Genomic DNA, 60,948 nt, shown 5'->3' on the forward strand with positions numbered 1-60,948 from the left:
GAACTATAACATCCCAAGGAGAAAAAAATAGACACTTCATCGTCACGAAGCATAACGGAAAGTATGTTTTTTATCGATCGAAGATCATTTTCATTTGGATTTCAACATGTAAAGTTTAAGTTTTTTAAAGATTGAATTTGTAAAATATTGTCTTAAGTTGAATATGTAGTTCATAGTGCTTGGCTAATATTCGATGTATCATCCAGATCACATGCCCGTATCCATGTAGTCAAGCCTACGGTAATAGTGATCTTTCTTGCCTTGATTTTGCCAACAGAACTTATATTTCGTTCGACACTTATATTCGTATTATATATAAAACCCTCCACAAAAACCAGGGAAATAGGTATACCCCATGATTTCAAGTACTCTTAAAGTATTATTTCATATCCATGTCACTCTCAGTGTGGGCCATATGTTTTTGATGTTCCTCATCTCTTTTCCATTGGGATGTCAAATCAAAATAACTTTTTACATAAATGATTCAAATGTGAAAGGATTTACAATTATAGAAACAAGGATACGTGATATGATTGTCAATGAGACTACTACCAAACAAAAAAGATCAATTTACGTGGCTAATCGGAATTGTAGACAACCATGCAGCCTATGTATTGAGTTTTAGGTGTATACTCATTTGAAAGAGTTCATAGTTCATCCGGCTCCACATGTGATCCGTAGTTCATCGTGTTCAAAGATGTGTAGATTCTACCACTGCATCGAGTGAGATACGATAATTATCCACTCTAGACAGTTAATTTTCCAATTTAGAACGCGAGGCTCTCCGAGCGTTTTGAATTCTTAAAATTTAACTGTCGAGAGTGGATAAATATCGCATTACATGAGGATTGGTGGTGGAATCTGTTTCGCTAATGATCTTGAAAAATTACGCAGGCAAATTTATTCCTTTGTTCAAATGATCTGCAAACGGAGTTGTTTTTTTCTTTGTGAAGTCATCATGAATAGTTGCTTTTTTCGTATCATAATCGAATTTTGACCAGGTTGTTTACCTAACTAAACCTCCAACTTGTTTCATTTGTTGATAGTTCCATTATATTGGCGAACTAAGGTTAGGAGCCCAAACAGGTATAATTAGTTATTGAAACACCAATTTTGACCCAGCAGCTTAAACTGTGTAAACATATATAACAACGACAACTTTAGTGTGTAGAGTGAATAGCACACGTACATTGTATTGACGTTACGATAATTTCATTTAAACTTTCCCAATAATTAGACATGTTACGAAAAGGTATATTCACGACGCTGAGGTTTACAATTTACACTTAAATGTGGGGACTGTATCACAACACAAAAGAGATTACCTGTGAATACATTGTATTTTATTTTAAAAATGCATTGATCCTTTCGCAGGCAATTCCGTATGGAACGAATATTCAATAACATTTATACGATTAGAAATATAAGAAATAGATATTAACAATTTCCATTATATTTTTTAAGTAACTATAATAATACTGCAAAAAGGGAGGGACGTTTATGTCAATGCAGTAGATGTGCGGGGCAACGGAGATACGGGGTGCATACGTGTGTGAATTCATTGGCGAGCCCTTAATAAATCTTACAAATAGTCTTAAGTATTATAATCTGTTGTATACCTACTCGTGAATATATATGTAACGATCATTTTTATATAGTTTAAAAAAAACCAACAGTGAATGTATTTTGATCCAGTTGTTTGCAACCTAAATTGCTATCTAACGGGGTCTGTTTTAAACAATTTAAACATGACTTCAATTTGAGGTATGTTGCACTACATAGAACAATTTCGCCCGGTCATATAGCTTCGAAGGCATGTATTTTCTTTCTTTATTTCCTTCCAACTTTGTCTCAATTTCAAAAGTTTCAGCTCATTTTGTATTTTCTGTATAATAGTTTGTGATTGATTGATTGTTGGTTGCTTAACGTTCAGTGGCAAATATTTCATGTATGTTTAGAACAAGAAGAGATTTGTGTTAAATATGACTCGCTACTCATCGGTTGAACAACCCTGCAGAGTTTCAAAAGCATTGCATAATGACTTAGGTTTGCATTTACATCTTAAAACCACCTTATGCAGATATTTTGTATTTCATAAATTTCTAAAACATTTGTGGAAATTCGCCGATCGTTTCATAAGAAATTGAGAATATGAAAAAAAAGTGACACCGATGACCGATGGGTCTTACCTGCTATGAGTTTCTCTAAAACAAATATGTTTTTTTTTTTAAATTAAATCTGTTGAATGGGTACCTATTACTGCCCTACGGGATTTTTGAGTTAAGAAAAGGCAGAATGAGTAACTTGGCAAAACAAAACCTAAAATTTAACTTGCTTACTATGTATATTATTATAAATCTAGAATTGAATGAACTTGTATAACCCTCAGCCCCCATTTTCTATACCCCAACTCCTACGCGCGTACACCTTTTATGTCTTAGGACGAAGGTTAGCCAGCAATGATGTCACAAAAGCAATTGTCGTATAAGATGTTAAATGCATAATGATGTTCTAGACAAATGTAATTTGAATTAACCAAGACACACAGGATTGGAATATTACCTATTTAAATCTATAATCAATGTTTTGACACTGTCCCCAAATTTTAAGTCTAATTTGTCAACCTCAGCGACGAGAATATACCTTTTCGTAACATGTCTAATAGAATTACATGTATGCATTGTAGACATACACAGCTGAATTAAAATTCACACAATCATTCCAATAAATCATGACAAATATTTGAATACAATGACACGTTATATATTCAATCTTATCTATAATTTTATTCGGAGTCAAATGATGTGTGTGTTAGCTGCCTCATTCCCTCATCGCTTTATTTAAAGCTCAGTTGTATTGCATTCATTGAGAGACAATACATATATTTGTTTAACTGCTATTAAGATACTTTTTTCTGACATCAATCATTTTGTTTTTGTATATTTTGAGAGAAAAAAAATAGTTTAAATATCATTAATATTTGATTGCTACTTTCAGCCACACTGATACTTTATAATGTTAGTTCAGAAAATGTAATAATTTAAAAATCAAGTAGAGGATGGCCATTGAGTTAAATTAGTATTACCTTTTCCTGAACCGAACAGGAAATAATTAATTGTATCATGACTTCGATATCTATGTTAAATTAAAACACTGTATTTAAGGGGGTACCCAACACTATACCAAAAAAAATCCTGTCGTTTAATTTTTCTTAATTTTTTTCATTGATAAACTAGGCCATTCTTAACATCTTGTGAAAATTTTGAAAGATTTAAACCATAGGTTTAAAAGATTTGGCATCTCAAATATGGCATCTTTTACACACTAGTATCGGTCAAAATTGGAAGTTACCGAAATATGATTAAATGTTTAAATAAATATACTAATTTTTTTTTAATTTAATCCTAAATTGACAATAGCATAGCTAATAATGATAGCTGAAGTGAATATTAGTTCACTGATACCCTTTTCTTGATTTTTTTTTAATTCCGGATTTAAAATTTTGCCCGAACTTTAATAGGGGTATCAGAATCAGTCCCAAAAAGTGTATGCTGTTCTTCTGGTATTGAAGGAGAATTTTTTTTTTTAAATGTGTCGTTTAATTTCATTATAAAACTAAGCATTTGGAGTGCTATACTGGTCGGTTGTTCTTGCAAATTTTTTTTATTTAACCGTTAGACTTTTTGGTATTTAAGTTTAAAATACGCCCCACCCTCAAATTGGTTCATTTCATAAGAGCAAAATCTATTCCAAAAGTACATAATGGCCATATTGTTTTTCGTCTTTTGAACTAGGCCTTAGATATTTGGCATGTGGATGTATCATTAAGGGGTTAAGTGTCTTGCATCATGATGACCTTTGTTTGACCTTTAAATATGACTTTAAGGTCAACTTTATGTTGTTATTTTCGTGCAAAACACCACCATGTAGGCCATAACTTCTTCGCCTTTTGACCTAGGCCTTACATCTTTGGCATGTGGATGTATCATCATGAGGTGGTGTGCCTTCTTAAAAATTTGACCTTCATATGACTTTGAACTTAGCCCTCAAGGACGATAATTGTGTTTTTGGCTTTTATCTAGTTATGAATTCATATTTACTTTAGAAAATCATATTACACAAGCTTTAATTGACCATACAACAATATAGACACATTTTATGACATGTCAACCCGTTCCATGCACACGGAATATATGATGGACATGTAGTCACAAAAATTGTTTGAAGAAGGAAACGTTTCTACTGAAGCGCAGTGTGCGTACTTACCTACTCAACAGACATCAAAGTGAAAACTTCATAGGAATCAAACAGTAGGAGGAGTTATGCCAACTAACTATATACCAAAAATGGGACGGACAGAAGGACAGACTGACAGGGGTAAAACTATACACCCCTCCCCCTTTCATTTGCAGGGGCAAAAAAACGATGTAACTGATTTTTTATTTGAGATACACGCTGTTGAAATTTTTAATTTATTGGTCTACAGATTACAAAAAAACAATTCAAAACAAAACTATTCGTGCAAAGAACCACGGCTCATAAGAGATGCAATAGACCTGACTTTGCTAAATCCTTATACTGTGAAATCAAGTTCGTTAAACATAAGATGTTTTTAGTATTTCTGCAAAGGTTATGAAAATAAGATACAACTGGACTTTAGTTAAAGCACGGCAGTTACAAGTTTAACATTCTTTTTTGGCCCCTTATTATTATAGAGAATGATTACTCTATTCGATCAGTAATAATTATGAACTGAGACTTGAGGAGACACATTTTCACTTGTCATTTGCAGTTGCAGTTTAAATTGCAGTTGACAAAAAAATTCGGAAAGATACACAAGCATGACAGAAGCACAACAAAAGAAAAATAACAAATTTTGCTATCCCTTCTAAATTTGAATTTGATAAAGTAAAAATAACCTGTTCTTTTTATATCATACATGTGTTGATTCAGTTTTAACCATGATTCTAAATATAGACTTTACTTTCCCTTTAATTGCGGACGGAATAGAAGACACCTGTTGATTTTCTACACCTAGGATTGAAAAAAAGATAATAAAAAGATGTAGTTTTTTTTTATTCAGATGAATGTGATTCTGCAGAAATATGTGTATAATGCTTTGTGAATCGAATGAGGTTTTTTTTCATTTTGTCCGTAATATGGAAATGATGTACTGGTGGTTGATTATCCCCCTCGGTATCTTCTAATTTTTTAATGAATATAAATCATGTGATAAAATATTCAATTGCACTTTAAAAAGATATGCCAGAAATTTAAAAATAATAAATTATTTGTGACCTATTTGATATTACTACGTGTATTACTAAGCCCATAGTATATTTCATTAAAACTACATGTATGGTTTTAAAAAAAGTATTGTGGAGTCAATTTAGTTTTGATTTTAATCAATTTAGTACGAAGATCTACGAGCAGAAGTATTGTATTATTGTCCATGGTTTATTTGTTTATTTGGTTAAAATTTTATTGTCAGAAAGAGCTAACATTTGCGGAGGGAGACTTGGCTGAAATTTGAAAAAAGGCAAAACAGGCTTTTGAGCAAACAAAGGCAGGAACAGTAATTTGGCATAACAAGCAGGATAACAATTTATGTAAACAATTTCAGGATAAACTAATGAAAATAACAGTCCTCTAAAGAATGAAAAATAAAAATGTCAGATGAGAGAGGGTAGGAGGGGTCCTGATCCCGAAATCCCGGGTTTCAAAACACGAAATCTCGAGTTTAAATAATTTGTAATTCTAGCCCTCAAAGCCCAAAAAATATCAAAGGATAGCATTCTTAGACTTTTGACTTGTACTTTATTTCATTTTATGTAAGACCTAGACATTGGCAAGTAAAAAACGAAAACAGTATAATGGTCCTTTCTGTTTCCCTACTTTTTTAACGTGCTGGTTTTCTTTTTATAAATTTATTTCACCCTGAAATATCCCTAGTATGTCTCGTTCAATGTTCATTTATGGAAAATGAGTAACTTTAATTGGATTAAAAGATTAAAAGAATAACAATAGGTGTACAACTGCGCTTAGCAATAATGTAAACACTCTGATCATGATCTTTCAAAAGCTTGCATATTGCACATGATTTTAAAACGTACCAATGAATCAGACTCTGAGTAAGAGTTATCTTTTCTTAGGTGTTCTGTACCCCTAAATTCAATTGTGGAACGAAATATAGAGTGCATATAGACTTTATATAAGCCCAAGTTTCGAATTCAAGAAATAAAGTATACCAAAAAATATGAACCCTTTAATGATCAAGATATCCAAATATGAACATCTCAGTAGTACGTTCATTAGTAACGCAAATGAGGCCCCTCATGGGGGGGGGGGTCCTAGTAATCACATAATCACCATTTTTTGCCAATATAATCACATAATCATTAAATATTTGCTTGTCTTTAGTAATCAAATAATCATAAACTAAAAATACAGTTCTAGGTAATCAAATAATCATGAAATATTTGGCTTAATAATCAAATAATCATTAAAAAAACGGCCAAGTAATCACATAATCAAAAACCCCATGAGGGCCCTCGCAAATTGACATATTATATGGATTACTTATTAAATGTGTTACATGAGTAAGGAAATCCTATTTTTTACGTAATTTTATTAACAAAATAATTTAACAAACGATTATGACTAATCAAAGGTTTTTAATTATCAACTGTAATTTGCAAATCTAATAACTATAAAGGATTCGATTTTCTATCATACCAGGTTTGAAATACCATTGCTTAGTAATGATGATAAGTTATCTTTTCTAACTTGTTTGTGGTCCTATTGAATCCTTATCTTAGCATTATTCTGGAATGCCAAAACGTATGTTTCAATGGATTTTATAACGGTCCATTTCTTATCTATTATTATATTGTAATCCCACCAAAAAGGGCTAAATTATTTATTTCAGCATTTGCACTACATGCATTACATATGATGTTGTAAAGAGTATCTTGGATTCAAAACATAGGTCAAAAATATGTTATTTATAAATTTTATTAGCAATGCTTTTGTTACTGCATTACGATATAAAACCGAATCCCTACCTTAATTGGTAATAATAAACTTTAATATAGCATTCACACTACAAGTTACTTACACAAGTTATATTACTTCAATACACATCTTGAATAAAAATTAAATGTTAGAAACATTTTTTGTCAGATCTATGTTAAAATATGGCTTTTTTTTCTATATCAAGTACAAAATGAATATATGCACATCAAATAATCGTACAGTACATTACGCGTCCGACATGTCTGTTTGATTTAAAATATTTAACTACATTGTTTTATGTATCATATGTCTATTGTTTGCATAGATATATTGGAACTATTTACTTTATCTTTAACATGTATCCACAAATAAATGAAGTAAAGCCATATGAATTTGAAACATATGATGAATAATAAATAAATTCCAAATAAAAATATTGGTAAAGTATGATGACATTTTCTGGTATATATTTCATTCGATGAATATGAGTCTTATCTGTATGATGCATGATGAATACATAATGAAAATTAGATGTTATGAAGATACAGACAAAATATATGGAGTGTTGTTTCTAATATTAAAGTCATATATTTAACTAAATAGCTATAAATATTTAAACATAATAAGTCGCTTGTTTATTAGTTTCTACGCAATTTCATGACGTTACAATTGTTCGTGTTCTGTTTTCATTTAACTTGGTGTATCCAAACTCCTACAATCTCCTGATTATTGATCGTGTTAGTTTTAGTTTATTTCAACTTGGTCTGAACTTTTTGATAATAGAAAAATAGATAATATTGTTAGATTCATTTTCTTGCTCTATTTTTTTATTATTTTGTTTTGTATTCTTTACATTTTCAAAAATATAAATACGTAAGTCTCAAGTTTGACACTTTGAAAGCGTAATATAAAATTTGGTTGGCATCATCATTTGTGGAAAAAATTTATAACAACAGGATATAAGATATATACTTTCTATTTAATACTATTTTTCTCGCAAGCTATGTCTTACAATCATTTAGACATTAACATAATATATGTTTATATATATAACTTTATAATAATTTTGTCCGTTAATTATACGAATGATCTATAAATAATGGTATTAATACTATTTCCACACCAGACTATGGCATTCTCCAGTTAGGAACATATCCGCATGTACTAGGGAAAACGGTAGTTTGGTTTTAAATGCAACAATATTAACAGAGGATTCATTAGGAAAAAAAATTCCCGTGTTTCAAAGTTTATATTATGAATTGACGAAATTGCAGATATTCCTAAATTAATTTAACAAAAAGTGTTACCCTTACAATCTATGGCCGTACTCCAAATATAACTTCCTTAAGTCATTGGTGCACAAAAGGTCAACCTACAGCCTAGAAAATAATATTCTACTTTTTTTGTCTTCAGGTCTACATGTAGCTCTCCACAGTTAGAAAATAAACTTAAAATTGAACCACAAAATGTTTTATCATCTTCTATTCCTGACTTTCTAATACATCAACCTAACTGTTTGTGTTATACATGTGCATATGTATTTTATCAGTATCTTTCAGAATTTTTATTTTCAAAAGTTAAAAGGACGAAATATAATTCCTTTGTTTTGTATCCATGGCAACAGTCTGAATTTATTTACCAGACAATATTGCAAAGAGAGGGATGAAAATGTCACATATCTCCAGCAACGTTGGATCAAAATAGAATTTCAATGCCTTTGAGTGATACCTTTTCAGAAACTGTTGAAATTAAACTATCTTATGATCAAATAAAATATGGGTGTCTTTCGCCTCATGTTTTTTGTACAATTTGATCAAAAAGTTATTGGGACTAAAAGTTGTAAAAAAACATAACAATGATTACCTGACCAATGTGTGTATGGATATAGAAATACGGACTTTCACACAGAAAATATTACAAGTATTACATAATCTTGATGTTCATATAAACCCACTATTAAGGCTATTCTAATCTCCAGCTATCCAAAAATGAACTTTACTACACACTAGGTCTCATATTTGAACATTTTGACAATAAATCAAAGATTGCTAGCAAACATTTGTTATGAAAACTTGATAAACATAAAGGCATGTTCAACATTTTTTAAATATTTGAGGATATCGCAAGTTTTAATTATGTTGTATATCTTCAACTTTATACTTTATTTTGGCCTTTTTAATTTTTTTATTCGAGCGACACTGATGAGTAGACAAAACGCGAGTCTGGTGCAAATACAATTTCAAGTTTATTAATTTAAGACATCGACACAACATTACAACATATATATGGCAATGAAGCATAAACAAAAGATTAGAAAAAAAAACACGAAGACGTATGCATTATTCGTACAATGTCACAGTCTTGTTTAAAATTGTTGTTTTGTTTACTATCACTATTTGAAATAAACATATTCATTGCTTAATTTAAAACAGAACATATAAAAGATATAACTCATGGTTGTGTGTGATATATGTGCTTTATGCAATGATTGTAAAGGCGTGTTTTTTTCATTATGAAAATTTGTAAAAATAAACTTGTACCAACAGCTTATATTGACCTACAATTAGTTGTCGAGATACAATGTAAGTTACTTATTTGTTCGTGTCGCGGGTAGGTTAATGCGGTTTCAAATAATTTTTTACAATTTCTGGTGATTGCATCGAAATCTCATATATTACGTCATTTTCGAAACTATACGAATTTTGATTGGCTAAATCGGACGTTGGGAGAATTTGCTATAGAGTGGTGATTTTTTGGCTTCACCGAGGTCAAAGATTTATCAACTTGTTGTTTTTCGACAACGGCATTGTGACATTAACAATATCTTCATACATGACCATTGTTCCCTTGAACACTTACAGTTTTAAGTAAGAAAATCGCCAAAAACTAAGATTCATCAACGTCAATGATTAGCTTGTCACGTCACAGTCATTATTATCAGCTGTTGAGCACCTTGTCACAGAAGTCGGCACATGGAAATTACAATGGAAAGGTGGATTTTGCATACATTTTGAGGTAAATACGTTGTAAATTGTAACTCTTTATCACCGGTACCCATTTCTTCTTATTGAATTTGTTGAAGTGAATCAAAACATTTATAATTCGTCATTTATTTGGATAACCGACGACGAAAACCGTTGACCTATGAATCAATCAACGAATCAATAAAGTTAACTAAATGGAAACAATGCTCGGAGAAAGAATTAGATTGTTTTAATATTAGTTATATAAGACTTGATTTTTCCCAAGCTAACTGTTACATAATAATTACAACCCCCCCCCCCCCCTCTTAATTCCCCCTTGGTTTAGTGTATGCAATAAATTAAAACTATTCATTTCTACTTTGGTAGTAAGGGGTGCACCCCCTATATTATCATACCCAGTCTAACTATCCTTAAGCTTAGTCATTTTTTGTTTATACTTTTATACACCACCCACGCAAATGAACAGTGTTGGTGTTTTTACATTTTAAACAGAGAATGACATTGTTTCAATTCAGAATTAATTTTTTTCATTGTGATTTAAGCATAAATTTTATTAAAATAAAACATGGATTTATTTCACAAATAGTATTTATATATCCATTGTCATTTCTAAGTTTATAAAAAAATACCAGAATTTATAAATGCATGTTCAAACAAATAAAATGTACAGTACTATTATTAAAGTTATATTTCAGTTATCAGGCTACTGAGATTTTACAAAATGAGAGAATTTGCTCATCTCAGTTAATATATTATCCAATTTATTTTTAGTAATAGACATGAAAATTTTAAATTGATCACCACTTTCATTCAATTGACATAAAGACTATTGATTACTTGTAGGATTTGCTAATCCAAATAAGTGACTTTAAAAGGTGTCAATCTACATTGATGTAAATATTTCAATATCATACAGATTAAATACCTAACAGGTTTTTTTAAGTATCTCCTTTATTGCCTATTTCCTACATGTTTAACAAAAAACTTTTGGTGTGTTTATATATTGCTTTTAAAGTTTTGATTATATAAATGCAATTTTATATTTGTCTTTTGCAGAATTTGTATTCACTGGTTTTTTTTACTGCTTCCAAGTGAGTTGACATGTAGGAAGTCTGCATTATGATGTAAGCATTCAAATATTATATTATTGTTACTGACACTTTAATATTTTATAGTCACATCAAGTGATATGAAAGCTATTTATAGATTAATTGCTTATGAGTTTAGATTACTCTGTCTATTATATTGATGTGTTAAGAAAGTAAACAAGCATGGCAATTATTTTATTACAAACATGTAAGTTTACTATTAGTTTTACCAACCACTGCTGATACTAAGGACTATAGCTATTAAGCTTACCAAAATTTGATTATATAGAAGTTCTCTTTTTGTATCAGAATAAGAATATAAATAAGATAATTGTTATGTTCAAAATATTAATAACAGGGCACATTAAGAGCATATTATTATGTAAATCAAGTACAATGATTGAAGTAATAGATAGTATGCATATATATATAGCAATGGGGCTTACAAATTAATTATATTGTGTATTATAATATCATTTTTTTTGCAGGATTTTAAGATGAATGAGAAACAATGGCTACTTCCAATACAACAGCACAATTGATAAAATGAATAAGACACAAGGACTGCACTTTTCATTCTAAGGAAGATCAACAAATGATACCCAAACAAGGATATTATTTTCATATCAGATTCCTGTACATGAGATATAAAGAGAAAATTCATTTTCCTGAAAAGACAACTCTTTACTTATACATATGTGTGACAAAATTAATGGAATCAAGACTGTTTTAACTGTGCTTAAATGAATACAAATTAGAGGTTAATTGACTGTATTAAAAAAAAGTGAGAAAAAAAATTACTGTATGAAAAAGCAGGTTCAGCAAAAGGAAATATGTTGAAATGAATGAATAACTAACTGCAATGATTCTGGAACATGTGTTAGTTCATGATCAAACAAAGGAAACATTTATAAGAAAGTGGAATACATATATATGTGATATAGTGTCCTAATTATGATCGCTGAGGAGAGGATGTTTCACAGAACTTTTACTTCATAAATGTGTCACTGTGTACAAATTGTGATTTCATTCAGTGGATAAATTATATTTAGCTGTGCTCCATGGAATATTAAAATCAAAATCATTAATAGTGTTTATCAATAATAATGTGAAACAAAAGCAAAAGTGTTAGGAATGATGAAATGTTTTCACATACAAATTAGCATATAGATTCATCAATAGGAACACTCATTCCCTAATTTCAATGATTGTGAAACATGTTTTATAACAAAAACAAAAAAAATCTATGTTATTTGGTTATGATGGTAAGTTGTGACACATTGAAAAACATACCACATGAAGTAAAATAAGTCATGTTAGCTGCATTTAATACACAATTTCAAGTCAATCAATCAGTGAATGTATATTTTAAATTACTTGGGTTAAATGAAAAACTTTGAGGTTTTCTGTCAGACACTGATCATATATTCCCTTACAAAAACATTCACACCCCCTTTTCAGAAAGTACCAAATAATGCTTATTGAGGAGCAATTATCAATATTAATTCAATTACCTAATTACATGAAGCTTTAAAAGATGATAAATATTATAATAACTTTTCTTATTCAGTGCAACATGATTTAAACTGATGTCTGCTAGTTTTATGTTGCTTTATCCTTAAAAATAAACACCTCATTGATGGTTAGCATTGCAATTATAAAAGATAATATATTAAATTGATATTAATAAAATATAGATAATCAAAACAGTTGTCCAAGTTCATGATTTTTCTAATTTATACAGATTTAGGCCACAGATTCATTAATTGGGGTCTGAACTGGGGGGTGAGGGGGGTTGTCAATTAGTTGCTATGAGAATTTTTCTCTATTATTTTTATTCAAATAGCATCTTTTCTTTACCCTGCAAAATTATTATTATATATTCTTTAAATAAACTTTAGACCCTATATATACCTATATTGCTGTTTCCTGTACCTTAAAAAGAGATTACAGCTAATTTCCTAAAGCATGTAGAGCAAGACTTAGGTTACCTTGCTTGCTTTGTTTGTATATTGTACAATAGTAATTTAGATAACATCCAATTGAATTTCACTATAATATTTACAGGTTTAAGTTTGCCTATTTTTATTGTTTGAAGATGACAATCTTAAGTGCTTTAAGCTTTAAGCTTGGGTAAATATTTATACAAACAAGACAAGCAAGTCAACCAAAGTTTTACTCTACAAGCTTTAGGAAATTAGCTGTAAAAGAAAATATTCTGCAAATTTATAAGTTAGTTTAAACATATTTATTTAGAGTGGATTGGGAAACAAGTTTTGCAACTTATATTAATCCCTTTCCACTTTGCGGGTGCGAGTGCTGCCTTGTAGCGGCATTAGCCTTCTCTTTTTCGAAATCTACAAGGGTGTCTTTAACGTGCAAGAGATATGGCTCTCTCTTAACACGGGTCAGCCATTTATCGTCCCCTTCCGACGGACTATCATCGTTTCCTCAAGACCATACTCGCAAATGGTGTTAAGGGAGAGCCGAAAATTGAGTTCCTGAAATTTTCATCCCAAACGGGAATCGAACCAGGAACCTTTGTGTTAGTAGTCCGACGCACTAACCACTACACCACGGCTCTCAATTTACAGAGATAATGGTACTAAATATATATATATACATACATAGAATAAATACATATTTTGGAGTTTTAAGTATGCTTGAATGAGACACAGAATATTCATTGAATGTGTACATGGTGTATAAAAGGGTATGTGTGAAAAAAATGTTGCAGGATTTGAAATATAATTAAATTTCCATTATATATTTGGTATAAATTGATTTAATAGTCCCATACTTACTGACCATGGCACCATAAGTTTTTTTGTTATGAAATCATTATCTAGTTTTCTTAAAGTATGTTTTCTATCAGCATGTGGTAATTAAATTTATTGAGAGAGAGAAAAAGCAGGACATTGAATATATATTTCAAGCTGTCATTATATATGGTGTGATTGCCACTGTGACCAACGACTGAATGATGAACAGTGTATGGGTCTGTATGATTTATGAAGAATGAGCAAGATTCATGATTTTATTGTACACTCTAAAGGTTTACACTGTTACAAGTGGCAAAACCCAAACATGAGAGGCACCTCACCTGACAAAATAGAATTCAAAGAGCTATCTGATTGATTGAATGGTGTTTAACGACACTTCCCACACTGTTGTGCGAATACACGGAGGTCATGTTTTATTGGTAATTAAAGCTACAGAGTCCGTAGAAAAATTTAATACATAATTTTTTTGCCAAAAAATACCAAACAGAAAGAAAAGGGGCTTCATACCCCAAGCCGATGTGTAATTATAATCATTCTGATCTATTCATGCTATCTTCGAGTAAAATATGTATATTTAAATAGTTTGTTTCTTTTATTAAATATTTGGTTATGGAGAAGATGCAACAAAAAGTACATTTAAATAAAGATCAGCAATAATTTCCCGATGACTGAAATTTTTATTTCTGTTTACAGAATTACTTCCCTTTGAAAGTCACTTGTGCGTTTGTAAACAATGTCGGACACAAAAAATTGTGAAACACGTTAACTTTGACTCAAAAGTGCTAGCGTGTAGAAATGATAAATTTTTGAGTCAAGTTAACGTACAGAAAGCTGAATATTAATATTTTTCGAAAACTGCTACTCGGTTCATGTTGTTAATACCGTTTAAGTGTTAGACGTTGTAATATCTGAAGGTCAAAGTATTTTTGGCACAATTCAGTCGAAAATCTCCGTTTATGTATTTAATCTTTTTATTCAAAGGAGGCGAGTAGCACTTTTCTAATACTTTGGTATATAAGCTATCCACAGATAACAATATTTAGAAAAACAAGACTGTCTACACGCTAGCACTTTTGAGTTTACTGTTTTCACGTTTATAAATAGATTTTGAGTGTCACGTGATAACCACGTGATAATTTGAGAATGTTATTTTTGAAAACGAAAATCTATATTGTCAACTTACTAGCAAATCTAAAAAAATATAACAAATTACACTATAAATGAGTCAAAAAGTCTTTTTATTAAAAGTCGAAATTTAAGTATCATTTTTCATTTTTTCGAAAATACAGCATTAACATACCCGCGGTATCCTACCGTAGTCTAAAATCGTTCATCTTGTCAGTTCGTTAGGTATTTGTGTTTGAACATAACACACGGGGAAATCCGCATTGATGTCACTACGGTACTTCCGGCGTAAAATACGTTTTTTTCTGCACTTTTGAATAAAATAAACATTTATGAAGGTAAGTTTTCATTGTTGTTCTCAATTATTGCCAAAAAATGCCAATTTTCTAATGCCCGTTTCAATCCCGACTTCCGAATGTTCAAAAACATTCTAGAACTTCACAAAATCCCATTTCCGGCCTCCATTGCTTTGTGTACATTCCATTCAGCGTCATCAATCTTTTGGCAGGCAATACAGGTCAAGCAAATCGTATTTTTAGGAATTTAAAAATGACATGCTCCTTACGTCTTTCGCGATTTTCCGCGAAAAAAAGCCCAACCAAAGTGAAAGGAAAACTATATGAAAAAAACGATGTCCATGCCATAATTTTGTACAGGCATATAGAGTTGGTTAATAAAAAACAATTTACATTTATTTTTCTTAGAATTTTCTTTTTATTCATTATAAAAAGATCGATATTCTGACCATCATGACTGTAGGTAAATATTCATACAAAATTCCCTTGATGTCAAAAGGGATGGCAAAAAAAGAGTTTTCCTGTTGAATAAAACCCAGAACTATTGCAAACTATTTTAAAGCAATATCCCACAAAGAAATAACGTAATTGCCGTAGACTAAAAAATCCCCTAATTGACAGTAGAGCAATTTGATTGGATATAACGAATTGACATCACGTGATTTTGACGCCATTGAAATTTTAATGTAAACAAACAAGGTCAGAAGGTTCAGTATGGGACAGCATCGTACATTTAGTTACTGACAAACAATTACGAGTTACCAAGCTTGACAATGCATGGTTATAAAAAATGAAAGCTAAGTCTACAGAAAAAAATAAGAAAAAAATAGCCTTAGTATAACGACTTATCATTACACCTGGATACTTTGTCAACACTCATCTTATACATCTAGCCGATGAAGAATAATAACAATAAATACAAAAATAATCACATTTATTATAAATGTTGGTATTAAATAAAGTCGTATTCAGTGACAGGTGAAAATTAATGTGTATCCAATTCTTGAACCAATGCAGGTATTGACATAAACTTCTTCTTCTGTGCACAGTTTTATAATTTTTTTAGCAAACATATAATAAAGTCGTCAGTTGTTTTCCTCTGTCTGTTAAGATGTGATATTTTGGCAGCTCATTGATTGTCGTGTTACCCAGCAATAACACACCTTCTCACCCAGATTATGGCGTTCAAATATATTAATTATTAAATTACATAGTTATTAGAAACAACAAATGTAATCGACATTGAATCAGTTTAACAGTCTGAATTATAGTTGACCTAAACGATGTACTTTAGTTTAAAACCATACTGATGTTTTCGTGGTCTAAAGTCTGACGATATCAAAAAAGAAGTTAAGTAACCATTGTCAAGTTTTTGACTAGTTTTATTCACATGGCTTTTGAAATATCAACAACAGTACACTTCTATTACTTCTCATTAATTATTTTACGACATCGGCAGGAATATTCAATTAGATTAAATTCTTGAATAACGTATGCCTCCTTTGAGTTTATAATCAGCCAGGGAATTTAGAAAAGGTCAGACTCTTTTAAGAAATCTGCTTGATGGAAATAACGAATTTTAAGTCTAGTGATTAACTGCCCTTGAACACTCGGTCAGAGAGGTATCGGATCCTTCAACATCACACAGTCCCAACACAAAGACCGAAAGCCATACGCTAGGACTCAATGGAATATAATTGCAAGTCATGCGATAAAGCTTTTTTGAAATTATCAAATACTTGTATTAAACAGAATTAAGAAGACTGAAAATAAGGAAAATCTCAAATATAAAAACATCACGGACCATACAAACCTACGGATGTCCAATATGGAGCAGAATCAACTTGTCCTTCAATAACACCTGAGATGTGACCGATTGTTTGTGGTGTTGCTCAGTATATAGTTAATACATGGTAAACTTTTCTATGTGGTGTTTTGTTTACTGTTGGTATCCTTGGTCGTTTTTCGGTTGGTGCGATGGAACAAAAAAAAAGAAAATAATAAAGGGTCCTTGTGCTTGATTTACAGATATAAGTCATATGACATTTGGCGGAACATGAGCTCTCTTGACTTTTCATGTACTTGTTTTTAACATTAGCATCAATTTCTTTCAAAAGCAACGAGAAAATAACAAGGATTTCATAATATGGATTTTAAAATTATATTGTTATAAAATCATGAATAGAAAAATAGGGGTAAGTTGGGATTTTTTTTAAATTACAATACGTAACAGGAGTTTCTAAATATTTGGAAATAATTCAAAAACAAGTGAAGCTTACATCCTTAGTATAGTTTTTAAAGAAACAAATGTTTTAATATCATTTAGTAAAAATGTATATTATGTCAGAATTTTTAATTCTAAATGTGTAAAAATATGTTTATATGTATATAGTATATCTTAAAAGTCTCTCATAAATCTTTTTAAGATTGGTACATGCAATGCAAATGTTTTAATGTTTTAAATCTATGTATGTGAATCTCATTTTATGTTTGTATGTGGTGAGACTATAATAAAATATTGAATCTGAATCCTTAAAGAGGTAATAGTGTATGGTATTCCTGATTTGTAGTTGTAGGACAGACTGGTACCCCCATAAACCTAATTAATGATTGAAAGAACCCGTTGTTATCAGGATTATAATTTAGTACGCCAGACGCGGGTTTCGTCTCCATAAGACTCATCAGTGACGTTCATATGATAATATATTATAAAACCAAATAAGTACAAAGTTGAATAGCATTGAGGAATCAAAATAAAATTCCAAGAAGTTGTGCCAAAAATTGTTCAAATGAAAACCACTCAAAAAGTGACACCAATGATTAAAAACAACAATGAAATTACCACCCACAGACACCTACTGATAAGGGTGGAGCATAATATTCTTTTTGAGTCCATTAGCCAGAAGATTTTACGCATCCGTATATTATTATTTAATATGTGATGTATCTAAACGAAGAAAAAGTTATTCTACATTGCTTATTAGCGTGCTTATTTTTTCTACCGATGACATTAAAATTTCAAACTATTTTAAATTGTAGTGAAATGTATTAGGTTCAATTATAATTATATATAATTCATAAACATAAATATTTACTATAATGTATTTCAATATTAATCAAAAGACTTCGTGACTGTATGGCAAATCGTTTTTCGGAAAGTCCATCCCAAACTTTGAATAATTGATATTAAATTTTACTTGTTCAGCATGTTTAGAATATATATGCAAATTTTGATGGGCTTTGATGATTTTAGGTCATTTATTTTTAACGTGTTATGAATTAATAAAATTTAATTCGTGTAGAGTTATTTCATAATAAGTAGTGTTTCCACTACGTACTTGACGATGCGTTTGTTTTGCATTACAAATGATAATAAATAACCAACTACCACAATATGAATGTTTTAATCTCTATTCTATGTGTCCTGTTTTGGTTTATAATCTCTTCATTTGTTTTGAGAAGCTAAAGATGTTCAAATATTTTTATATATTTTTCGAATATCACAATAGAGGCATTTTTTAATATGCAACTTGTGTAGACAGTTAATAAAATTAACGGTACCAATTTTCTTGCACCAGATGCGCATTTCGACATTACATGTCTCTTCAGTGATGCTCGTGGCCAAAATATTTGAAATCCAAAGCTTATATAAAAGATGAAGAGCTACAATCCAAAAGGTCCAAAAAGTATAATATTCTTTCTTTTATTTATTTTGGGTCCGGTCAGTTAATATTTGTTTAATAAATCATAACAGTTACAGTATTTTTATTTAGATTTTACGATTCTATTAAAGCTAGTATCAAAACAAACAAACGAAAAATTGTTCATGACTGGATTTTAAAAATGCTTCATGATTGCAAATATAGTATGAATTCGCATTTTATCTATTTTTATAAAACAGTCATGCCATTTTACATTTTATCATTTCTAAGCTTTTTTCAGTGATACCATCTTCTTGTATATTATCCAAAATATGAAATATGAAAACTAAAGACTTTTAGTATTAAAAAAAATAAGATAACAAAAATCAATGTATATAATAGTTAAAAGTAAACCCATACCTCCAAAATATTGCTGTATACATAGAATGTGTTTTAACAGAACATATGGAACAGCTATATTCAAATTTCTAAAATTTTTATATTTTACATTTAAGGTCAAGGAACAGTAAATGGGCTATGTCGCAGATTTTGCTTAAAATTTGCATACAACCTTGGATCGTTGAACTACAACTGAAAATCGAAAAAATAATACATTTATCTCTTTTATTATTTGAAAAATTACAGATTTATTTCTTTTAATATGGGTGAATATTTGTAAAAAAAGCAAATAAAATCGGCAAAAACCTTCTAAAATTTGTCTTAAAATCGCCAAATCTCTAATTCTACTCCATAGATTTTTCTTAAAAAAACTATATATTGTTGACACATAAACTTCTGTTTAAATGATATAAAATAATCATAGGGTCACCAACTTCGTTTTTGTCTAATAATCAATTTGTTATCTTCTTGGTAGTGAAAAACGTAAAAAATCAACGTTTTACGGCCTGCAACGCGATAACGTTACGATTATGTCGATGTTTTGTTGAATTTTTTTACAAAGAACGCAACTTTGAATGATGTATACCGTAAAAACGAAGTCGGTGACCCTATCTTTATTTTGCATCATTATAACGGAAATTTATGTATCAACAACATATAGTTTTTAAGGAAAAATCTATGGAGTAGAATTAAAGATTTGGCGATTTTAAGACAAATTTTAGAAGGGTTTTCGCCGATTTTATGTGCTTTTTATACAAATGTTCACCCATTTTGTAAGAATTCAATCAGTAATATTTCAAATGATAATTGAGATAAATGCAATATTTTTTCGATTTTCAGTTGAATTTCATCGAGCCAGAGTCGTATGCCAAATTTTACTGAAATCTGTGACATAGCCCATTTTATGTAACTTGACGTTAATCGAATTTAATAAATTTGCTAATTCATCAAAAATGGTATCAATGTTCAGCAAATGCAACACAAGTATTTATAAATCATGTCAATCTATAGTATTGCTTTTAACTTTATCATGGACTTCTCCTTTTAATTTTAAAACTTGAACAGGACAAAAATTTTCATCAAACTAGAACAATATCATAGAAAAACATCAAAATAAAAACATTTTGAATTCTGACATTAACCAAATGACACATGTGCCACTCTGAATGCAACAGCTTTAAAACTGGAAATTATATAAAGTGTATCTAATAGGAAAACAATTTCCAAATTGTACACAAGAAACTAAAATTAAAATAATACAAGACTAACAAAGGCCAGAGGCTCCTGACTTCGGACAGGCGCAAAAATGCGGCAGGGTTACCTATCTACAAATATTGTTTAAAGAGGTTTTATAAAAAAAAAAATGTGTCGAACTTTAAAATGTTCCAAAAACCACTTACTGGATTATATATAAACTGTCATTGTAAATAAAAATAAATAAAGAAATTGTATGTATTGTAAATATAAAATTAATGTTTTCAACTTTTATTATTTAGTACATATTACTAGTCCCACCATACATTTACATTTAAGGTCAAGGAACAGTAAATGGGCTATGTCGCAGATTTTGCTTAAAATTTGCATACAACCTTGGATCGTTGAACTACAACTGAAAATCGAAAGAATAATACATTTATCTCTTTTATTATTTGAAAAATTACAGATTTATTTCTTTTAATATGGGTGAATATTTGTATAGAAAGACGTTACGCTCGATGTTGGTGACGTTTTCTGATTTCATGTACCTCTGACCAATAATCGGCTTAAAATAAGAAAAATACCGGGAATTTCATATGTTTTTTTGTGTTAAAATCTTTGGAACACTTAAAACATTATTTTTACGGTGGCTTATTAGTTTTTATTAACTTTTGTCAATAAACTTTCAAAAAATAAACCAGACAAATCATATGTTTTTGCGTGTAGATGGGTAACATACTAAAACTGTTTTTGAGGGTTCCTTCTAATTTCGGATACCCACAAGTAAATAAAATATAAAAATAGAATACCATTTGGAAGAGGAACGTTAAGGCTTTGTGATGTCATATTTGTATGACGCAACCGACACCATTTTCGAATCGAGTAGACCTTGGAAAAAGTCATTTCAGCTTGTAGACACTGAAGGAAAAATATAAGCCCTTTAAGCGGCATAACAGGTGAGAATCGATCGATAGCGAGATTATTTGTCATCAAAGTCTTTATATCAAATATCATTATGTAAAACAAACTTGGAAAATGCTTTAAAAACATTGATTCCCAATTTAAAAGAACGAATTCAATGAAAACTTCGACATCATAGTCAAAATCAAAGCCCCGAAAAACACTGTCACAACAACGTTTAAAAAAAAGATACTCTACTTGACATTATCAATACCGAGTAAAAATATGTAAAGCATGTTATCTAGTCAGAAAATACTACATGTCCGGTAATCTAGAACATCTGAACAGCATTTATTCATATCGCAGTCTCTTTTTTAGCATTACATAAAATCATATTTTGTATATGAGTCCCCACTGGGCTCCCGTCACAAAACTTTTAACTAACGTTTAACGTTAGTAATTTCGATGATTTTTAAAGAAAACGATGAAAAAAAGAGGATTGTGCATTTTAAAACGGAGAAATGAAGTCAATATGATAAATTCCTAATAAAAAAGAAACGGTAGTATGCATTCGTGTATATTTTTGTCAATTTATTTCGATTACTAATGCGTTGAAAGGGTGTCTACCAAAATGTCACAAAAATGGCATCTTCATTTTTTTTCTAAAATACTAAAAACAAGTTGTTACAAATCTTTAGAAATAAGTGACAACTGTATAATTAAGAAGAAAATTTAGGCGATAATCGTAAATTCTCAAACCGAAGGAACATTTCAATATAAATAGGATAAAGATTAATGTACAAATTATCAAAATACAGTGGTCACATGGTGGTCTACCAAAATGTCACAGCGTCGCTTATTTGACGTTTTTGACGTTCACCATTACATGTAACCGTTTTTTTGCATTATGGCGTTTTTGAAACGTATTTATTTTGTTATAAAAACATCTTAAACTTAAATTCGGAATATACTTTTTTCTTTCACATGTTTTTTTTTCTTTCATGTCATTTTTTTTTTTAAAGCTAATGAAGCAGAAACCCAACAACAACAAAATTATACATGTACACGTATATACAAAATTCAAATAAAACTAGCATATCATACATAACTGATATTCGTATCAGTTAAAGTATTGAATAAGAAAGTTGAACGCTGTGTATACATTATTGTGTTATTACATACATGTATACGAATACGGACACACGGACACATATCGATATGTAAACCATCAAATACGGAGATATGTTATACGTATGTAGCTAATTGGATATTAATATTTCTAAACATAGGTGGAAATTTTTCCGTTTTTAATATGATTAATATTTTAAAAGTATTTATGTATCAAATAAAACTCATCGATACTTTATGTTGCCTTACATAGATAGACGCAGAAAGTTTTGGACATTAAAAGAACATGTTGGATATTAAGGTTGGCATGTCAAATATTCGCCTCAACATGTCTTGGTATTTTTAAGTTGACCTGCTAGATAATTATACTGACTTGTTTAGATGTTAGGTCGACATGTTAGATATTGAAGTCGATATAGTAGATAATTGTGTCACCATACTAAACTATGTGACTTAAATACAACAAAAACCGCAACGCAAGCTCTATAACGCCATACACTTTTACCGTTAATAGTAGAACAAAAATACTACTAGAAATAATCTGTATACTGTCAAAATATATAAATAAGGAGATGTGGTGTGCTTGCCAATGAGACATCTGTCCACTAGTAAGACTTAAGTTTTATTGACGAACTCGGAAGACACATGCAATTATAGGTCATTGCATTTTTAATACCCTAGTAGAATCTGTAGCCGAATTTGGATATAAACAAATAATTATAAATTATTTTGAAAGTTGTCATAGAAAAAGTCCACAGTATGCCGCAGGTTGACTTTTAAAACATCAAGCAGATATTGCCGATATATACGTGAACAATTTCAAATATGTTCGGCTGTATAACTTTCAATTCACGCAGTCACGATTAACAACACCATGGTCATATGCTTGCACACGAAGAATATCTAAAAATGTAGAAGAAATTCCTAGAGATAGAAAATCGTTTAAACCAATCAAGGGTATACGGACCATACATCAGGTAGAAACAAAAAATCTACAAACGGTACTAGTTCGAACCGTGTCGTGTTATTGCGACGGATGCCTTGAGCGTGACTATTGTTTGTTTACTGAGTCTAGTTGGCATTTCGTTGGAAGTCAAAGTAGACCGGTCAGATTTTTGCAGTTTTATGTAAGGATGAGGAAAATTGTTACTTCCTCCTTAAAGCTACATCGGGGAGTCATAACTATGTTATCAGGAAAAGAAACTGATGAGCGGGGGTCAACTTTCGTTTACCATGAATGAACCCTTCCTCTAAAGTATAGGGACCATTAAAGTAAAAGGCCCAACTTTCCCTGAAGGAACATCTGTAAATAATGGACATTATTTCATAAAGAAAAAACATCACGGTTTACAGCGGGCAGTCTTTAGAAAAATCAAAAATCAATTGTCCCAAGCGCTTCCGTACTGTCCGTATCAAGACAATATTTTGAAAAGAAAAACACTCGTTTAAACCGAAGAAAAGAATAAAAATATTTTGGAATGTTTTAATTTATGTTAACTGCTTCATTGATTTTCATTTGACATTTGTATTGTGTCACGGCTTCGTAATATATCACGGCACAGGATGAGAGCACTACACAGAACTTTCTCAATATTGTCCAAAGCAATAATATCTATTACATCGAAGAATTTTTTTTATTTTATTTTATTTCTCCAATTGATATTAAAAGAAGTGATTTAGAAATGTATGACACGTTTACTTAAATTGTATTCTAAGGAACAGAAAATCATTTCGTTGAGAAATAAAGAATGCGCCAAATGAGAACAATTTTTAAAATAAGATACCATCAACGACAAAAACAGGTAAATGAGAGAGAGAAAAAAATAACAGTAAAACAAATACAGAACAAAGTAAAACATAAAATATAAAATTGAGAATGGAAACGGGGAATATGTCAACGAGACAACAACCCGAACAAATTAAAGAGCAGACAAAAGCCGAAGGCCACCAATGCAGCGAGAAATTCCTGCACCCGGAGGCGAGCCTTTTATAACCCCATCCCATTCCACAAAAAAATCAAACTTGACAATCGAATACTGTCATCGTTAAATTTTGATAGACATTAAAGTTAAATACGCAAAAGTTAATTTGTTCAACTACTCTAAGGTTGATATAAAAAAAAAAGTGTCCCGAGCCTCCCTACAGCCATATTTAAAGTGATAACAAAATGATCAAGTATTAAAATAATCTAAAACTGTAAAGCGTTTCTCCTCTATAGCGCGATTTTCATAATATAAAAAATCTTGTTTTTTTCAACCGGTAAACATTATTTTAAAACAAATAGTGCATGAATGCGTGGATTTGCATGTAGCGTAAATCCCACAATTACCGTCCTTTCCACAGAACACCATACGCATTTATCTTGTTTTTCCTTTGTCTAGAGGTCACCTGGCATACACCCATATCTCCTTACATTAACAGAAAATCAAGTTTTTAACGAATATACTGGACGTCAATATCACAAAACGTCTATGTAATATGATTTTGACGTTCACATACGACGTTACCAAAAGTGACACCAACATCGAGCGTAACGTCATAGCAAATAAAATCGGCAAAAACCTTCTAAAATTTGTCTTAAAATCGCCAAATCTCTAATTCTACTCCATAGATTTTTCTTAAAAACCTATATATTGTTGACACATAAACTTCTGTTTAAATGATATAAAATAATCATAGGGTCACCAACTTCGTTTTTGTCTAATAATCAATTTGTTATCTTCTTGGTAGTGAAAAACGTAAAAAATCAACGTTTTACGGCCTGCAACGCGATAACGTTACGATTATTTCGATGCTTTGTTGATTTTTTTTACAAAGAACGCAACTTTGAATGATGTATACCGTAAAAACGAAGTCGGTGACCCTATCTTTATTTTGCATCATTATAACGGAAATTTATGTATCAACAACATATAGTTTTTAAGGAAAAATCTATGGAGTAGAATTAAAGATTTGGCGATTTTAAGACAAATTTTAGAAGGGTTTTCGCCGATTTTATGTGCTTTCTACACAAATGTTCACCCATTTTGTAAGAATTCAATCAGTAATATTTCAAATGATAATTGAGATAAATGCAATATTTTTTCGATTTTCAGTTGAATTTCATCGAGCCAGAGTCGTATGCCAAATTTTGCTGAAATCTGTGACATAGCAAGTTCGTAACATAAGGCATCTATATACAAAGAATGAAGCATCCAGGTCTTCTACCTTCTAAAAAATAAAGCTTTTAAGAAGTTTGCTAACGCCGCCGCCGCCGTAGCCGGATCACTATCCCTATGTCGAGCTTTCTGCAACAAAATTTGCAGGCTCGACAAAAATGATGTACAACATGCAGTCACCAAATATAATTGACCTACTAACATACAGTATTTGAAGAAACAAACATAACCGTGAAAACTTTACAATGACTTATATTACCATGAAGCAAGGTTAGGGACAGATGAACCATGCCAGAAGGACATATACACCTAACAAATATTTTATTTGCCAAATATTCTCAGATCCGGACATCCTGGCATTTACATTTGTCAGGAGGTGATGAAATCCGGAATCCTCTAGATTTTTCATCTATTTGAAGGGGATAACTGATTATTTATATTGCCGATTATTTTTTAACCAGAGGTTATAGAATGTTAAAAATCAAAATGGAGATAGTATATAGTGTCTTTAACAGTATTAAAAGAGTAAAATTACTATATTCAACTGGTTATGATATATATCAATTAAATTAATTTGCAATAAGTCTATGGAAAATCTAGAGGAATCTTATCCGCATCACCTATCAACATTGTTTACATCACAAAAATGCTAATCATTGATTGGTCAGTTACATGTTGTGATGTCACTGCAGATCTGAGAATAGCTGATCTTATAGTATCTGACAAAAAGACCAAATCAGAAAGAAATTAACAGTGACCAATGAACCATGAAGATGAGGTAAAGGTCAGATGAAACCTGCCAGTTGGATATATGTAAACATTATCAGATAGATATGTAGATGTTATCATTCTATACAACTTTAGTTTACATATAGAATCAGAGATATGACCTTGACCATGAAAATACAACCAAACCGTGACTGCTGATCCATCCACAGTCAGAATCAATTAAACCCTGTCTGACAGACATGTAACCTTGCAATTAACCCAAATACCAAACATAGTCATATTACTCATAATGACTAAGAAATTAACATGACAAAAAAAACCTATCTGCGTTTTCAAGCAGTTACTGAACCAAGAAAATAGAGTTCAATGATAAGAATGACAGACAGAAATCTTGTAACATAAGGCGTCTGCATACGAAGTATGTAGCATCTACGTTTTCTTCCTTCAGAAATATAATGCTTTAAATATATCACTAACACAGACGCCCAGGATGTATTCCACTATTCCTATGTATCTCATTCTGCTCCTTTTGTTGCAAGCAGGACAAAAATCTACTTGTTCTTTAATTTGCCTATAAGCAAATTTCATCTGAAGAAAACAGGCACCTCAAAGAGTGGCAGACAATACAGAAGGGACATTCAAACTAAAAAAATAACTGATGTCATGGCAAATATTTTCTTATAGAATTATTTTACATTTTTATTACGTTTGATCAATTCCAGACTGAATTTTATGTAGAAGTATTTCTATCTGATTTTTCATCACAGGCTGTCCTTTGTATGTCTTTTTACACAACTTTTTATACTGTTTAGATTTCTTGTCTTTATATTTGGTTAATGCAGACTCAATTTCTCTTTTCTGCTTTAAAACTTCCTGAAAAAGTTTAAAAGTTAATTAAATATAATATTTTGTCACTTATAGATAAACAGGGTTGTTTTAAATGTTAAAAGTATTATCATGTATACACTTTGCTGTACTCAAAATACACACACATGTGAGTATCTTTATTTAAAGACAGATAAAATAAAACTCAACATTACTACCTTTCCAGTGGCGGATCCTGGGGGTTGGGGTGGGAGTGGTTCGGGTTTAAGAAACCCCCTTTTTTTGGACGATCAATGCATTTGAATGGGGACATGTGGTTGCCCCCCTTTTTGGTCTGGGTTAGGACCACCCCCCCCTTTTAAAATAACTGGATCTGGCCCTACTTTCAAAATTACATTTATAAATTGTTTTTAGACTGAACGATCTTGAAATTTTAGATTTATGCAGAGACTACCGGGTATCATGAGTGGAGACAAATATCCTAAGTGAGTGCTAAAAAATTAAAGGGGATTAAGGAACACCACTCTAAAATAGCCTGTTGTAATCCCTGATTTATCAGTTTTTATAATGCTATTTATTCATGACCAACCTGTCACACAATAGCCAAAGGAATCTGTGACGTACCCATCCATACTGTAAACCAACTTATTTTCGTAGATACTTTATTTCGTGTTTTACCCTTTCTTGACCACCTGCATCTATTTAATTTCGCGATTATCTGATTTACTTGATGAAGTTTATTATGGAAAGGTCAAAGATTGACATATTCACAACGATTTATATTCGCGTTATTTTTCTACTCGCAAAAGTCGCGAAAATAAATCGCTCGTGAAAATAAGTTGGTTTTCGTATACACTATACAGAAGTGAAAAATACAGATACAGATGGATGAAAAAGTTTGTTGTCAATAGGACATCATGCCCCGCTTGCACTATCATTTTCTTTGTTCAACAAATTTTGAGAGTCTCGAATGAAAACTTAAAAATAAAATTTGGCAAGCAATTTTAAAAGTCCTTTTTGATGTGACCATAGCTTTACAAAAAATGTCCTTTCAAAAAAACTTTTACCACATGTGGGAAGAACAGATGAGAAGAATAACAGACCAATGGACAGACAGACAGAAATCAAAATATCTCTCTTCTATAGATGCTGTGGAAAAGTACTTCTTGTTATGAAAGAACACACTCAGGATTATCCTTATGAAAACAAGGATATTCTTGATGGATGGGTTGATTGATGTGAAATGTCCAGTGACAAATATATCATGCATATCAGCACATGTTAATATCACATGACCCCTGCTTTGTTCTTTAATTGTATTTTTCTAGTTCAAAGCTATATTCCCAGGCACATTATTCTGACTCTCCGATAACTATTGTTTCTTATTACTCCTCAATACTTTATTAATGACAATGAGTCTTTGAACTCAATATATTTAATTGGCCTTTTTCATACAGTTACTAAGAAAGGGACCTACATGTACATGATGTAGTTGTTAAACTTAAATATTGACAAACATAACCATGGTAATCTTAAAAAAACTATGAAAAAAAGTTATCTTACTTTTTTCTTCTTTTCTTTGTCCATTTTTTTCTTACTAAACTGTTTCTGTGACTTGCTGTAAGTGTTTGAGCTACTGTCCTCTATTTTCCTGAAAAGATGCCATAAACATATAAATACATGCATGTATTTGTAGAAATGAAAATATATTTGTCAACTACAATGTACTGTGTATCAATTCATTTACATTTGCAGATCTGTCAACTGTCCCAATTTTGGCGGTATCATTACGATTTTTTCATGCCTCAACCAGAATCCTGTAATCAGGATAGTTAAACAAGTCAAAATCCTGATTTTCATAAAATATACCTGAAAAAAACTATTGGTTACCGATTTTGAAGTTTTTCTGACCATTTTTTAAAAATCTATAATTTTACCTGGCGACAAATTTATGATAAGTTTACAAACCTAAGCTAATCAAGTCACAACAGGTGTCATAATTTGTTGTAACATGTTATCTACTTATCTGATGAGTCATAACAATCCTCAAAATTAATTAATTTGTTAACAGAATCAATTTCTCTTTCTATCAATGACTGACCACAAATTTTCATGAATCAATAAAATCTGTATGTTTATATGCAGCTCAAGAGGTTCCTCCAAAACATATTTTTGTATAAATAGTAAAAAAAAATATTTTGTCGAAAGTAATATTTTTACCCCTAACATGCTTAAAAAGCATTTCTTATATGATTCTTACTTTTCTTTTCCGATCTTTTCCTCTGTCATGTCTGTGTCTTCAAAGCTTGTGTGTGGCAAGGCTGTCCTTTCTCTTTTCTTTTTTTCTTTTCTCAGCATCTTAAGATATTCATATTGTACTTTCTTTTTTCTTTTATCTGCAAAACCCTGTCCTAAAAAAAAACTGAAATTTTAATGATATACAATGTATATATATCATGTATATATAAAGGAGTCTATCAAGGAGTCTATCATATATATATATACATGTATGTTGGGTTGGTGTTTAGACGAGTTGTATATCATGTATATACATTATGTACACAGCCATGTATCACCATCATTGATGGCGATCCGATGGATAAATCTGTTGTAGAGTTGTCACTGACTCGGACGTACTTATAAATATAATTATTTTCTGTGACTGTATCTTACATTAATTTGTAGGATCCTTTACTATAGATAATTGAGCTGATCTGTAACAATAACATCTCCATGCCTAATTTATCATGTACTGCAGTAAGACACTAGATTAAAACTGACGAGGAAAGGTAACACACGGCCACCGGAAGCTTTATTTTTGTAGAGCCCAGGTGGTCGTGTGGTCTAGTAGGACGGCTGCAGTGCAGGCAAATTGGTGTCATGATATCACAGTAGCATGGGTTCTAATCCTGGCGAGGGAAGAACAAAAAATTTGCAAAAGCAAATTTACAGATCTAACATTGTTGGGTTGATGTTTAGACAAGTTGTATATATATATATCTGAATCTGAATTAATACGTTGCAGGGCTAGGATATGGCATCAATACACCTTATCGCTATTTGTCTGCCATTACTGGATATCACACAGGTTCCCGTAAAATTTTGACGTCATAAAACAAAACATCTGACGCCACAATCTGACAATGGAAAAGTGATTGATTGATGTATGCATCAAAAGGTCAAGCGGCTGGGTCGGCCGGCCGAGTAGGGTAATAGCAATAAGGTGTATGGCAACGGGAGAGAGGCGCTGGAAAATTAGTCCAACGTTGTGAGAGCAACAGAAGTTTTAAAGCTCTCAATTGTCTTAGCACACACGAGATTGTTGGGTAGTCTATTCCAATCAGGTATTGTTCTATATATATATATATATATAACTTAAATAAATCCCTAACAAAAGAACCCAAATCGTAAACATTACGGTATTTCCTTTTCTTTTTTTTAACAAAATTTATATTGAAGTTACAAAAAAATAATTCATACAGACTTCGTCCCCATTTACCTCATATTAATGAACCTCAAGTAAACAAAACAGTAAGTATTGATGTTTCTATACCTTCCTTTTTATTTCCTTTAAATTTTTTGTACTGCTCAGCCTTCAACTGTCGCTTCCCTTCTCTCTGTTTTTGCAAATCCATTCCTGAACCTTCAAAATATCAAAATCAGTGTTATTTACATGTGAAGACTAAACACTAATACGTCCTTCTCATAACCGAAAAAGTAACCTAGAATCTAGTTGTAATAATGTTTAAATCTATCCCGGAGATACATTCAAATTTCCGGGCGATGGTTGCTTTCTTAGAGATAAAAACTTGATAAGAACGTCTTTCAGTTGTATATAGTGACAAAATCTGTATAAAAAAATCATCAAAGTGATTTTTAATGTATTATCCTTTTGTAAGATTGTTATTTTGAACCTATAACTGCATTCACGGATAATATTCAACCCCCTGTCCCGAAACCTACTCTTTGTTTATAATCGATTGTGACGTCATTCATGCATTTGCCCATTATGGCCATAGACAACCTTTTACAATTAGAGAATTAATTCATTACAAGTTACCTTTGTTATTGTCAATATTTGTCGACAAAAACGGTTTTTCAATAAACAGGTAACGTATGCTGTCGGTGAAAAGGCGTGAATGGTAGCCAAGATTTAAAAAAACACGTACACTGATCCTTTGTCAAACAATTTTGTGTAATTCCTATCATAATTTCTGTGATGCTTTTGTCCTTGAACTTGAAGTCTTTGATGTCAACATCAAGCAAAGCATCATTTTTAAGAGAAATTTGGAATAAGAAGGAACATGGATGAAACATGTTTTTGGCCCTTGTTTTTTTTTATTAGTTTCATTTCAAGGCATTTTTATATTGTTATATGGAAGGAGAGTTGTCTATATCTATTTGCCAAATTTTCAGTCATATCTGAAAAAAATGTCTTCTAATCATAAATGTGATGTTGCTGGGTCAGATCAAGGAGAGGGGCAAAAGACAATAATAATTACACAAAAAATGTTATCACCCTTACTGTAAGTTGGTTTTCAATTAGTTAAGATCGATATGGTTGCAGAGGGAGACTCCCAATAAATTTAAACACCCTACACCGATTCCCTGTAAGAATGTAAACACCCTGAAGTATTATAAACCTACCAAGATTTTACAAAATAAGCCTGTGATCATGGCTTAATTCTCAACAGTATACATGTGTACATGGTGGATGAACATTGTAGTTGTACTTCATTGTACTTGTGAAAATTAGAGGGTTTGATCAGGATCCAAGGGCAAGGCTATGGTAAAAGTTTTCTGTTGACATATTTCAGTAACAATTTGGAAACATAGGTTGTACAGTGACCTATAGTCGTCTAATTATGTGTCATTTGATCCCTTATCAGTCAGAGCTCGGACATAAACAAGTCCATTTTTGTTTTTGACTTAAATAAGTCGAAACATGTATTTATTATAAAAATGTGTTTTCAATTTTAGACTAATTTAAGTCAGAAAATGACAGACTTGTTTAGGTCTATTTATGTTGGTGAAAAAACTTAATGTTACTTTGTGGCAAAACTACACCACCTATGACAGCAGAAACCTGAATGAGAGTTCACAAGGACTTGAGCTATCTATATTTAATTATCTAATTGAACATCCTTACTAAACACAGATGTTTTACCTCATTAAGTGTGATTCCAGGTGGTTGCATTGTAAGGTTAATTAACATTATCTCCGATTTTTTAGACTCTCATTCATATTTTTCTTTAGAAGACAAAGCATTGGCTTTCAATGTGGTCATTATTTGATTTAGAGGCATGACCTCCTTATAAGTATGCGTGGGTCTTGAAGTTAACCAATTTTGATCACTCATCGACTTGTAGGAGTCGATATTTGCAACTTTTTGATTCTGGTCAATTATTTCTTGTTTTACAATATTTGACTTATTCAAGTCATATTTTGTCTTACATTAAAGGGAGACAAATCCTAAAACTTACAAATTTAGACCTCTATGAGTCAAAAGCAGATTCAGACTTATTTATGTCTGAGCTCTGACTGCTTATGGAGAGTTGTCCCTTTGGCAACCATACCACATCTTATTTTTATGTTTTCAAAGTACATGTACATTTTTATTAAACCTTTATCCCTTTTCTTAAATTAAATTTTAAATTTACTGGTGGATCTCTATATATATGAACAAATGACATGAATGAAGAACAACCATGGAAATTTTTAAATCCTTTAAAGTATCAAAAGAAGAACATAAGCATATTCTTTTTTTCTGATCCCTAGTACATTATTTAGAGCTAGATTATTTCTGTGTGTCAGAAACTAACCATAGAAGTATTTGGAGATAGAAGATAGAAAGAACTTTGTTTAATGTGTGTTTGTATCATGCATGTTAGTGATGTACAATGTATGAGCTTTGTATGCAATGTAAACTGAAGCGAGAAGGTGGCAGTGAAGGAGATTGTTATAGATATATGTTTGTGCATCATTGTACATGTACTTGATCATCATTACAATTGTATCCCTGACCTTCAATGTTGTTAGTGGATTTTTCATTATACATTTATACATTGTATTTGTAGTACCCTACATTATCATATTTAATAACAGGTTTATTTATTTTTCAGTCTTAAATATCATTTTCCATTTATTTTTTAATTTTAAATATCAATTCCAATTTATTTTTCAATTTTAAATATAAACTCCCATTTAATTTCAATCTTAAATATCAATTCCCATTTATCATGTTTATTTTTCAATCTTAAATATCAATTCCAATTTATTTTTCAATCTTAAATATCAATTCCCATTCAATTCCAATTTATTTTTCAATTTTAAATATAAATTCCCATTTATTTTTCAATTTTAAATATAAATTCCCATTTATTTTTCAATCTTAATTATCAATTCCCATTTATTTTTTGGCAAGTAGATACAGCTGTACATGATATGTGAAGGTTTTTGTGTTGAACTAACCAACATTCTATATATTAAAACATTATTTATACAAATGTTGTATTGAATAAGACAAAAAAAGATCTATCCTTTTAATATCCCTTCAAACAGGTCAAATGTTTTTGTGAAAAATTATAAAACAATTCTGTCTTGAATTAAATAATTCAAATGAACATGTTGAATATTTCAAAAAAATTATTATGTCACATATGCATGAAATGTAGTCTTTCATTAACTTGGCAGGTTGATATCAATTTGAGTCTTCTACATTTTTCTAGCATGTCTAGTTTAATCATGATAATTTTAAGCAGTTTGCCCTACAATTTTTGGTAAATAGTGATAAGTTTGTTATAAACACACTAAATAGATATATATCATTGTATATATATCATGTATATTAAAAAAAACATGAAATAAGGATAAGTTGGTGAGTAGAATTGTTAAACTTAAAGTTCTTTGACGTAATTGTTAAAAAAATGAATAAATTTTAAAGGCAATGTATTTTTGTAAAGGTAATAATTCAACCATACATCATTGCACATCATGCATTTACAAAGATGTACAAAATGTATGGCTCCTACACATATATTTATATGATTTCAATCATGTTCATTCAAAATATTGTGTTCATTTTTTAGCATCAGAAATTGTTTTAAAACACTGAGTAAAATACTACATGTCTGATTTCTATACATGAAAATGTAATTAAAATAAAACACTGAATTGAAGAAAAAATTCAGCACGTACATGTAATATTTTTCAAAGTTCTTAAAATAGTTACATTTATTGTTTCTGTCTGTGTACACATATTGTTTATGATACAATGTAGTTTCAATTATTTAATAATGCCAGATGGCCTTGCTTTTCAGGAGGGTATGATGTACAACAATGCTCGTGACATCATGTGGACATGTGTACATACATGTATCTAATTGTTTAACATTTTTAATACACATACACCTGTACTTTAAAAGAGCTGATCCAGTACCAATGAAGTAGTCCTGTGTTTTAAGATTGATTGATAAAAACACAGTCTTATGTAGTACATGTGTATGCACATGACATAAGATGTACATGTTAATTCCTATTTTTAACTTCATCATGCTGTACAATTGCAGCTGCACTTAAACAACCACCGCCGCCAAAACAAACACAAAAACACACCATGCACATACATGTAAGAGGCTAACACTTTTGGAAATAGTACTTTACTTTTGATTTCATGTTAAACACAATACACATGATACATGACAAAACAACAGTTGTTGATGTTTGTGTCATTTTGGTCTTTTGTGGATAGTTGTCTCATTGGCAATCATACCACAACTTCTTTTTTATATTTAGTTTAGAAAATAATCAACTTTTAAACTTTTAAACTATTTGCTTTTGATTTTTTTTTTTACACTAAATTAAAAATGTTTAATTCATTTTTGTACATTCATGACATTGTACATACATGACATATTATAATGTGTATGCATTTAATATTTTTGCTCTGTTTTGATACATCAAGTATATATATGTATATGATAAAAATCAAAGACTGTATTTTCACTTTGACAAAATGAAACATGTGGAGTTGGTTAAATGAAGCAATGTTGTGAATAGCATTGTGAATTTGGTCACCATTAAAAAAAAAAAGGAGCAGTTACAAGTTTGATTTACTTGATTTGAATACCTATTAACTACATGAACTATGTGGGTTAGCCTTTTTTTTACATAAATATATTTGTAAGTGGTGTAACTAAATTCACAAATAATAATAAACATGGTTTAACTTCATTGTTTGTGATTACATATCATTTATGTTTATATACCAGGGATAATTATAGCACTTTCATGACTTTAGATTTTTAATGCGATGGCACAATTCTGAAAATTTTGGGTGCAAACTACATGTACCAACATCACCAATATAAGATTCTAATAAAAGAATTTAAGTGAGCTGAGGATTCATTTAGATATGGTTAGGCATCATCATGGTGTCATGGTGCAAGTATCCCTGAAATATTATTTTTCAAACTTTTGATTTGTACATTTGTATTTAATAATTGATCATTTCTTTTCAGCTTTTTATTATAATTACATATATGCAATTATTGTGTATTTAGCATATAAAAAAGTTTAATTTTATACAGAAAGAGATGTACTGTGAATAAAAAGAAAAAAAATATCATTAAGAATTAAAGACTATATAAAACATTGTCATAATGACATTTGACATTTGAAGAAAGACTGTTAAAATATTCAAGGAACCTTCTGTGCTGAAGAATAATTCAAGGACAAAATATTTGAAGAACTTTTTCTAACTGACAATTCAACATGTCTGCTTACGGAAACGATTGTCACTTCTACTACAATTCTAACTGTTCAAAGGTAAGTAGCTTTTTTTTTATTTAGATGTACTTTTACATTTTTATAGATACATGTATATATATATATTTATTTAAGGTTTGGGGTAAAAGTAAGCTAGACAGTAACCCAGCAGCACAAACATAGCTAAGACATCTAGAGACCAGTTTGGTCTTACTCTAACATGTTAACAAACATGTATTTACTCAATATACATGAGTACTATATATATACATGAGTACTATACGAGTCTAAATTGAAAACTACGTTATATACATGAGTACTATATATATACAATCTACATATATTCAAAATGCATTGCATAATGCTCTCTTTATAAAATTTAGGATGTGTTAAGTATGATTGCTATTTGAATAAAAAGAAAATCAAGACAAAATGGTGTGAATTTGACCAATAACAGTCCTTCGACAGCCTTCAACAAGCTATTATAAGCTATAATTGTCAATGGCATGGCAAAACAACAAGAAAAACAATTAAACAATATTAGAACAATCAAAAATAATATATTTATGTATATATATGGTACAAAGCAACAAAAGACAACCACTGAACCACCGTAACATTTAAGAAGTGATGATCAATACACTTTTGTGTGCATTTTCAACCTTTGCTAACTTGTGTTATACATGTACATGTGTCAAATTTATATATACAAATTATTACAAACTGCAAAAGTCAGCATGATAGGTTTATAATTAACATGATTAATATATAAACAGATTGACTCAAATTAAAGCAAGAAAATAATGAAATAAAGATTCTTTATGAAAAAACTTATACATATTATATGCAAGAATATACCTTAATCATGCATATATTGATGCCAAATTTCATAAAAGACAAACAAAAAAACAACAAAAAAAGCATTTACTGATTGAGGTTATTTTGAGATAATCTACATGATCTAAGGGAAACAAATCATGCTTTATTTGTACATTTTAATATGTATGATACTAAACACCTTGACTAAAATTATTTTGACTTGTTAAATTATAATATAATTTTTACAACATATACATGTAACTTTGGAAAGAAAAACAAAATTGAACCAAGCATGCAGGTTAAATTCAGAAAAATAAACATGATTAAAGATACGTTTTAGTCGGGCTCAGAAAAATTTGTAAGTGATGTCAACAGGGAAACAAGAGATCTGACATCAAAACTAAATTCTTATCAGTGAGTACCTGACCCTCCTATTTGAAGAGTTTAATTTGGGCAGGTTTTAGAAATTTGTATTATATAACAAGTACATGTATCATTAATTAATGTTTTACATGTATATTGAATGATTCCAGGGTGAAAATTGTGCCTTTAGACATTGTGAAGCAGCTAAGAGTTCAATGGTGACCTGTACATTCTGGCAACAAGGAATCTGCTCCAAAGCAAATTGTCCATACAGACATGCAGATCTGCCTCCAACTGATGTGTTTGAGGTATATTGAATTAGATGAATATACATTTGTATAGATCTAACTAGGCTAGGGATAGCTTTTAAAAAAATGTGTGTCTAAGATCATGCGTTCAAACCCCAGCTATGTCAAATCAATGACTGTTCAGATATTCAAGTCACAAAAAAATGCTGTACTTGTCTAGAAAATTATATATAACTTTTGCAAGGTGCATGGATCTCATATAGATCTGTTTTAAAAGTACCAATGATGTCATTGTTAAAGTCATCTTTAAGAATTTGAGTTATCTTTCTTTGTCCAGGATTAGCCAATGCTTTATACAATGCAATATTTAAGTAACAACTGATAATTAAAGCAATCTTAACCCTTCAATGCTTACAACATTTTACAAGGACTAGGCATAGTTTATATATATTAACAAAATCAAATTGACTGTTACAAAATGCAATTGTCTTTTAAACATTTTAAAGAACATGATATCAATTAGACATTACCGTTTATTTTCTATTTTTAGAGAAATAGACCAGGCATACCATGTTACTGGGAGAACCAACCAGTAGGTTGTACCCGTTCTAATTGTCAGTACCAACATTTTAAAACTCGACCAGTGGTTCCAGGTGCACCACCTTTGCAGACTCAGCCAATTTTATCAGGTAATTAAGAACAAACTGAGATATCGTTAATTTGCAAATTGGTTAATATACTAATAGATTCCAGGAAGGGTATTTTTTCGACACATCAATTTGTTAGTAGGATCTTATATGAAAATAAAACTTTATAAATTTCTAGATCGAAAAAAGCTTTTCTGGAATAACCTTGATCAGTAATGCTCCAACCCTGCATACTTTAAAACCAAGAGTATAAGTATTTGCATACTTGAAGAGATAAAGAGAAATGAACTTATTATTTTAAATGAAATGTTCCTGTATTTTATCAATTTTTTTGGTGTTTTGTTAACTGTAAAAAAAGCTAAGACTAAGGGCAGTAAATGTGAAATAATTTAAATTTTGATTTGGTTACATATATCTCCAACTTTTCCGTTTTCTTGTTGACGAAGGAAGCAGTTGAAGCAGTAATTCTTAGAACCAATAGGCTTATACTGGACAGAAATTAAGGATCTAATTTCTTTCAAATTTCCCTCAACTCCAATCTTAATTGAATAGGATTTTCAGTTTTCCTATCAAAGGTTGGTGATTTTCTCCTGGTACTCTGGCTTCCTCCACCAATAAAAACTGACCGCCATGAAATAGCCTAAATGCAGTGTTTGAAAGTGGCGTCAAAACACCAAAAATCAAACAATCAAAATCAAATCTTTTAAATTTCCCATGTTTTTATCTTTAAGTGTAAATAAAAAAAAATGTAAAAATCCTTATTTACATTGTATCTTATTACCACACATATAAGGCACTCTCTTGATGCAAAAATTATCTTACATCGAAATCTCTTAACAGAAAATCAGTTGCCAGATACCAGTTTTCCTCCACCATTGTTTGGACAGCAGCCACCACAACAACTGACTGCAATACCTGGGGCACCAGTCATACAGCCTGTTGTTGTTCACTTCTCAGGTAAGTAACTAATCATTTACTAATACTGTGTATTCATTTCAGGTATCAGTCATCCTTATTATTAAAGCTATAAACCTAGGAAGATGTTGACTCTCATTTATGACTGATACTCAACTAACAGCTTAACCACAGTGATTTTACAATGCCAGTTCTACAGTGCCCTATTGACGGCTGTAATTGGAAATCTCAGGACCTGGATGAAGCATTTGCTGCTGCTCTAACCACTGCTCTACAGATTCATGACAGAACCGTCCACCCACCTCTGGCTCAACCGTCAACGCACAAGTTAAAATTAGACCCACCGTCTATAGCCACAGGATGTGATCCAGATCAATGGTCTGCATTCACCAGACAGTGGAAGATGTATAAAACAGGGATGGCGATCACAGACAATGTCTTGCCTACAGCCCTTTTCTACTGCTGTGACACTAATCTGCGTACAGATATTATGCGTGACCTTCAAGGTGATGTTGCTAGTATGCTAGAGACAGATCTTTTAAAGGCAATCAAAAGGCTGGCTGTCAAAGAAGAAAGCACACTAGTCCAACGCATAAAATTGAACAGGATGACTCAATCACCTGGTTCAAATATCAGAACTTTTTTGGCCAGTCTCAGAGGCCAAGCATCACTGTGCCAGTATAAAGCAACGTGTAAAGAATTAGGTTGCAACCATATATTTGACTATAGTGATGAGATAATAAAAGACAATTTAGTAAGGGGTATTGCAGACCCAGAAATTATGTCTGACCTGCTAGGTGACTCCAAGACAGATAGAACATTAGAAGAGACTGTGTCATTTATTGCTCAGAAAGAGCAGGGTAAAGTCACAAGGAGTGCAGTAGGAGATTCAGCTAGTGCTATGAGTGCCACATGTAATACTCAGAAGCGACCGCAAGCAGCTGGAGCCAAATGTTGGGCTTGTGGTGGTCCTGCTCATGGACAGAGGAATGATCGCAAGGCCAGGTCTAGACAGCTGTGCACTACATCTGAACAGACGAACCAAGTATCACGTCTTGAACATCACATATTTGATGGACACTGGGTGGCTAGACCCTCAAAACCACACCCAATGCTCCTGGTGAACATGACACCCCTACCTGAGGACCATTCATCGTTTGGACATCCCATTCAAGACACTTCTCAGCTTAAGACAATCACTATGTCCATGGTGGCTGATACAGGATGCCAGAGTTCAATCATACCTTTACAATCTGCAAACAGTCTTGGCATAACAGAAAAGGATCTCCTTCCAGTAAAACTTGTGATGCGTGGAGCTATAAAGGAAGACCTCGGTGTAATTGGAGCAGTCGCAGTAAGTGTTACTACAAAAGACACTACTAGCAGTGCCATGTCAACACGTTTATTGTGTTATGTCTCTGATACCATGGAAAGAGCTTTCATTTGCAGAGAAGCACTCATATCTCTGGGAATTATTCACACCAACTTTCCTAATGTATCAACAGTCACGTCTCCAAACATTGCTGCATCTATGGAAAGCTCTGAAGATGTAACCTGCTCTTGTCCTAGACGTCGACCTTCACCACCACCTATTCCCGCATCTTTACCACCCGGTCTGAAGGCCACAGAGGAACATGTAGAGTCACTAAAAGAGTGGCTTCTTGATTACTATGGTGCTACAACATTTAATGTATGTGAACATCAACCTCTACCACTTATGAATTGTGAGCCTCTTCAACTCCATGTTGATCCTAATGCCACACCCGTAGCTGTCCACAAACCAGCACTTGTTCCTATCCATTGGCAGGATAAAGTTTATGCTGATCTTGAGAGGGATGTTCGCATTGGTGTACTGGAACAAGTAAGTCAAAACACACCTACAACTTGGTGCTCAAGAATGGTTGTAACCAGCAAGGCGGATGGCACTCCAAGGCGGACAGTAGACCTACAACCACAAAATCGACATTCTGTTCGGCAAACACATCATGTCCCAAGTCCTTTTCATCTAGCTGACCGTGTCCCTCAAGGTATGAAAAAAACAGTGACAGACGCTTGGAATGGGTACCACTCAGTGCCTATTCGTGAAGAAGATCGCCATTTCACAACATTCATCACACCATGGGGGCGCTACAGGTACAAGGTTGCTCCACAGGGATTTATGGCCAGCGGTGACGCTTACAATCAACGATTTGATGCTATAATATCAAACTTCAACGACAAGGTAAAATGTGTGGATGACACATGTATGTGGGCGAACTCCATTGAAGCAGCATTTTTTCAGGCATGTGAATGGTTCGACCTGTGTGCTCGTAACGGCATTACATTAAACCCAAAGAAGTTTCAATTTGCTCAAGACACTGTCAATTTTGCAGGACTTACAATCACCCCAACAAACATACGACCAAGTACTAAGTTCCTAGATGCAATTAGCAACTTCCCAACACCAACTGACATTACTGGTGCAAGAGCTTGGTTTGGGCTCATAAACCAAGGAGCATATGCATTTGCAATGGCAAGACAAATGAAACCTTTTCGTGCTCTATTGAAACCATCCACCACATTCTGCTGGACAAATGAATTAGACCAAGTATTTCACAAGTCAAAAGAGATCATTATCCAGGAGATGAAGGAAGGTGTTCGTCTTTTTGACCCTGCTCGTATGACATGCCTAGCTACCGACTGGTCTGTTGACGGAATTGGATTCTTTTTGATGCAGAAGTACTGTCAGTGCTCAAGTAAAACCCCTACCTGCTGTAATGACGGTTGGAAACTATGTCTAGTTGGCAGCAGATTCACACATCCAGCAGAAAGTAGATATGCTCCTATTGAAGGTGAGGCCTTGGCTGTTGTGTATGCACTTCACCAAACACGCTACTATGTTCTTGGTTGCAAAGACCTTCTTGTTGCAACTGACCACAAGCCACTACTACAGATTCTGAACGATCGATCACTCACAGACATCGACAACAGGCGACTTCTCAACCTCAAAGAGAAAACTTTAGGGTACAGATTTACAATTCTTCATGTACCAGGCAGAAAGAACCTTGGGCCAGATGCAGCGTCACGGTATCCTGTTGGACCACCAGATCGTCTGAACTTACCTGGTGAAGCACCTGAACTTGATTCCCTAGTTAACATGACTGCTCATTATCATTCAGATACACTTACCAGTCTATGTCTACATACAGAGGATAATGATACAGCTAATGACGCCTCCACAGTCGCTGCTGCCACTTGTGCCTTGAATGCTGTTATCACAGTTGTTACCTGGAACATGGTTCGTGAGGCCACTGCATCAGACCCTACATTTGTAAATCTAATCAGGCAGCTGGAAGCAGGGTTCCCAGAAGACTACAAGGAGCTACCAACAGACTTGCGTCCTTACCATCGCTTTGCATCCAGTTTATGCACCGTGGATGGTGTAGTTCTTATGGGCCAACGAATTGTTATACCTCCAGCTCTTCGCAAACCAGTACTCAATGCTTTACACGCAGCCCACCAAGGAGTCAGCGCTATGCGTGCGAGGGCCATGGACTCTGTATATTGGCCTGAGATCACAGTAGATATTGCCCAGGTGAGAGACCAATGTGTTCACTGCCATCAGATGGCTAAGTCAAACCCTATGCAGCCACCATCTGATATAACACCTCCAGATTATCCATTCCAGATGATTTGCAGTGACTACTTCACATATAACAGTAATGACTATGTAGTTATTGTTGACAGGTATTCAAACTGGCCAATGGTATACAAGTCTGAATCAGGTGCCGAAGGACTTGTCAAGAGACTTCGTGAGACGTTTGTGACATTTGGAATCCCAGAAGAGTTGACGTCTGATGGAGGTCCACAGTTCACAGCAGGGAAGACTCAAGAGTTTTTAAAGGCCTGGGGAGTTCGTCATAGACTTTCATCAGTTGCAAACCCACACGCTAACTGCAGGGCTGAGATAGCGGTAAAAACAGTAAAACGCATGCTGGTGGACAACATTACTGCTGTTGGATCTCTGGATGTTGACAAATTCCAGAGAGCCTTACTAATGTACAGAAATTCTATTGACCCAGAGACAAAAGCATCACCAGCATTGATTCTGTTTGGAAGACCCATTCGTGATGCCATTCCCATACTGATGGGTAGATATTCTCCACATGAAACATGGACTGAGTTAATGTCTCACCGAGAGATGGCTCTTGCCAAACGTCATTCAAGGGAACATGAACGGTGGAATGAACACACTCATCACCTGCCAACACTACAGGTTGGAGATCATGTATACATACAGAACTTGGTAGGCAACCATCCCAGAAGATGGGAACGTACAGGAACAGTTGTTGAAGTACGCCAATACCACCAGTATGTTATACGCGTAGATGGCACAGGCAGAGTAACTATCCGCAACCGCCAACACCTTCGAAAGTTCACTCCTTTTCAAACCAACCAAACGCATGGTACTTTGATGGCACCTACTGCAGTTCAACATCCAGAAGTGATCTTGAGGTCTCCATCTACACCCAAGACGACACAGCCACAAGTACCCAAGATTCCAGTGTCTTTATCACCAACAAGAATCTTAGGTCAACCAGCTGCATTGAATGAGACACCAATTATAGTCCCCACTCAAAAACAGGGTACACAGACTCAGACAATTCAACAGCCTTCACAAATAGATTTGGACCAGTCATTCCACCAGACCCCTGAACCAGATGTACCTTCAATGTCTAGAGTACCACGTGCTCTATCCCGTCTTCAGCCACATAATAAAGCTGGAGAAAAGGAATTATTGACACCACGAAGACCGAGCCGCCGCAACACAACAGAACATAACATTGATGAATCAGGAACTGATTAATGAGATATGCAAAGACATTTATAAGTGAATCTAGAGACTTTGCGTTTAAAATTGTGAAAGGACACCATACATTTAAAGTTGTGAAAGGACACTATATGTTTAAAATTGTGAAAGGACACCATACGTTTAATCTTGTTCGCTTCCGGATGACTTTAACAGAACATTCCTGAAGATCTATTTTCTAATAGACTTGACTTGGTTTAAGTTTTTTTTTTTTTTTTTGTATACAAAAAACTTGTCCCCCGGGGAGGAGATAACTAATCATTTACTAATACTGTGTATTCATTTCAGGTATCAGTCATCCTTATTATTAAAGCTATAAACCTAGGAAGATGTTGACTCTCATTTAGTAAGTACCCAGGAAGGGGACCAGTCATGTAACATTCTGTTATTTGCTATTCATGAAGGCAAATAATTTGTCATACTGTAAGCATTATGACATGTATTAGACAAAGAAATGTTGTTCACTTACATGGTATACATCATTACATGTGACCAAGGCTGGTAACTTCATTTAAACTTCTTCCTTGCTCATGAAGTCACCTACTTCTGCATTGCACTTTACTTGTAATAACCGTAGACAGGTAACCAGTTTTACTGACACAAATTAAGATTGTTAAGGTTAAGAGTTACTTGTAGAAATATGTTGTGGTATTAATATGATAGCATAGGATATTGAAAATGAGGATTAAAGAGAGCAAAGGAACATTTAAATTCATAAGCATAATAGGTCTATAATAAAAACTGGCAAATATAAAAAAAGAAGATGGGGTATGATTGCCAATGAGACAACTATCCACAAAAGACCAAAATGACACAAACATTAACAACTATAAATCACCGTATGGCCTTCAACAATGAGCAATTATTTATAAGCATAGAATACTTAAGACTGAGCAACATGAGCATCATGAAAAACCTAAGGTGCCTCGGAAAAGTTAGCTCCAAGCTTTACAAATGAAGTGATGCTTTCACATAATTATTATTGCTCACAACAAACTATGTTCACACTCAGCTTGTCTGCCGTTAAGTGATACAAGTAAAAAGACATATCAGTGCAAGTTTGAACATTTGATTAGTACACTATTGGTAATCAAAAATAAATGGTAATTGATAGTTTATTTAACATTTAAAAAAAAACAAGACTGAATAATTAGTAAAAATAGTGTATTCTGAATTTTCCAAAAGATTCATTTGTTTTTAGTGAAAAAGGGCACCAATGTACTATTAATATATGTTTAAATAATAAGTATGATAAGGTTTAAATCTTAAGAAGTTGTCATGATAAATTTTTCATATATATGCTTTTTAATTTTTATAGATTCTGAAGTTGAGAGTGACAAGAATTCACCTGTGAAAAGTAAGAAACTCTTAGAACCAGAAAGTACTAAAGTAAAATTACAGTCACTAGATTCAGCTAAAACTGACACAAACAATCTGTCATCGTCAAGAACAGTCACAACTTCTGATCAATCATCTTTGAGAACAGTCAAAGTATCTAACCAATCATCTTTGAGAACAGTCACTGGTCCTAATCAGTCAACCTTGACTGCTGTAGCTCCATCCCAGACAATCACACCAATTCAGTCAGGCAAATCAGCCTTCACATCAGTGCAGCCTTCTTCAATTCAGGCCATTACTTCAATAAAGCCAGTATTACCACAGACAGCGCAGACTATCCCTGTTGTTTCTAAGCAGGCAACGGTTGCTAGTATTCCAGATATAGACTACTTTATTGGCAGACCGTTTTTACCAAAGTTGAATAAGTCCCCTCCTCGATCATCTCCAAAATATGATTCTAGTCCAGACAGAAGAAGTTATGACAGTAGATATAGCAGATCTCCCACCCCTAGAAGTTTGTCTCCATGGAGAAGACAATCAAGATCCCCTTCACCTAGGAGAAGACGATCTCCATTTTACTCAAGAGATCGTAGTAGGTCACCGAGGAGATGGTCTCCCAGGTATAGAAGTCCCTCTCCTAGACGCAGAAGTACATCTCCAAGAAGACGCACTCCTCCTAAAAATTCAGTATTCAGACCTCAGGACAGTTATTCACCAAATCGAAGACCTGTCCATGAACGTTTAAATAGAGATAGAAATCACCCATCAACATCTTTAAACAGGGGAAGACAACCTGTAGGTGTTCCACAGAAAAAAATCAATCTCAGCAAAATTAAAGATAAAACAGGTATACATCCATAAAAATTTAAAAGAAATTATTGTTCAAATTTATATTTTTCATGAATGTTATTTTTTTCAAATGTATTTGTTTGATAATTCAAAGTATATTCAGTCTGTTTTGTGGATTAAATTATTTCAAGGACATCAATTATAATACTCAGATCATGCAGATTGAGAAAAATTGGTTTTGCCAAAAGCTGTGTTCAAGCCTTAAATTTTTTTTTACTTTGTTAAATATCATTTTCATGGTTTATCTATATCAACAAAATCCATGACAATTGATAACCCACAAATAATACTGACTCTACATACAGTTAATAATTTATAAGTATACCACATGGTACCAATCAGGAAAGTGTCTTATTTCATATATTTTTCATATCGTTAAATTAATAAGTAACTTCTCTAGATCATTTGTAGATTGAAATAATAGGTTTAAAAGTCATGTATTTCAAAGGTCTAATAACACTTTTAAATATTTATCTATATAACTGCAAGTTAATGACAATCAAAAGGCTATGAAGGGAAAGAATTATTTTTATGCCCCACCTACAATAGTAGAGGGGCATTATGTTTTCTGGTCTATGCGTCCGTTCGTCCCATTTTAGGTTGAAGTTTTTGGTCAAGGTAGTTTTGATGAGGTTGAAGTCAAATCAACTTCAAACTTATCATGCTTAGTACACATGTTCCCTATGATATGATCTTTCCAATTTTAATGCCAAATTAGATTTTTTTCCGCTAATTTTACAGTCCACTGAACATAGAAAATGAGTGCAAGTTTCAGGTTCAAGTTTTTGGTCAAGATAGTTTTTGATGAAGTTGAAGTCCAATCAACTTGAAACATAACACACATATTCCCTTTGCTATGATCTTTCTAAATTAAAATGCCAAATTAGATTTTTATCCCAATTTCATGGTCCACTGAACATAAGAAAATGATAGTGCAAGTTGGGCATTAGTGAATTGTGGAAACAGTCTTGTTGTTTATGTAATGTGTTTAAATGACACTACTGTATTATAAAAATGTATTAAATTGATAATTATTATATTTATAGAAAGTGAAGAAGATAGCATCAAAGTCAAATCATTAGAGGAGATACAGCGAGCAAAAGCTTTGTTGTCAATGGGTTTAATTGAACTGAAGAGTGGGAAAATAGTCAAAATTTGTAAGTATATAAAATGTTGCAGCAATCTTGTTAAATAAATAAAGTTTGAATGAAAGGAGAAGTGCCAGGAAGCTCAGAGAATGCACAGCACATTTGAGTATGTACACCAAGATCATGGTGTACTCAGTGAGTTATGATAATACTGAAAAATACATATGGGTAAGGCTAAATATTTTATGTTTTAGTTTACTGCTCCATATACACAAATCTATTTTTCATCTGCTACCATAAGGCAACAACTAACCTTGACAAAGAAAATTTTAAGTACAGCATATTTGTATGATGTATGATCATGATGATATTGTGTGTTGATTGATCCTATTTCAGCTGACCTATTTAGTCAAATTTATGATAAAATTGGCCAAAATGGATTGAAAATTTGGAAATTGTCTATGTATATATATATATAGATTAAAACTGATGTGGAAAGGTAACATATGGCCACCGAAAGCTCTTTTTTTGAGAGCCCAGGTGGTCGTGTGGTCTAGCGGGACGGCTGCAGTGCAGGCGATTTGGTGTCACGATATCACAGTAGCATGGGTTCGAATCCCCGCGAGGGAAGAACCAAAAATTTGCGAAAGCAAATTTACAGATCTAACATTGTTGGGTTGATGTTTAGACGAGTTATATATATATATATATATATATATATATATAAAGATCACTATAATAAATGTTCTTGTGTATAGAAATATATATAGATTACTAATAAATCCAACATTTCCGGTATGAATAGTTTTAATTCACTAGTACTTTCATGTTTAAATAACAATCTTCAGGTCTATATATATATATGCAAAGGAATGAACGAGCCATGTAAACATGAATTAAAAAGGGGGAAATTTAATAATCAGTTGTATTTTAGATTAATTTAAGATAAAAAAAAACCTGTATTATTGATTTTTCAGGTGAAGCAAAGAAATACCAGGAGGAGGAAGAAGCAGAAGAAGAGAAGAAAGCACCTCCAAAGAAAAAGAAAATTGTCAAAAAATTAACTTCCAAAAGTAAGAAAGTGGAAAAGAAACCAAAAGCCATAGTAAAAAAGGTGGAAAAAGTTGTAAAGAAAGAAGAAAGTGAGGAGGAGAAGGAGGAAGAGGAAAACTTTGATGATGGAGATGACTTAGGGGAAGAACCAGAAATAGATATCTGTGAGGCTACAGAGGAGTGGGAAGGTAATGGAATTTGAAATGTGAAGATTTTTGCAGGGTAATATAACACTGAGGGGCATTATCATTTTCGGTCTATGCACCTGTTTGTTATTTCCTATGTTTGTTCCTCTTTCGTCCCGCTTCAGGTTAAATATTTTGGTTAAAGTGTTTTGTCCTTGGGTAGTTTTTGATGAAGTTGAAGTCCAATCAAGTTATTTCTAATGTATTGTATGATAAGATCTTTCTAATTTTAATGCCAAATTAGAGTTTTGACTCCAATTTCATGGTCCTGTGAACATAGAAATTGATAATGCAAGAGGGGCATCCATGTACTATGGACACATTCTTGTAAGAAGTAAAAAGAAATATTCCATTGTTTTTTTAAATTGCATATTTAAGGAGATTATTGTTCACCTTGGCCTGATGGTAGAAAAATGGATCCTTTACTAAATAGTATTTGATTTAGAATAAATTGAAATATTTAGACAGCATTTGCCCAGAAAAAAGAAAAAGACATGTAAACTAATTTGAATGGTCCAACAGATAGTCCTTTTTGGGGCCAATTATAGCTTGCTGTTCAATGTGAGCCTAGGCTCCATGTTGAAGACTGTACCTTGACCTATATTGGTTTATTTTTATAAATTGTTATTTGGATGGAGAGTTGTCCCATTGGCACTCATACCACATCTTCCTATATCTAATTTATGAAATGAACTATCTTGATTAAAGCACAAAAAGAAAGAAGGAAAATGCAATGTTTGTTTGATTTAATATTAAAGATGTCATAAACAAAAAGCAGAAAATTTAAATTATGTATTGAAAAATATTTCAAACTGATCATTTGAATCTGTGATCCATATTCTAACATATGTGGTTGTAACTTTTCAGAACAAGAATTCCAGAAGGAGGAGTCGCAGGAAGAGGATGGGGATGTTGAGGATGAATCAGAACAAGAGGAGGAAGAAGAAGAGGAGGAGTCTGAACCCGAACCAGAACCTGTACAATATCAACAAGATATAAGAAGGGCTGTGAGAAAGGGTAATCTATCAAAACATATCTAACTGGGAGTATAACTGATAAGGCCAAAAAAAATTATGTCTGTTTCCTGCTTCCAAGGCAAATGAATCAGGGTCAGTAGGTCTTTTGTTTTTTTTTTGCACAGAACAAGTGCAAAATTTTTTTGGCGGGAATTTGCCCCAAAGTGGGTCAACAGGTGCAAAAAGCGTCAATTTTTCCGATTTTTCACCCCTTCTCTTGACCCAGAAGACCCAGGGTTGCTGGTTAAGGTATCCAGCTGTAGCCTGCGTGTAGAGTGGACCCTAGTGAACAAATTGACCCCAATTGTTGTTAGGTCGGAGTGAATCTGATCTTGATTCATCAGTCTACAGAAGGTCATTTGGACCCAAAATACCGAATTTCACGATTTTTGCCGATTTTTTACTTCGAATGGACCCAAAACCGGAAGTAGTTGTTTCCTATGCATATTTCAATAATAATAATGATCAGTAGTTATATGGCTGTGTGTTTGCACTATCTTTGCCAGTTTTATGCCTCTGAACTTCTTGTGTAAGATACAGATGTAAAGCCTACCCCTCCAGAAAACCGAGTTTTAGCCAATTTCAATTTTCCAAGTCCGTATTTGTGCTCAAAATGCTACTTATACATGAGAAACGTGAATATGGATAGCCTCAGGTTGACGGAACATGCATCACTTTTAAAATAAGTATCATAAAGTGGACTTCTAAAAGTATGGAACGCCATTGGAGCCAAATAACGGTTATTAGGGTCCGCCCGTCAAAAGACGGGTACCGCATGGTAAGGGTTAATATACATATATTTTTTTTCTTTGAGGGCACTTATAATAAATCTAAGTTAACATTGGCATCAACCGTATAAAATTCTGACGTAAAGTGCGTTATAACAATTGAGGTACTGTATTTATATACATGAATGCATTTCTTTTTTGATAGAAGATGTAGAGAAAAAGATAAGTCTGACATCTTCACAAGTAAAAAGAAAAAGGAAAGTTATTGTGGATGAAGAGGAAAAGAAAAACAAAGGTAAACATTGTTTAGATAAAAAAACATGTGGTCATAATATATTGATTGATAGATTGGTATTAAATGCCACTTTCAGCACTATTGTGGTACCTAGTCAGTTTATGATGGTGGAGGAAGCCAGAGTACCAGGAGATAACCATTTACCTTCTAAAGGAAAACTGACAATCCTAGAGAATTACGATTAGAGTCAAACCCCCCTGCCATTTGCAGGATCCTAACTGAATTTACCCTCTTTAAATAAAGAAGTTACAATACAATACAATACAATACAATACAATACAATACATGTTTATAGTTCAGCAGCAAATCAAATGAATATTCTTGAATGTGTATTGTTCAGCAGCAAATCAAATGAATATTCATGAAGGACACATGTTTAAGTAATATGAATTTTCCCTGCTTTTTACCAGAACAACTAGCTTTTGAAACCATTGTAAACATTGGTGAAGAAATGGTTCTAGATGTTAACTTATAATTCCTTTAAATCCAATTATCATTCAACATCTTCTGATCTACATAGTGAGCTATAAAGGGCCTTAAAATGACCAATGTAAAACTATTCAAACAGGAAAACCAATGGTCTAATCTGTATGAAAAAGAAAAACATGAAACAGTTATGAACCACACCATAAAACAACAACTACTGAACAACAGATGTGATTTAACATTACCAGTCTATAGAACAGATGTTTAAACTATATTTATTTTCAGATACAACTAAAGTCAGTGTTCAAAGTCGATTGGGACGTAAACTTAATACACCAGATGTTAGAGGCACTAAACATGCTAAACCACATCTGTCTCGTGACTCTAATGAAGCTAAAGTTGGTAATCTTCAAAGGTCACTGATCAAAGCTAGTGTAAAATCTAGGCTGGAGACAAAAAAAGTAAAACCTGAGGAAAAAGTTGACAATTTGAACAGAGGAACTATAAAATTATCTACTGGAGGTATAAAAAGTCGTCTGGGCATTGGTGCAAATGTTTCTTCCTCAAAATCTGACACTATAAGCCTAGAGCCAAGAAAAATTTCTATGAAAAGGACAATTGAAAATGATCAACAAGATGAGGTTAAGAAAGAGGTATTGAAAAAGCGAAGATGGGGTCAAGGGTCGATTAAAAGCAGGCTTGGTGATAGTGCTAGTGACACAAGTGTTACTGATAGTGATCTTAAAAAGATTGTCATTGTGCGTAATTTAAGTGACGAGGACAGTTCAAGAGACAGAAATAGACAAAGAGAGACCAGGGAACCAGAGCAATCAACGTCCAATGAAAATACAAGTCAGATTAAAAGTACATTATCTCGTATCAATAAAATCATTGAGGACAAAAAAGTGACTCAGGAACCTGGGACCCTTAACAAGGGTCGAGGTAAACTAAACGTCTGGAGTTCAAGAGTGTCAGAAACTATTGCAGCAGTAGCACCTACAAAGAAAGAGTCAAATATAGGTATGTGATAATTTAATTTATCTGGTTTGGTATTGTTAAGAATAAACCTTTCAAGAAGCACATGTTAAATTAATACATTAGGAATAAATGTTGTATCATGCATACACTGCTTTATTTTTGTTTTGTCATCTTACAGAAATATTGGTGGGATAACAATTTTCATGATTTTTGTAGCAAGTGAAAAACCACCAAAAACAAATACATGATGAAATACAACTTTTAGTCCTTCTAAATATCAGATATTTCTTCAACCATGAAAATGATCAAATTTACAGTAATTTAAAAATAGATGTAATTGAGCAGGAAACGGAAACTTACTAGGAATATTAACTGTTTACACAAATGGGAGACAATTTACACCAATAGGACACAATAAATGTATGGAAAAAAAAAATTTGATTAAACCACAGGTTATGTGTCAAAGCCGTGCTATCAAGGAGGTGAATTTCATTTGTTTTCCTTTTTTTTGTGATGACATTTGCAATTCTCATGCATGTAAAGGTCATAATGATATTTACCTTTAAAAAAATGCAAAATTTCTTTGGTTTTAGAAAAATTGAAGTGAAGGTTTATTGGAGTATTGTCATGATTGTATGGTATTTCGATATGGAAAAAATGACTAAATAAAAATTAAAAAAATTTCAATTCATTTTGTATAATATATTATAATATGATTTATTGTAGATCTGTTTGATTCCTCCAGTAATGATTCATTGGCTGCTGAGTCTGGAATGTTCAAAAAGGAAACGAAAAAAGGACCAAAGATAGAAAGGGCATTGTATGTTCCTCCTGCTCGTAAACGTACAGGTATTTAAACATAAACAATATTTATTTGACTGTGAACCAGTCATTTACTATTACTGCATGTATTTTGAACTATTTATGGATTTAAGATTGTCTTTGCCTTAGACAAATGTAAGATGAGGAAAAAAAATAATATATGTTTTGAAAATTAACCAGCAGATAAAAAAGACATGAAAGAAGGAATACTGTAGATTCATTATTATTTATGTGATAGTCTGTATGCAGACTTAGGCAAAACCATGTAAAATGAATGAATAAGGAGTTATGCATACATTAAAAAAAGAGAAAACAAAATTAAATAATTAAGCTGAAAAAAACGAAAATTTGTTCTTAAGATATATAAGGTCTTTGAAGTCTGTAGCAGTCATGATTTGATATAAATGTTTAAGTGTTTGGATTGTTTTCAGTGACAACATGGATGATGGCTGTAACAAACTACTTCGTACAAATTTTTTAAGGTCTGATTTTATGTAAGTTCAACTAAAGCTATTGTTTTACCACATTGTTTTAATAATTATGTTTATGACCGGGATTTATTTTTCAGTTACTTCCTATGAAGAAGAATATGATGAGAGCAGTATTTCACCTCCTAAAAAATCTCATAAAAAACATAAGGAAAAGGTAAGAGGTGTTCCATAAAAGGATGAATATCCTGGGGAAGGAAAAGTCAGAATATATTTTGTTAAAACCAAAATGGCCTACAATGTAGAATTTTCAAAATTTCTGTATGATTCTTTGCGGAAATTTCAACAACCTAACAATTAGTTTACACTGTTTTGGAAGTATTAAGCCTCTTTATTGTGTGAGCCAAACACAGTAATACCAGTTATTCTTCTTATTTCAATTTTGAAGCTCATATTTTGGCACACACTGCACATTAAACCTGAGAAATAAAAGGGTACGGTTAAAAGAATATGCATCAATTTCGAAATGCATATCTTTCATCTGGCCTCCACAAGAACCATTGTAGCAGAAAAAACAGGATAACAAGAAGAGAAAGATGCACATTGTTGATAGATTCAGATATCATCAACTTTTATCGAAAGATATTTTAATTGTTTTTTTTACCCTAGCAATATTCATCTTTAAAGTGTGAATAGGCAATTAATTTTGCAAAGAATTTAAGATTTTATTGTTCCTACTGCAGATTTTATATGTTGTATATTCAATTATTAGCATACAGTAAAGAATTATTGACTATGCTTTACATTTTTTTTACAGAAATCTGAGCCAGAAAGTATCAAGACATATTCTCAGATAATGGAAGAGAAAAGGAAGAAACTTGAGAAACAACGAGAAAAGAAGGCAAAAACTGAAGAAAAGTCTAAAAGAAAGAAAATTACCCCTATTGGTTTCAGTGATAAGGAAAATGGTAACCTTTTTTTTATGCACAACTTCTTCTCTCATAGTCTTACTGTTAGTCTGAATATATTTAATTCTAGATAGGTTCAAAAGAATCTTCTGCTTGTAAATATTATTCAAAGATTAAATAATCCTTTCTCTGACTCTGTAGACTTCGGACACTTACAAAGTTTGTTCCACATATTTATCTTTATGTTGAGTCTTTTAAAAAAATAGACCTTACTGTCTCTTATCTATTGTCAGTATGGCTCCAAATTGCTGCAGAGTAAAAAAAAAATATATATGTCAAAATTAAAAGTTTTAGGTCAATGGTTCCAATACGAATCACAAGAAAAAATTTGTCTATAAAATTAATGTTTTATTGCATTGGTTGCAATAAGATACTGCTTGTTCTAAGTTATAAAAACACATATGATTTCACATGTGAAAAATAACCTAAAGATTACAAATGTGAAAGAATCCTTTTAGAAAAACCTTGATTATTACACCTGTAAAAAAAAAATCTATAACTACAATCATGTGACCAAAAAATGATATTAAACATGTAAATGAAATCCTGTAATTTCACTGATGTCATACCTGTTGGTGTTGTCAATCATGTTGCGTCAAAACAAAGTGAGACCACATAGAAAATGAAATTGTTCCTTCTGTTAAATGTGGATGCGCAACTTTCTACAATTCATTGACAGATGTTAGAAAATTGTTCTCATACTTTTGTTAAAAAAAAGGAGTCCTTTTGAAATTATAAATGGCATCTGGGGAGAACATGTAAAAATTTGATTTTTTTGATTTTTTTCTAACTTTTTTCAAATCTTTTTTTCACAGAAACCATTTTGAATGATATAGCAGAAGCAAAGAAGTCTCCAATAAAAACAGATGTACCAAATACAAAGGGTGGTATGTTGGACTCATTCAGCTTTACTCTTCAAGAAGCCACAGATGCCAGTAATCCTGCTCAGTCAGACCAAGTTGATAGTTCTACAGAGCATTTAGAATTGTTTTCAACTTCAGTTCCTGAAAATTCCAAAGAAGATACTGATGATCTTCTTGAAATGTAAGAATTTTATACTCATTGCAAATTGTTTAACAATTATACAGTTTGTGGTGACTTTTTCAACCCTTTTTCTCAAGAATTTATATGAGGGTCTGTACAGGGTTTATAGAATAGAGAATAGTTGCAAAAAGAACAGAAAAGGGGAGCAAAACAAACAGAATAGACATAAATATTTGAATAAATTTTTTGTGGTGATTTTTTTCAACCTTTATCTAAAGCATTCATAAAGGGTTTATAGAATAGAGAATGATTGACAAAAAGTACAGATAAAGGGCAAATATCAATTGAACAAGGAGGGCAAAACAAATAATTTATGCAGAAAAATAGGCAAACAAAAAAGAGAATAATGGTGTGCTAAAATATAATGAAATGAGAATAATAGAAAAAATGAATAAAGATTGAAAAATAACTAAAAATTTAAGAAAAAAGAAATGAAGAACCTACCGTCTAGACCCTTTTATATTCTCAAGGTTGTAGGTAGTCATTGTAGATTCCATTGCCAAATCTTGTTGTCTTCTTGATATGATAAGATGTGAAACAAACAAAAAACTGCTTGTTTTATCACAAAATAATACAGGACAAAAAAATATCACTGACAGTGGTCAACAATGATTAATGAATAGCATGCTTCACAGTTTTGATGGGCACATACAGAATTTGGCCGGTTTAATGTGTACGTGAGCACAAAACCTTGAATATAGAACTTGAATGATAAACATAAAGTCTAGCATTCTTAGGCCGTGTTCACACCAAAAGCCATGTACAGTAAACATGTTTACATTTAGTTTACCGTAATGCACACTGGTTTCACATTACATTTGTTCACATCTATACACCTTGTTTAGCTACCTGTACATAAGATTTGTTCACACTTGTAAACTATGTGTCATTTAAATGTCCATTACGTAGAACCGAATGCAAATTTTTCGGACAATTTTTCTAGCAGTAAGGGAACGGCCATTTGACTTCAAAATGAGGGGGGATGGAAATATTCCGATCCCCAATTTGATAAAAAAGAATCTGGTCATACAGATGATAAAAAAAAATTCTGAATCAAGAGTTTCCCCATACATTATAGTGTTAAATATTGAATAAAAGTATTTGATCACCAGCATCGAAAAAAAACCGGAATAAATACGTACGCGCGAAAAAAAATCTTTCTCTGATAAAAAAACACCCACCTCCCCCTTTTTTTGAGTTTAGTGGTTGTTACTTTATGAAAGTCATTTTTATAATTTGCAGTAGTTTTAATATACTAGTAGCGTGCTTACAGCCGAAAAAAGGATTGAGATATTAGGGATCATTACATTTTTCTGTTTGTTTCAAATGGTATTTCTTCTTCAAGGAGTTTTTGGTAAAGGAAATTGGGGAGGTTTTGTTTTTTTTTTTATTTTGAGTGCTATGTATTTAACGGATCTGAGATACTAGACAAACATACCATTTACCTCACACTTTCTAAGTCATGCATTTATGCGTGAATCGTTGTTTGAGTAAAGACCAGTGGCAAATATTTCTGTGAACGTCAAGTCGATTCGGGAAGACCTTTTCAAATGAATTAGGCAGCAACTATTTATTTCATTTTTTTGGGAGGGGGTAGGCGTGGGCTATAGATTTTTTTCAGGACAAATTTTGGTGACAAGTCGAAATCAATTTTAGCATTATATATATATAGTGGCAGCTGAGGGTGAAACATACAAATTTTTTTTCAGGGCCAAAAACTGGAAACATTTTTTTTTTTCAAATCAAAATCCATAGCCCCACCCCTCGTGCCTTTATGTTTTATACTCAACTATAATAGGCTCCACCAAAAATCAATTGATTGCTGCCTTATGGGTTCGGCAATGATGCTGCTTTGAGTCTTGATCAGGGGTTAATAAATCACGTTATTTTCTTTTAACAAAAAAAAAACTGTAAAATTTAGACAACAATTTCTGTAAAGAACTATACTAATAAATATCAAAAATATCAACTTTACTCAAAAAAAGTTTCCCCCTTAAAAATATACACGGTAAAACGAATGTCCTAAATGCCTAGTTTTGTGTACACTTAACCTACACAAGGCCTACATTGACTATCGACTGTGTGTAGATAAAACATGATTTAAACTACATGTAAACATTGAGTTTTATCAATGGGAACGCAACTGTGTTTAGTTTACGTGTGAGTTACACTAACACAACACCGAATTTAGGTCAATGTGAACACGGCCTTACAGTTTGATGTGAAAAGATCAGCTAAACATTAAAAGTCTAGCAACTGTTTGAATATGTTGAATGTAGAAATCTTTATATTATTATTACTATTTATTAAAATTTTACATTTATTTGAGAGATGGATATATCATTCAATTAATGTGACTATGATAACATTACAGGTCACCTACCAAGAAGACAAGTGATGACTCATGGTTAGAGTTTAGTAAAGAAGATTTAGACATGACGGGATGTGAACCTGCCGATGATGATGACCTTCTCAGGGAAATTGATGAATTATTGGCGTGAGGCGACAGATTTATTGACACCAATTTTTAACTATGACCAAAGACATGGAAATTTTATAAGACTGTGATAATTTTAATTCATCAGTGCTATATCGTGTGAAAAAAATCATTGGTTTACAGAAGATGAATTTTGATATTTTTAGTTGAATATTACAATAATGGAAAATTGAATTTATTACACAAATCATGTAGAAGTACATCTACTGACATTAATTTTCCGATGAATTTAAGAATATTATTCAAATTGGATTAATTTTGTAAATATTGGACAATCATTGCTGGGCAAAACAATGGTCTAAATTTAAAGTGCAATATCATTAACAGCTGATCAATGGATTAACATTTTGATCTCAATACCACAAATTGTATAAAAACAAGACATATGTGTATATAATTTGTTGATCTCTTACATATTAAAATATGTTATAATTTCATGTTTTATTGTTTCCTGTAATAATATTATGGAATAATTTTATTGAAATTATTAAACAGATTTTGTTTTTTAATACAACAAAATAAACTGAACATGATTTTCAGAGGCAATTTTGGTTATTTTAAAAGAGCTTGGTTAGCCATGAGCAACTAGAAGCTTGCTTTGCCAACAGTACAATTTACTAGTGTAGTGACTGACATATATATCACATTTACTTTGAAAACCTTACCTGCTGGAAATATCTAGTCAGTTTATTAATTTGTTCCAAAAACTTTCAAAATCAAACTCAGTTTCAGGTAACAGTTTATAAGATCAATTAAGAATATTGGACAAGACTTAGGTACATTAAGCAATGTTGTATCTAAAGTTGAAAACATTAAATTTCATCAAAACTATAGAATGCCTGATTCTTTGTCAAATGCAGGCTCTGGTATGAGTGAGAACTAAAGAAAGATAACTTAAGGTGGTACCCAACACTTTCACTAAAATTAATTTGGCTCATTTAATTTTCATAAAATTTTGTCAAAGGATTTACTTTGACCCTTTAACAAAAATATAAAAATTTCAAAAATTTTGAACCAACTGTTTTGTCAGAAAAATTACATTGGTTATATAGCAGTTTCCCTTTACAACACAACGTAATTAAAACGTTAAGCTGATTTTACAGAGTTATCTCCCTGTAGTGTTAGGTACCACCTTTAGTAATGCTCACACTAACATTTAAACAGCAAAAGCATACATCTGAGAATGACATCTGAAATGTCTAACCTTCTTCACTAGGTGATGATCAGATGTGAAGACCGGGAGTTGTTATACACTAGATTTTCATTGACTTCCAGTGTTAATTGCCTTAATGGCTTCCAAGAGTTCTGATCTTGATACAGTTCTAGACGGTACTTGATCGCATATAGTTTTTATTGCTTTCTAGTCCATTTCACAAAGGTCCCGATGTTTGCCATCATAGGTTGTGTTTGAAATAGGTCCAGCTAGGGTTTTAAAATGTTCATGTCAACCTTCAATTACTTCCTCATGTGCATACTTGTTATTTGCAACATGCAATTCATTGATAAAGATGTTTTTATATTGTTTCTTTGCTTCTTTATAAGTTGGTAGAACAATTTCTTATCTCGGGTGTTCGCAGTTATTATTCTATCTCTTTCGACATGTTTTATTTATTAATTCTCTATATTTTTTTTTGTATGTCCTTTTTAATAAGATACAATTATAAAATCCAAACAAAATGTTATTTTCAAGTTCTATACATTTTCTAATAGGTTGTATTATATTACATTTATATATATATGAACTTATTGTTTGATAACTGTACTGTTGTATATTATATATGTAGAATAAAAAAAAAAAAAAAAAATATAGTTGGTTCGGTCTTGCCCCTAAAAAAAGGTTCTGTTGGACTGGGAAGTTGGGGTTGTTTTGGATAAAATTAGAGGCAACTGGATAACATGGTCTCAGCATGCCATGATGGAGAGAATTGTATTGAATATCATTGATATTTGGTGTTATATGAGGAGCTACATTCATATTATGTACATTGTATCTTGACTGATTTGTCACAATAGGGACCTTATCATTGTAGAATATTGGTTGCCCAAAGAGAGGTGGTGCTGGTATATGGTTGGGAGTCTCGATCCTTCTAGATTGTTGACATACTTGCGGTTGATCATTATTTTGTCGTGTTGTGGGAGGAGGTTGTGTCGCTGATTTTACTGTGGTGTTTGTTGTTGTATTGTGGGTCATATGTTATCTCAGAATCATGTTGTTTCCCACTTCAGTTCTCTCCTTATAGATTGTTGGTTAATGACCTCGAGGGTTATTGCTAATGTTGTTAGCTGGACTGCTAGTGTTCTCATTGAATTGGCTGATTATCTTATCAAATTGAGTGTCCATGTGTTGTAATATAAATACTGAAACTTTTTCATGTAATTTTGTGACTGCTTGATCAATGTGTTTGTTAGCAGAGCTTTGTTGGTAAAAGTGGCAGTTATAATATGAGTCTGCTGTTGTTGATTATCACTATTGTCAACATAGTGAGCATTTACATCACATGTTTTTTTTGCAGAATTTTGTTTGATTTTTCGAGTTCATTGATCCTCATTTCAATTTTGCTAACATATGACTGTAACTAGACTCTTTCATTTTGTATTTCTTCATTTATTTTTTCTCTAATTTTGAGTTCTTCATTTTTCTTAAGTTTTCGTTCTCTTTGTCTTATTTCACTCATTTTGATTTCTTTAGTTTCCTTTGGCATTTTTATGTCTACCTGTGCGAATTTCAAACGCGCATTTTTAAACCAGTAATGATACCTTCTATCATTATGGGTAGACTTTACATAGATAAATTCAGCCGTATAAGAAAAGCAAAATGAGAATGTTAAATTAATGTATGCCTTTTTGTGCTTATTTGTTACATTTGTTGTTTATGTAGAGAAATTAAGATGATAACACAATATTGACTGTTGTACCCCTATTTTTGACATTTTTACTCTTTGAGTATGTTTGTTTTGTTCATGCATCGTTGACAATTTAATGGAATTTGATGCGACTGTCATATAAGTGAGAGGTTTAGCTAGCTATAAAACCAGGTTCAATCCACCATTTTCTACATTAGAAAATGCCTGTACCAAGTCAGGAATATGACAGTTGTTACCCATTCGTTTGATGTGTTTGGACTTTTGATTTTGCCTTTTGATTTTTGATTTTCCTTTTTGAATTTTCCTCGGAGTTCGGTATTTTTGTGTTTTTACTTTTTGGCATGTCTGTTTCAGATTCAGATGGCTGAGAATTGTGGCTCCACAATGTTTTTCATAGATGATGAATTTGAGTTGTCCTGAGCATACTTGTCTTTGAAACTTACATATTTAGAAATAATTATAAAACTAATAAATGTGATAATGTTTTTGGCATAT

General features: G+C 32.1%; 2 protein-coding genes and 1 long non-coding RNA gene across 3 annotated transcripts; 2 read left to right on the plus strand and 1 right to left on the minus strand.

Moving 5' to 3' along the window:
- Positions 1–9,686: 9,686 nt before the first annotated feature.
- Positions 9,687–12,174, plus strand: LOC134684010 (uncharacterized). The gene is made up of 3 exons (XR_010101142.1): positions 9,687–10,029; positions 11,055–11,122; positions 11,575–12,174. It is a non-coding gene; the product is annotated as an uncharacterized LOC134684010 (long non-coding RNA).
- Positions 12,175–27,128: 14,954 nt separating this feature from the next.
- LOC134684011 (thyroid transcription factor 1-associated protein 26 homolog) lies at positions 27,129–30,930 on the minus strand. The gene is made up of 4 exons (XM_063543305.1): positions 30,821–30,930; positions 29,528–29,678; positions 28,831–28,918; positions 27,129–27,315 (listed from the first exon to the last, which is right to left on the minus strand). The coding sequence occupies exons 1-4, from the start codon at positions 30,900–30,902 to the stop codon at positions 27,145–27,147; spliced, it is 492 nt and encodes a 163-aa protein (XP_063399375.1). The 5' UTR covers positions 30,903–30,930; the 3' UTR covers positions 27,129–27,144.
- A 323-nt stretch (positions 30,931–31,253) lies between these two features.
- Positions 31,254–58,026, plus strand: LOC134683137 (zinc finger CCCH domain-containing protein 11A-like). Its single transcript, XM_063542252.1, has 16 exons — positions 31,254–31,376; positions 35,856–36,093; positions 37,386–37,523; positions 38,014–38,152; positions 38,951–39,067; positions 45,193–46,059; positions 47,108–47,218; positions 48,127–48,390; positions 49,255–49,404; positions 50,337–50,426; positions 51,138–51,872; positions 52,557–52,679; positions 53,221–53,297; positions 53,898–54,048; positions 54,864–55,092; positions 57,467–58,026. Exons 2-16 carry the CDS (start codon positions 36,040–36,042, stop codon positions 57,591–57,593), a joined length of 3,372 nt encoding a protein of 1,123 aa, XP_063398322.1. The 5' UTR covers positions 31,254–31,376; positions 35,856–36,039; the 3' UTR covers positions 57,594–58,026.
- Positions 58,027–60,948: the final 2,922 nt, after the last annotated feature.

This window comes from Mytilus trossulus, chromosome 9 (genome assembly GCF_036588685.1).
Source record: "Mytilus trossulus isolate FHL-02 chromosome 9, PNRI_Mtr1.1.1.hap1, whole genome shotgun sequence".
NCBI lineage: Eukaryota > Metazoa > Mollusca > Bivalvia > Mytilida > Mytilidae > Mytilus > Mytilus trossulus.

What these genes read in the sequence shown, in the direction of transcription:
- LOC134684011 (XM_063543305.1), bottom strand. Translation starts at nt 30,902, where the DNA reads ATGGATTTGCAAAAACAGAGAGAAGGGAAGCGACAGTTGAAGGCTGAG. An exon ending in GAAAAGATCGGAAAAGAAAA is followed by an intron (nt 28,919 to 29,527) that starts GTAAGAATCATA and finishes GCATCTTTTCAG; the next exon opens with GAAAATAGAGGACAGTAGCT. An exon ending in ACAAAGAAAAGAAGAAAAAA is followed by an intron (nt 27,316 to 28,830) that starts GTAAGATAACTT and finishes AAACTTTTTCAG; the next exon opens with GAAGTTTTAAAGCAGAAAAG.
- LOC134683137 (XM_063542252.1), top strand. Translation starts at nt 36,040, where the DNA reads ATGTCTGCTTACGGAAACGATTGTCACTTCTACTACAATTCTAACTGT. An exon ending in TTTCAGTGATAAGGAAAATG is followed by an intron (nt 54,049 to 54,863) that starts GTAACCTTTTTT and finishes TTTTTTTCACAG; the next exon opens with AAACCATTTTGAATGATATA. An exon ending in ACTGATGATCTTCTTGAAAT is followed by an intron (nt 55,093 to 57,466) that starts GTAAGAATTTTA and finishes ATAACATTACAG; the next exon opens with GTCACCTACCAAGAAGACAA.